Source organism: Mytilus californianus, unplaced genomic scaffold (genome assembly GCF_021869535.1).
Source record: "Mytilus californianus isolate M0D057914Y unplaced genomic scaffold, xbMytCali1.0.p SCAF_12, whole genome shotgun sequence".
Classification (NCBI taxonomy): Eukaryota; Metazoa; Mollusca; class Bivalvia; order Mytilida; family Mytilidae; genus Mytilus; species Mytilus californianus.
In genome coordinates this window covers 15,731,411-15,794,333 of record NW_026262604.1, presented here as the reverse complement: position 1 = coordinate 15,794,333, position 62,923 = coordinate 15,731,411, and the positions used below count along the sequence as shown (strand labels likewise).

The 62,923-nt window shown below is 30.8% G+C and overlaps 2 protein-coding genes across 5 annotated transcripts in view; one reads left to right on the top strand and one right to left on the bottom strand.

Annotated features, from left to right (window-relative positions):
- The first annotated feature begins 5,607 nt into the window (after positions 1-5,607).
- LOC127721448 (valine-rich protein-like) lies at positions 5,608-33,596 on the top strand. Of its 2 annotated transcripts, XM_052228184.1 has the most exons (27): positions 5,608-5,700; positions 6,393-6,407; positions 11,120-11,149; positions 15,196-15,207; positions 15,781-15,795; positions 16,423-16,536; positions 17,022-17,045; positions 17,517-17,534; positions 17,986-18,051; positions 18,423-18,440; positions 18,989-19,000; positions 19,761-19,784; positions 20,088-20,141; positions 20,543-20,566; positions 20,967-21,044; positions 21,521-21,544; positions 22,099-22,158; positions 22,954-22,965; positions 23,343-23,414; positions 25,539-25,604; positions 27,005-27,049; positions 27,790-27,894; positions 29,107-29,355; positions 30,833-30,925; positions 31,407-31,425; positions 32,602-32,629; positions 33,349-33,596. In XM_052228184.1, the coding sequence occupies exons 1-24, from the start codon at positions 5,667-5,669 to the stop codon at positions 30,904-30,906; spliced, it is 1,245 nt and encodes a 414-aa protein (XP_052084144.1). In that variant the 5' UTR covers positions 5,608-5,666; the 3' UTR covers positions 30,907-30,925; positions 31,407-31,425; positions 32,602-32,629; positions 33,349-33,596. The 2 variants fall into 2 exon arrangements, with proteins under 2 accessions (XP_052084144.1, XP_052084145.1); XM_052228185.1 differs by lacking the exons at positions 25,539-25,604; positions 27,005-27,049; positions 27,790-27,894; ... (1 more) ...; positions 30,833-30,925; positions 31,407-31,425 and adding an exon at positions 23,998-24,036.
- Positions 33,597-48,258: 14,662 nt separating this feature from the next.
- Positions 48,259-62,923, bottom strand: part of LOC127721447 (uncharacterized) — a 21,098-nt gene continuing 6,433 nt past the window's right edge. Inside the window, exons 3-15 of one of the 3 annotated variants that reach the window (XM_052228180.1) lie at positions 61,185-61,223; positions 60,687-60,728; positions 58,584-58,613; positions 58,268-58,294; positions 57,070-57,099; positions 56,451-56,474; positions 55,653-55,673; positions 54,452-54,466; positions 54,062-54,085; positions 52,632-52,664; positions 51,606-51,626; positions 50,824-50,860; positions 48,259-48,417 (exon numbers count right to left, since the gene is read on the bottom strand). In XM_052228180.1, coding sequence (XP_052084140.1) covers positions 50,841-50,860; positions 51,606-51,626; positions 52,632-52,664; positions 54,062-54,085; positions 54,452-54,466; positions 55,653-55,673; positions 56,451-56,474; positions 57,070-57,099; positions 58,268-58,294; positions 58,584-58,613; positions 60,687-60,728; positions 61,185-61,223 — 326 coding nt within the window. In that variant the 3' untranslated portion in view covers positions 48,259-48,417; positions 50,824-50,840. The remainder of the gene's footprint in view (positions 48,418-50,823; positions 50,861-51,605; positions 51,627-52,631; positions 52,665-54,061; positions 54,086-54,451; positions 54,467-55,652; positions 55,674-56,450; positions 56,475-57,069; positions 57,100-58,267; positions 58,295-58,583; positions 58,614-60,686; positions 60,729-61,184; positions 61,224-62,923) is intronic. The other 2 variants (XM_052228181.1, XM_052228183.1) reach the window with 2 other exon arrangements.

Genomic DNA, 62,923 nt, shown 5'->3' with positions numbered 1-62,923 from the left:
ATCAAACAAATATCCGATTCTAGAGGGCAACATACAGTCTTCCACAATAGACACTATCTATATGATATGTCAGTTTATTGATAGCCAGGGGTTTATACATTATGTTGTTTGGCTTTTGAATTTTCTTTTCACCATCGTTTTGTTTGCCGTTTTTCATCATCTGACGTCTTTTATAACCATCCATCAATCTCATTTATACTTGCACAATATAACCTCGACAGTTTGGAATAGGGAAATAGGGCATTAACATTACACTTTCATGTGGCATTATGTTTGACAGATAGATACGAATGTATGTTCGTACTTTACAGCTGTATGAGATTTATACGCTGCACTTGTTACGGAAAGGTCAAGTGAGTGGGTGTCTTCCTTTTTGTATTCTTTAACTTTTAAGGCCGTGTTTCTCTATTTTTAATATGTTTGCAGCATTATTCTATACTTCTATTCTCAATTTTTTACCCATTTTTCTGTATCCTTTATAAATTTTACCTATTCTCTTTTCGTAAACCCTATATAAATGATTTGTTTTTATTGTTATTCTTATGGAATTGTCTAATGAACGTATTTCATACATACGAAAATCCAAATTATGGTGAAACTATACTGTCTAGCATAAAATTACATATTTATTAGCATAGGATTGCTGCCTCCTTAACGTATATCTGACATCTACTATATGTCCGTTTGTCCTTTAATATTTCTGTAATGGTGGTTAAAATTAATGGTTTAGGTGTTTTGTTGCTGTTTTACATTTTACGACAGTTGGTTTAGAGAGGCAAATGTGCGCACGAACAACTGGTTCCTTCCTACCACATGTTTTGCCTATACAAAGCCAGGCTATATGGACCACGTGTTATTTGTTGTTATTTTTCTTTTCTAGCCGGGTGTTAGTGTCCTCTTATCTTTATAGACAATTGATAAAGAACATCTGAATTATTGAGATAAGGTCTACTCCATTAGTGGTGTTAATAAGATGGATGTTTTAAATTATTATATTTTAATCTTAAGTACCTCAATTTTGTTTTATTTATTGGTTTTTAGTAGTCAGTGGTTCGTTGCAGACATGATTTATAACATACTTTCCTAAAATTCACCCTTGATTAATATAGAAATTATGAAGAAATTAGATTTTCAACCTCCTTTTGACTTTGACTTTGACTTTGGTGAATATGGCTATTCTCTTTTAGTCTCCTTTAGTCATGAAGCTCCTAACGTTTCCACGTATTTATACATTTTAAAAGTTTTGATTTGAACTCTTCTGAGGACGGTAAATGATGAAACTCGCTTCGAACGCCCGAAATTCATCAAGTAATTTTTTTCATCTTGTACAATCTGATAATGAACTAGAATATCATTCTAAACCAAAATTAGTTAATGTTTTCTTTCAACCGAATTAAAGTCTGCAGTCCCAAATAACGAATGCTTACATGGCAATATACAAATCAGGACATATTTCATAAAGCTGTTACTATTTCTATAATTTCGGTTTTTGGATTTAATATAAACGTATTTGAAGTTACTTTCAAATGTTATATTTCACAAAAGTAAAAGGGAAAGCACAACACACTGCAAGCACAGCCTACAAAATGATTCTCACACATAAAGCTATAGCAATATTGTATACTCAAAACATTATTCGGATAAAAACTAAATAGAAGGTGCACATTGTGAAGATTCGTAGAAAGTTTCATTAAATTCTGATTATGGGTTTAGGTGGACAAGCGGATACGAACGTGCTTTGTAGTGTACAGATATGACAAATAGAGTTGAGAATGAAAATGGGGAATGTGTCAAAGAGACAAAAACCCGACCAAAGAGCAGAAAACAGTCTAAAGCCACCAATGGTCTTCAACACAGCGAGAAAATCCCGCACTCGGAGGAGGCGGGCTTCAGCTGACCCCTAAACAAAAATGTGTACTAGCTCAGTGAAAATGGACGTCACACTAAACTCCGAAACATATAAATGAAAAAAAAATTAAAAAAACATTCAAGACTAACAAAGGTCAGAGGCTCCTGACTTGGGACAGGCGCAAAAATGCGGCGGGGTTAAACATGAAGTCCATCTCATGCCAAAGTAATCCCCGAAATCTTTCGCCGGGATGAAAAAATGTAATAAGAGGTGCAAACAACATTATCAGAATGAGATGCAAAAGAACATTATCAGAGTAAGGTGCAAAAGAACATTATCAGAGTAAGATTCTGTGAATATGTCACAAAGTTTTGTCATGCTGATCAGGAGCAATTGTGGATACAAAGTTTGACGGATTGACAAACGAACAAATGAACCAACAGATGAACGGAAGACCGAACGGATGGGCTTCATCATTAATATATGATAAGCGCTTCAAAAAGAGGGGGTTTAATAAAATGAGCGTTTATTTCTAAATTATGACGAGAGAAAGTAAGATTCTTAGTTGCAATTAAAACCCTCAAGAAAGACAAACAACACATAGCCAAAAGAGAAAATAAAAGATAGAAAAATAAATAACAGCCCCAAAAACAATACAAAGAAAATAAAAAGATTTGTCAAAACGAACACCGTAAAAGAAACCGGGTATAAACCCACCTCTCCGGAAAGTTCAGTGGCGTAGCTAGTTCATTTTAAGGTGTACGCCAGAACCTCGATCTGAGGCCCCTAGCGTGTCCAGGGCATAGGGCCTCCTTGTAGGGGCGAAAACAACCGGAGCTCACGCGTTATCAAGAAAGAGATACCATTTCTGTTATGAAAATCTCATCAATAGCAACATACTTGCACGGTTGAGAACAAATTAAACTTTACGACAAAATAGACGATTTCAGCTTCCCAATTGTGAACTTACAGTTTCTATGTTGCAACATTCATGATACGATACGTCAGAGTTTGCATTTCCTATCATGATTTTCATGATAGAGGGTTGCTGCTTATAAGGAAGTGGTGAAGTTGAAATGACCCCTTTGGAAATTTTACGGTCGTCATTACGAGTCGTTTGACCGTTATAGAATATCTGTTTCACAAATGACGACGGATATGTTACAACTGTTGTTACCATAATCCCGTCCTTTTTCCTCGAATGTGACCTTGTACTTACATGAGCAACACGACGGGAGCCGCATGTGGAGCAGGATCTGCTTACCCTTCCGAAGCACCTAAGATCATCCCCGGTTTTTGGTTTGGTTCGTGTTGCTCAGTCTTTAGTTTTCTGTTTTTGTGTACTATTGTTTGTCTATTCGTCGTTTTTCGTATTTTGCCATATCATTGTCAGTTTGTTTTAGACTCATGAGTTTGAATATTCCTTTGATATCTTTCGCCTCTCTTTTAGAGTCTAATTTGGTTTTTTAATGTTAAATTTAATAAAATTGTGTTGAATTGGGATCTAATGGTCATTTGTTTTAGAGAAAATGTCCAAACTTGTTACTTGTAAAGTTGATGTGGGGTAAAACAATAAATGGACAAAAAAATCAAAACTTTATAGAGATATCATATTGTTAGAAAGCAAGTCTCCATTTCAATGGTGTCGTTCTATTAATTATTTTGACTTCGTCTAATTTACTTACCTTTTTACTCGCAAATTTCGTTAATGGACACATGAAATAATCAATTTTCATAGATGGTCATGTGTAACATAAAAATGTAAGCCACGTATCGACCTCAGCAGATAATGAATTGTTTTAAACAAACTGAGTAGAATTCACAATAGATTCAGACTTTGACAGAAATATATATATAATGTGACACCATTGATTTAAAAGTAAATTTCGTCACTTTTATCTTCAATTACAAGTCATTGAAGATATAAAAGTAAGGAGATGTGGTATGATTGCCAATGAGACAACTATCCACCCAAATTCAAATGAAGCGGATGTAAGTAATTATAGGCAACCGTACGACCATCAACAATGAGAAAAACCCATACCGTATAGTCGGCTACATGTATAAAAGGCACCGACATGAAAAATATGAAACAATTCAATACCAATAAAAACAATATTCAAACATCTAATTACAGTGTTGAATTGGTAACCTTTTAGAATAAGTTTATTCAAAGGATTGATAAGTTTATCCGGGTCGTATATAAATTTCAGGGTTCGGTAAACAACATCACCGTAAAAAGTAGGATGTGCTAATCCATCTGAAATAATAATTTAGTAAAGGTTTTAAGTAATTTGTGGTAACGAAATCCCTGACTTAATAATTTACCAGTAATACATGGATTACGCTCACTGAAATCCAAAACGTCACTACAAACACGGGCATAGCGAACGAGTTAGGATATATAAATACCGTAAGACGGTGCCAGAGGAGCATCGATCACCGTCCAAATAAGGAAAATTAACAATAGGGAAAGAAAAATCGTTCCTTTTGTCGTAAATTTCTGTGTAGAGTTTCTTGTGTAAAAGTGAAATGTCTTAATCTAGGAAAAGAAACTTATTGTTGTTTATATGTGATTTATTTTCGGTTAGTTCCTTTGGATAAATTTGGGCAGACTATTTATAGAATTCTTGAGATAGCATTACATGGCTCATGAATTTTTAAACAGTTCTTTTAATTTATTTGGGTTAAAATAATTTTTTCTCCAAAATCCATGTGCACGCCCGGGCGTTTTGACGTGAACGTAGCTACGCGCCTGAGTGCAATAGTTCCTACACCATTTCCAAAAAATTAAAAACGTAAAACTTTACTTGGCGATTGAAAAAAATACTGAAATACTTCAACCTTTCCCAAAAGACATTTGTTTTGGTATTTCTATAAACGGGGAAACCTTACTTGAATCGTATAGCAGATCCGTAATTTAACTTTTATTCAATTTTCGATAACATTTTACAGTAAACATAGGAGTGATATACTAACAATACAAAAAACCATGTAAGTATGTAAATGTAAATAAAAATATTATATCCCAGAGTATACGCAATGTCAAATTTTCAATAAAATTTCCTCGTGGATTTTATCAAAATATATGATACAATAATAAAATTTTATAAAATTGGTGCCTTCATAGCGCTTTCATTATTTCTTAATGTATAATACTATTATTCAATGGAAAATTTTAAAAAGGGAATTTTTGTGTGTGTTTTGTAAGAACATACTAGATTTTTAAATTATGTTCTTTTTATTGAAAATGCATAAGTTCAAATTTTTCCATATGCCTGCAGCTAAATAATAATACATAGACAATAACTCGTGAATTTTTGACACTTACAACTTCATCAAACACAAAATGATAGAAAGAACAATTACTTCATCTGTCAAAAGGTGTCGCTGGTCTTCAATCTTTTTTCCAGAACGAGGCTACATTGGGTGTTTTCAATAAATTTTGTCTTTTCTTTCTGTAATCTTTTGAAATCGAATTGCAATACATGCCAAAAGATTAAATATAACCATTCAAATACATTAAACACTATTTTGTGCAGAAATAATAAAATATATCGATAAATATGTGAGCAACATATGTACCCCTTATTAGCTCCCCTTGGACGATTCAGACTGTTAGAAGGACGTTTTGGTGGGCAGGGCTAATTTTTAATTGATGAGTGTTAAAAGTTGCCAATGTAGACGCGTGTATGATAGGACAGAATAGGAATTAATGACCCGGTATAAATAGAAATAAGAGTAATTATAACTGCCGATAGAAGCCCGTCGATTTATCCTTGGAAAAACTGTGCGCGCATACTGCAAGGAACAGAAAATGCTGCCAGTTGTCTTATTTATTTCGCTTTTTGGTAAGTTCAATTTGCTGGATTTAATAGAACGGACACAATTATAAATTAAAAAAATAAATATAAGAATTGGAAGATATATATTTAAAACGAAATAGATATAGAAAAATGTTTGGTTGAAATTCTAAATTGGAGTTATAACTGCAATTTCAATATTCATTATCAAATTTATAATTTCAACACGGTCGTCACTGATGAATCTTATGTAGACTAAACGCGCATCTATGATATGTCGCACTTAGTTATAATAAGACTGCAATATTGACGAGATTTGAGTATTTACCAAAAGAATTTCAATTAATATCTCTCGTTTCAGATTTAAAATAAATGTGCATATGTGTCATGTAATTATGAAATAATATCTGTAAATATTGTAAACTACATGCCTAAAGCTTTCCTCTCGATTTCTTTATGTTTAAACAATACTTAATGATGAAGATACATGACATCAATTTTTGAATTGATCGTTACAAACTACAAAACAATTAATCTCACAAAATGAGTAATTCAGAATTTCTATAATTTTCAAGGCATAGTTTAAGACTTACTCACTTTTTCTTTATATAGTGTTGCAAATTGTTTAATATAAAAGAAATCACTGTACTGATTATGCCCATAATGGTTCCTCTATTGGAAATAAAATTATCTATCTATCTTTCTATTGAATACTATATATATATACTTTTTTATTGTAGCGATCGGAACTTTGGGTAAGTCGATAGTTATGAATTTAGTTGTATACAGAAAAAATGCCATGCTCATGCACACATACTACTTTGAGAATCTGTTATAAACCTTAGACAAGATATATGAAAAATCGAATTAGACTTCGTCTTAATACATTTAAGTACTCCCTAAGAGTTTCGTGGTTTTGATTTTCGAGTAAATATTCGCCATAATCGCATGTTTATTCTAAGGTGATAATAGAATTTGTGAGATAAATACGACAAAACATTCTATTTATTTTTATACAGACTGTCACTTAAACAATATTCTATCTATCGTGTCGATCAGACTTACATGTACACATCACACAATATGGGCTGCTAATTCTGTACATGTACATACAATGAAGAAAACGGGTACTAAATACCAGTCTTTGTTTAACTAGTATAACTCTTTACAATATACAGTTAAGCGTCTTAGTTTAAACACAGTCTTCTTTAAACCGTATCTAGTCATTTTTTTATTCATGTCCTTATACGTGTTATCTAAATGAAACTATGTTAGCTTTTTTCCCCAAAAGTTGACTTTGAAACTTCATTCTCCAATAACATTATTATAGTTTTTTGATTGTCGGGCAACTGTTCAAAAAAAAATATCACATACATAAAATTAAAAGTTATTATAATATAACGAAAGTTTTCAATAGATACAAAAACCAAACTAATAAAAGCTTTAAGTTGTTGCAAAGGGGAATAACTCCAACTAAACTTGATAATCGTAAAGATTCAGAATAAAAAAATGGTACAGGTATTTTTAAGTATAACTTGTTTTTACGTTATAATTTGTTTCCTTTTTTGTCATGCCGGAACCTCTTGTGGCTGACTGTGCGGAATGGGTTTAGCTTATTGTTTAGGGCCGTGCGTTGACCTATGGTCGCTTGAATCAACTTCATTTGGACTCGATAGTTGTCTCAGACATTGGCAATCATACTGCATCTCTTTGTTTCACAAAGACTAAATAGATATAAATTAGAATTAACATCAACAGTCGCGTATAATACAAAAGAGTTAAATACAGATTTAATTCAGTTTATTAAGGCACATACCTCTTCTCATTTTGGGGTGGGGGAGGGGAATATTTATTATTTTTTCCTTGGGACAAATAAGTTTTTCAAATTTAATTATTAAAAGATATATTTAAATAACATCCGGAACACGATTTATTTAAAGAAAAAATAATGTTTATTTTAGGATAAAAAATTTATTTAAAAAAACCATCTCCCCACAAAATTAAAAAAAAAAACAATAAAAATAAAGAGAGAAAAGGATGAATGGTCGGAGCCCAATCAGTGTGTTGTATCAATTATCTTATCCAAATAGATGTATACATTATCATTTAAAGATATTTTCTCTTAACCACAACATTAATAAATCATAATTGAACATTACAAACATTTAAAACATAAGACATTACAATATATCAAGTTATTAATTAAGCATATGTTTAACAATTCAAGAAACATGTTTAAATCTGTCATAAAACAAACCAAACTGTAACCTATCTGTCTGTGAGGTCTAAATGTATAACTTCGTTTTCTAAAATCAGTGAAAAAAGATTTGTTATTTTGCTTTCGCCTAATGTGGTGTTTCATAAAATGAGTGCGTATCATATTTGGTAATTTCTAATCTAAAAGAGGAATTTCTATTAAAGCATATTGCATTACTGCACTATCATCTAAAAACAACTTATCCGATTTGAAAATCTTTAGAATGTTCGCTCCTCTGTTTTAAATAAGGGAACTTAAAAAGTAGAAAAAGTTACAGGGTCGTGTCCTTGTGCAAACTTTTTATTGACAATGCATGGATAAAACTAGAGGATTCCGAACATGTGACAGAAAGTCAAAAACAAGAGTAGCAAACATCCTTAATAGGAATATTTCAAATATAATAGAAAGAGGTACATACAAAGTTCGAATGCAACTTTTCCAAGCCTTGTCCAATTTGTTTCAATAATATCAAATAAAATGAAAAAAAGATTGCTTGAAATTAATCCCTTAAATAAAGAGCATATGCAAATTATTTCTTATCAAATGAATTGTATCCTAAAAACAAATGCATTTTAAAGAGAAACAGACATGATCTTTCATAAAAATACTCTTAGAATTATTATACTTGTAGTAATAATAAATCTATAACATCTCCTACGATGGTTAAAATCTCATTTTAAAGAAATAAAACAAGTGCATTGTAGCACAAGAGGCAAATCGTGTTTTGTTAACAATTTCCTGGAAAAGGCATGTTTCATATTTATTTTCATGATCAAATATTTTTGACAGAATTTATCATTTGACAGCTAACATCAAACATCAAAACAAACAGGCGAAAGTTATATGCCATAATTAATATAATTTGATGCGCACGTAAACATCCTCTTTTTGTCAGATTGATAAGCAAGATTTACTTTGACATGAAGCGTAAGCTTGACACACTACAACAATGCATTTGAGCTTTCATCTGTACCGAATGAATTAGAAAAAAACCCATGAAGATGAAATATGAAATTTTATTGACACATGACCTTCAAAAAAAAAATTGTCATGTTTAAACACGGAAATTTATGAATAAAATTTTTTATTTAAAATAAAACGTAGGTTACTCAATCTTAAAACTTTAACTGTCAAATATGAAAAATTAAGGACAAGTTTTTACTGTGATGTTTTTGAACCCGAACAAAAACTCTTTTGTAGTTTAAAGTGATTTATGACAGAATGCCTTATAAAAGAATGGAGAAAATGTTCTATAGAAATTCTAAATAACTGTTATGCCATTTTTCTTCTTACAAGTTAACTTGTTTGACTGTATACTGCTTGACTTGCACTTATCAGCGAATAACACTATAAATTGCAGAGCAAAAGTATATCAGGACTAAATGGTTATTCCCCCTTTTTATGTATTTGTTCCGGACCATATGAGTATTTGGACCATACGCGTATGGTCATGACCATCTGCGTATATACTCATATGGTCCGGGTAATTAACACGATCAACTTTAAAAAGTTGTACAACATAAATTAAGAGTTTCTCAAAAATTAAATTTTGACGTATTCAATCATATTGTAGCCATTGTTACATGATTAATTTATTAAAGTGAATATTACTTGAAGTAAAAATTATAGTGAAATAATATTTAAATGGTCAATTTATCCATGCGAATCGCAATCTGTCGACTTTGGAAAATTACTTCAAGAAATATCTAAATGAACTTTAAAACATAAGTTAATTGCTTAACGCACATACACTTTGGTCACTGAACACTCTTTCTTTTTTTTAAATTTCTTTTGGTGTTTAAATTTGTTTTTAATAAATCATAATTTCTTTAAAATTTCTAAATGTTTTTAGTTAATTTGTTCATGTGTTCTTGATCCTATAGGATCCTAATAGGAGCAAGAATACATAGTTTAAAAAAAAATAAGCAGAAATAACAATTTAAAAACTAAGAAAACAGAAAAAAAGACCCATACCCCTACTGCATGTGGTGTCACTTACGGGCGAATATCGGCAGTATAAAGGCGATTTGAATTGACTCTAAGCAAATAAAAGATATCAGATACACTAATAGTCAGGAATTCAGATAATAATTTGTGCTGTTTTCAGTTCATAAAATGAGATGTGTGTTTCTGCAAAGGAAGATAGAATTATTCGAAAAATATCTATATGGTCTAAATACTCATATGGTCCGGCCCGTTAATAACTAAACAAGTATAATACTCGTATAGTCCGACGATACGCGTATGGTCGGACCATATGAGTATACGCATATGGTCATGACCATGGTCCAAATACTCATATGCTCTGGAACATGTTTATAGATTCTCTACACCATAATCGGATCAAGATTATATTAGAAATTTGAAATCGAGAATTATTTTTTCATTTATTTATTTTTGACCCAAGACAATCTGTCATTATTATTTCTATCAATATTCAAGATTTTATACAAAACCTCAAACAGATACAGATTTACAAGAGTACAATGTAGTTACACGCATACGATACAACATAGTGAGACAGGACTGAAACAAGACAAAGATGACTAGTTAAAATCGTAGTTGTATTATTTTTATTGAGAATTTACAGTGAGAGAAAAAAAAATCATATCGTATGAGTACTTAAAATGGCATTTAGAAGAAAAGAAAAACAAATCATCAAAAAACATCAAAGGATAATTTTAATTGATATACTTAGAAAAAGCGGGAAAGAATATAGAATACAGTGATAAAAAACACATCTTGTTTTTGCTATTTTAATGAAAAAGAAGAGATGTTGTGCATTCAATTATTACACAAAACATGTATGCACTTTATAAAACTCAAAGCACTGTACACTTTTTATTGCTTTTATTCGGGTCTACAAAACGGAGAAAAGTTTAGGTCGGCCATCAGCACGGATTTGATCGGAATCTATATGTGCATAAAAGAGATCAGATGCAGAGTATCATTATCAATGTTCTTTGCCGGGAAACATTACAATGTTTTATGAGGGGTAACATTAACAATGTTTAATGTGGGGTAACATTAACCATGTTGTATGAGGGGTAACATTATCATTGTTCTTTTTGGGGTAACATTACAATATTTAATGAGGGTAACATTAAAAATGTTTTATGTGGCGTAACATTACCAACGTTCTTTTTTCGGGTAACATTGCACTGTTGTATGCCGGATAACATTAAAAATTATGTTTCTTGTTATTTTCAGGGCATGCACCTCCACCACTCCAAAAGAAAAGTAAGTGTACTTTTTTCAGCTTTGATTACTTTTTAGTATGCAAAACTTTTGAGTCTTCAAATGAAACGGTGATAAAAATTCATATTCAGAATTTACTATCTAGTTTCATCTTATTAGGTGACACATTTTCAAAAATGTTCATCATAATTAATGTTTAAAGATCTTTGTGGATGAAAATTATTTATACATTATCTAAGTCTCATATGTTTAGCTAACATATGGATATTGTTTATATCTACTTCATTTGAAATCTGGTGCATAATTGTCTCTTTGACAATCAAATCACATCTCCTTGAATCTAAGTATAATTCTGTTTCCAAAACTATTGAGGATAATAAAGATTTTTTTAAGAGGTCTTTTCATCGAGGAAAACATTTTATTGATTCTTTTGTTTTATAAAAAGAGGAGGAAAATGTTAATAAGTTTTGTGTTGATACAACAATCTGCTACGATATGCAAGAGGATTGCTGTTGTAACTTTACAAGCAAAGAAATTTCCCCGTTCAACATGTAGCAAGGGAAAACAACATGAATTGAAATTATTTCTTTCATATATTACATGTAAATATGTTTGTGTTTAGTAAACATCAACACGGACTTTTGGAAATTGAATACAGTTAACACAATGACGAAACATATAAATAACTTCATTGTTTAGACAGAAACATGTAGTTTTGCATAAGCTTAAACTATATTTGACAAGTTATATTGTTTTGCTTGCCAAAAAAATCCTATAAATCACAAAATTGCATTGCTTCTTAATTGCCTTGATGTTTGACAACGGTGACATTATAGTAATTGATTAAAACGCCCTAAGGATGTTGTATTCCTTGTCATTTGCAGTCCGATAAACTGATCAATATTCATCACAATGTGTTAAATCAATATGAAAAAAGTAAAATACCAAAAATACCGAACTCCAATGAAAATTCAAAATGGAAAGTCCTTTATCAAATGTCAAAATCAAAAGCTGAAACACACCAAACGAATGGAAAACAACTGTTATATTCCTGACATATAGTCCAGTAAAAAATAGAAATAAAAGTAAATTTTGCTGTTATTTTAGACTAAATGTGGTATAGCTATATCTATAGCAAACCCATATAGAATAATTAACAGTCTTTACTGGTAATCATACCACATCTCTTTATTTTTATATTCGTCTTGAATCTATATCATTTTAGGGGATATAATTTGGAAAATAAGATAACTCTTTTAATCAGTAATGCGTTTTTAAAAGTCCGTTTCATCGATGCGTTTTAAGCCCTTATATGTTACAGACGTGACTTAATCTGTGATGCTTAGTAGTGTAGAATGTATTAATAAAAATGGGTGTAACAAACGCAGGAGTGATTTGGAAGAGATATGTACCGTAACCAGAATCTTCCTCTTCAATTGAGGAATAACTGCCTTCTTTTTTTTATTAAAATCAGTAAATAGAGGAGTTTGGTATATAAAAAAATGACAGTAATACGAAATAAAAAAAAACCCCACAAAAACGACATTACAGGTGAACCAAGGTCTTCAAAAATAGACAAAAATGTCAATACCAAAAAGTCGAGCCAGGAATCGTCCCGAAAATTTTAAATAAATTTAACAGTGATTATAAAAGGTCTGACATCAACTTTTAATTCCCTAAATAAAACTTCATTTCATACCCCAATATAGGTCTATGAGTCAAACAATACAATGTCAACTGGAAACATTATAAAAGGTTAAAGAAAATAATTATGATACATAAAAGAAACTCAATTTTTGCTTTGGCTAATTCACCGGAAGTTCATGAACCCATAACTGCACAATAAGGCAAAAACATGACATTGTTAACCCTGTGTCATTTTTATTGAAATAATAAATTTTCGCATGACAGAATAAACGATATTGAGCAATTAATGCTTGTCTTATTAGACAACGTATGGATACGTTCACCTATATTTGCCTCACAGTCGTTTTATTTGCATTTTATTACAGCTTAAATATACATGTCATACAAGACTGCAATTAAACCCTTTCATCTCTAAGTATAAACTTTTTTTGATGTTATGTGTCGGAATTTTATAGCACTTTTACAGAATTAAAAACTCGATTCGACATGTTGAAATATCACGTAATAATAAAAACATGTTAATTTTTTGGCAGACTATGCATATTTTTACTTTCGCATACAAATACAATATCAATGTTTTCTAAATATGTACTGATGCTATTGTACTACAGCAGTGCATGACATTCAATACTAATCAAATGAATTCTAAGTTGAAACTTAAAAATCATAAATATGTGTTACTGTCGATTAATTCCATAAAAATCGATAGTTTGAGATAGAGTTATAGCCCTTTGTCAATGGTTGAAGGAGAACGTGCACAAGTTCCTACATACATCAACCAAATTATATTGTAATACTGTTCACTTAACCTTATGAAAAATGTTTTCTGAACAATAATAATTTGCATTGTTTATTTGATCACGACGATTTAACTTAAAGATCTCTTATCTGAGACTTGATTGTACCACGTGTTTTAATTTGGTTGATAAAAAACTTTGCCATCCAATATGGCGGCTACGGTGAATAACTCAAACTAAGATAACATAAATTGAAAACTGCCTATAATAGGTATTTTTGTTTGTTTGTTCATAAACCAGATACATTTGATTTGTTAAATGCATGAAATGTTCTATGTATTTCAATAGTTTGACAAAGTCGAAAGAATTTGAAGAGATCAGCATTCGAAAACTGTTCAAATGATTTCAGCAATACACTTGTAGAATTGTAAATTCTGTTTTAAGATAATGAAAACAATTTATTCAAGGATAAAACTTTTCACCCATTCTAAATTTTTTATGAAGTAAAATTATAAACAATATTATTGTAACACTATCAAAGATCTAGGTACAGTTGACCTGTTAAAAACAAGCAAAAGCTTGCATTTGAAAATTATTTTGACATCCGAATCATTTCTACAAACAAATTCGTCTAGACAATGTTGTTTTGTAGTATTCTTGCGTATGTAAACATGAATAAGACACTCGATGTTGATCAAAACACTTGTAAACAAGTGACACACATTCTTAGCATGTGTTATTGTGTAATCTGTGATTGCTTCGTTTTCCTGATTAGATCAAAACTGATTCATCGAATGTCAACGGAAATGTTCGCTGTCTTCATTGTCAAGTGCACTAAGGCAAATACATATTTGTGACACTGCTAAATCTTTAAGGATGTAGTTAGGTGAAAGTAAAAAAAATCTAGAATTTAGAATTGATACTATAAGTCAGAAGAACATTAGTAAAGGAACAAAATAAGCTAAAATGTTGATAGGTTATGGAACTCCTTTTTGCGTCATTTGAGTTTTAAAAAATGGCGGGAAAAGGCTGACTAGGACTTTTTCGTTATATTTAGCATTGGCATTATTTGGGTCTTAAATTGTAAGAAAAGAAATCTAGAATCTGCTTAAATTTTGGCAATGACCTTTTTATGAGCTATTGAAGTCTTTTATAAAAAGAAAAGTGGGTGATATGGGACAACATATGTTACCTTGTATCGTAGGGAAAAACCCAAAAGAGTCCGCGAACATCTGACAAAAATTCATAAACCTGACCTAACTACATCCTTAAGTATCAATCCATATAACAAAATGCATGTTTGAAGAATAAGATTTGAATGAATAGCGTACAAATATTTAATTCGTTATTTGACCACGCATCATGAAATAGGTAATGGTTTTTCTTATACTGATTGTTCACAGAAGAGAATATTGACTTGAAAGTTACAAAGTAAAGCGGCGCAATCATTGGGTTATTTCCCCTTTTTAATAAACTCTTCATACTTTATATAGTGTATTCCATATCAGTTATATTTCCTTTGAAGTATATTTTAAGGTGGAGTTATCTCGCTTAACTATTGTTATTCTTGATGTGTGATCTTTAGATTCAATATAAGAACATATTCACGAAAGAAAAATATTTCAATAGATAATTAGAATAAATAATATATAATTGAAAATGTATCTGAATTTGTATTGTAATGCATATATTTGTTCATTTCAGTTGTTCACATTCGTGAGTACATTTTACTTCTAATTATATAAATTCTTAAGTCTGATTAAAGCCAAACTGGAAACGAAACAACGTCAGGTTAAATTGATTTTACAACTGGTTCTTAATTTCAAAACCATATGTTCCTTTAACTTGGTACCAGATGATAAACAAAAAAAAGTTATAAATTATAGACATGTTTTTTGTATTTAATACAGTCACCTATCATTGTATTCTTTATTAATTAAATATATATTTCATTTTATATAAATCCAAATAATAATTTGTAGATATTAAGTAATTTTAAGCCTAAAAACTGTCAAATTTGTTTCTTTTGGTACATTATCATTGTTTCAAAATCAACAAAATATGAGTTTAAAGCTGGGAAACATTTTTCTAATAAAAGACTTTCAAGGAAATCAAAAAAGGGAATTAACCATTTTTATTGGTTGGCTAAAAAGTTTAGAAATAAGTGTTGTCTTCCATTTAATATACATATTTTATGAGTTAGGTGCGTTTTTCAAGTCGAATGTTCGGAAATCCCTTATAGATTAAATGCTTTCTTAAATAATTACTTACCTTTTTTTTCCATTGCAGCAATTCCGAAAGCAGGTTAGTATTATCAAACATATGTTTTTTTTTATTTTAAGAAATATGAATTCATGGTATTAACTATTCATTCAAGCAATGAAAAATATAAATTTCTAACTCAAAACCCCTCTTAATAAATAATCCAACAAGACACAGAAAAGTATACGATGCACGTTTCATAAAAATGAAAGCAATATACAAGACAAAATGATAATGTCAATATCAAACAAACAAAAGTTTCCATTAATGAGAATGGTCGTGTTTTCTTATGTCAATTGTTTTTGTATATCAGATTGTAGTAAATCAATAACAAAACGCAAAAAAAATAGAAAACAAAGCAAACATAAAATAAAACAATATAATAAAAAAGACACAACGCGGACAATATCAATTGATAGTAAGAGAAGACAAGATAACTCCGTAATAAAAAAAACCCACCAAAAACTCACTCAAACAACCACCAAAAAATTATACGTAAAACTATATCACTAAAAAAAAAAAGAAAAAAAAACATTCTATTTAGACACATTTGAGTTATGGCAAAGATACACACCCTAAAAAGTCAGTTGAAAAGAAAATATTTGTATTAGGCATATTAATCATGATTCTCAGAATAAAAAAGAACCCAACTTTTATTTATCTTTTTAGTTGTAAGACACAAACCACTCAGACAAGATAGGGCACATGATGTTCACCAACATGTTCCACTTAAAAGGACTGAAGTTCGACGTGTTAACCAAGTGGTTGATTTAATCCATGAGGGTAAGTTTAATGATCGTAAAATTGAGAATGGAAATGGGGAATGTGTCAAAGTGATAACAACCCGACCAAAGAGCAGAAAACAGCCCAAGGCCCAAATGGGTCTTCAACACAGCGATAAAATGTAATGTAATAATAAGGTTATTTTGAAGGAGCATATTGATATGTAAATTCGACTGACTCACTTACAAACTTTATGGAGTCCATAGTTAAGTTTCTGATTGAAAGCTCGAGTTTATACAACAACATTTTTTAAAAATTATTTATCATTCCAATAAATTGCACTACAAATAATGAATAAAACTCTTAATTCAATAAATATATATATGAATTTTTAATGAAGTAAAATCTTGTCTCTTTGATAAATCTTTATGTATGATACAATGTAAATTACATTTATATGTTTTCGGCTGAAAATCTGATATACATGTACCATACTGCATTATGCCCGTATGAGTAATCCATATTTTATTCTATTTCTTTTTCAGTTCCAATGGTTGTTGTAAAACACAGTGAGTACTAACTGCAATAAATATGGTGTACAATTATTATTTGTGCTGAATAAACACTTTATAAATTTGATGCGTCCAAAGTTGTCATAAGTTATGAATTTGTTTACATGAAAAATGATTGAAGATTTTTCTTCAACATTGTTTTAGAAACAGAAAAAAAATTCAATATCTGAACGAGTTTCTGACTCATCCTTCGTATTTGATTAATTTTTTCACAAACCTTTGTTAGTGGAAAAAACTGATTTGGAAAAATTTGGTTATACAATGACTGACAATTTCTTTCAAATTATCAACTTAAGTTTTTTTTAGTAAAAAACTAAAGAGTACATATTTTAAATGTAGTTAAGTTTTAAACCTGTAGTATTTTGTAGTTATTTGTACTTTTAAATTTGTGATTACAACGGTAATGACAGTTTAAAGCGCAAAATGCCATATTAAATACTAACTAAAGCAAATTCTTTTCTCTTTCAGAGAAGTTTTTATCACCTGGTAAGTAAACTATTATAGAAATAATTTCTGGTCTGACTGGTGAATTGATGGAATATTGATTCAAGCTTTCTTATTTTGTTTTAGTAAAAAAAGAATTTGACATAAAACATTCTAAAACATGATACTAAGAATCCATTCATCTTTGTAAAATAAGAAATGACAATGAAATAATAAATTCTCAATAATTTCTTGCTCAAGAAACAATTTAAATGTTTGAAAGCACAATGCGAAATTATTTAGATTATTTCAAGTATTACCACAATATATGTTTACACGTACAAATGACCCATACAAACAACAAAATAAAACAAGAGGTCAAACAGAGTAAAGATGACATGTTATTACAAATATATTCCAGTGTATATACTACCCTATATATCACAAAAGAATCAATCATACAGATATGATTTTACTCTTCATGTATAACATTTTATATTATAATTTATTTCAGTGATTATACCAAAACCAATTGTTGTAAATGAAGTTCTTGCACTTCCAGTTATTCACGACAATCATGGTAAGTTGAATAATAATAAAAAAAAAAAATCAGTTGACACGTCTATTGATCTATTGATATTTTATTATTTTCAACGGCTTATAAGAACGTTTATCATTTTAGCTAGTTTGATCACCTTTCATCGTTTCGTTCAGGCGTTGCAAGTTTAGAAACTTCTAATTTAAAACGTTTCAATTGAAATATATGTTTCTAAACTTTTTTTACTGAATATATATCACAAAGAGAAATTACATTTACAGAATTTTATAGGCTTCGATATTTTTATATGAAATGATTATTTTTTTAAACAGTTTGATGAAACATGCTTTCCTCAATTTGATGAGATCATATTATATAATGTTTATATAATTTTGATTTTTTTTAAATTTCAGTTGTAAAGGTTGAGCACGGTAAGAATGATTTTAGTTGTTAAGATATCATCAATTAGTATATATGCAGGCAGGTTCTTGAAAGCCTATCGTTAGTTATTAATCTGTAAATGTTTGAAATTCTAAAAAAAACTACCCTGAGAGCGAATAACAATTTGTTGAGAACTGATCGTTTTGCGGAAACCAAATATAATTTAAATGTTTATGAATCGTTACATAGGAATGTTGTTACTTGATGGAAAAAAACCCCAACAACATGTACATGAAGTCGATATCAAGATAAAATAGGACATACAACACATATTAGAAACACGTTTTTTTAGTTCCAAAGGGAAAATATTACATAAGGCAAATCATATAAAAAAATTGATACATTTAAGACATACTTATTACACCTTTAACAAATGTATACACGCTTCAAATTCAAGTTACGCAACTTTAATTAAAATAATACTTAAAAGTAAACGTACCAGTTTTGAATGTTGGATAAGAAGAACACGTTATAAATCAAAGGAAGTAAGATTTTCTATGAATAAAATGGCCTAATATCAACTTTTTTCTATTTTCAGTTGATGCTCCATGTAAGTAAAAATACAACCATCTTCTGCATGTAATGCTCAACAATTATTTTTGCAAAACAATGAGACCAGCATGAACCGTGGTTATTTATTATTGAGAAGCCTTTTGAATATTTCAACTGTTGTACTTAAGTACATTATGTTTTTCACAAAAAATATAAGATGACTAGGTCAGTTGTCCTTTATTTTTGGACACTTTTCTATAGAATGCAACACAGATAATCAAGTTACAAAGACATAAATCAATCAACTGGATACAAGTGGCTTTAAGAAGTTCTAATTGAATTACTAGTAATCGAATATCAATATATTTTGTCATAAAAAGTTCGTTAAAAGAAATCTAGATATAGATTGTTAGTTATTGCACAATTTCACATACCGCTCTTTAAATGTAAAATGAAATTGAATTAAAAATGTTTAGTTTTGTCAATAATTTGTCACAATTCGCTAATTATCATACAAATGAAGAAAAATGATTCTCACAAAATAAGTTGTTTTGCCATTGTGCAATTTAATCATTATCACTATCAGATGCAATATTACTCAATCGTGCAATCGCCGCGAAATAGTCTTTTCATGCTTTGGCGGCGTAAAGCAAACACACATCAATCAATCATTCGTACAAAACAGAAGACAAAATAAACAATTTTTGCAAATCTGAAAACTCAAGTTACTAATAAGCAGTGTTTTAATTGATGAGAATACTATTATATTGTGATAAATGATTTTATATATTAACAATATATCTTATATTATTTTGCAGTTGAAGTTGAAAGGAAGAAATTCGGTAAGAGTTGTATTTCTTTTACTATTGTTGAAATTGAATTTTCTCTAATGTGAATTGAGAATAATATATATATATATATATATATATATATATATATATATATATATAAGACTGGTTAAAAAATATTTTCTTTGTTTAAATCCGTCTGTTATTAGTTTGCATCTTTGTTTTTTTGCCTAAAATATGTTAATATTTATCAAAGCAGCCAATGCTAAAAAAACTCAACATATTATATAATAATTAAACATATGAATTAGTTAACGACAGGATATTTAAATAAATAAAAGTTTGTGTTTTTTTCAGTACCAAAACCATTCACAGTAATCAAACCAGTTGCTGTTGACTTCCTGAAGAAAAGTAAGTATACCATAGAACTATTTACACTTTTGGGTATTTAGCTGAATTTCCTTCGAATGACCTTAGATCTAGTTCCGAATAACCTTCTGACATCATGCACCAATCACTTTTTGATTTTGACATTCCAATACCAATGAAAAAACATATTATTTCATGCCACTGGGACAGTATTAATATAATCATTAAGAAACAAAGACAATACAAAAATATTTAGGATAAAGATTTGTAATTTGACAAGAATTTTGGTTCAATCTCGAAAGTAATTGTAAATCATAATTTATAATAATAGAATAATCTTTTCAATTGCACACAAGTACTTAATTGTACTTTAGTATATAAAAAAACCCAACTGGTGAATATAATAAATAAGATATGTATATTTTTCTTAATTTATTTTTTAGTTACAAAGGTTTACGACAGAAAAGGTATGTATATTAAGTTAACATTAAGGTCGGTTTGAAGTATACACAATTTGTTTTTTTTTAAATTTTCAAATAGCATACGATTACCAAAAAATTGTTGATGAAGTGTGTTTTTGTCCACTTACATTTTTGTACCGACCGCTTGTTATGAAGCACATAATTTATTAAACACGATTATCGCTCCTTTATAAATAGGAACTGATGCTACAACAGTTAAGACAAATAATAACTCAATAAACAATCATTTAATCAGGATGGGATCAGACCACGCTTCATATAAAAGTTCATGAGTTCATTTCTGTTGTTATACCCGTTGATGTGAGCTTGTAAATAAATCTATGTTTGCATGTAATGCAAAGATTAACATTATTGGCTTTCAAATCACACTCATTGTATACTTTAGTTGAGGTCCCACACTTCCATCCTGTCCCATTGATTGCCACAATTGACAAACCAAGACCAGTACCATTCACCAGAGAAGGTGAGTATATTATGAAAAAGGTCAATAAATCAGTTTTACAAATATAGAAATTACAATTAAGAAGTCTCAGGAATATGTATACGGTTACATAATTTCTTATAATGTGATTAAATAATATGGATATTTTCTACGGGCAAAATATTTGAAAGTTGTCCTATGACAATAATCTTTATTTAAGTTAATCGAAATTTATACGCATTCAGAAATATTATATTTATCAACACCCGTAACTTCGTTTGATTTAACAAAGACTAATTCATATTATGAAAATAGAAAGACTCACTCCCTCTGAAATAAGATTGTGGACACTTAATAAATGAATCGAGTGATTGTTCATGCAAAAGAGAAACGGATGATACCAAAGAGATAATTAAACTCATTAGTCGAAGAAATACGTACAAGGCCTGGAAAAAAAAGAGAAACGACCCAAATGATTTCTATACATAATAATTGACCATTTCTTATATCTTTTTCAGTTGTTCAACATTATGACGTTCACGGTAAGTTTAATAAATAACATTATATTCATAACGTATGATGTCAATTTACTGTTTTTAGTATACAGTTTTTTTAATAGACGTTGAAACCAGTAAAATATTTATATTGTCTAACAATATCAACAAACTAGTATGTGAAATCGGTAAACGTTTGAATAGTAGAAATATGTCCATAGCTCATTTCCGTATGCGACAGGTGAATCGTTTGTTTCTAGTTGTGTAATATCATTTCTCAAAACTGCTTGCCGTTAAAGGACTACTCAAGAAAGCATAAAAAAAAATTTATTGCAATGTTATTTTCATTGTTTTAATAAATATTTAAGATCCTCTTTTTTAAAATTTACATTGTACATTTTCAATAGATCAAGATCGTAATAATGCATTTGCTCTATTTATCAAGTTTCACAATTAAGTCAACTATAGTAAACAATAAATATTTATTATAACCAACATGTACCATTATAGTAATGAGTATGTTTTTTTGGTTCAGGTTTGTTACATCCATATATGACAAAAAAACGTAGAATCTACTTACAAATGTCTGTTATTTATTTCAGTTAATGTTCCAAGACCAAGACCAGTCAAACTAACAAGACACAGAACTCATGTTGAACAGGGTATGTTGGAAGGTTTAGCTAGCTATAAAACAAGGTTTAACCGTTCGTCGGAAAACGCCTGTACCAAGTCTGGAATATAGCAGTTGTTTTTCATTAGTTCCGTTGATTGATAACGCTTGATTTAGTCAGTTTTTGTGGACTGCCCCTATTTGAATTTGCTTTGGAGTTCGGTATTTTTGTTATACTCTTTAGATTACTTTTATGCAAACCTGTCGGGTTTAGGATTTACTTTTGGTTATTTTCAATTGCTTCAGCTCTCAACGTTCGCATTAGGTTTTTGATTTTCAAATATGTTGGCCTTGGCGTCTAGCATCAGTGAAGAGACATTATGTGTTGAAATGCTCATCTGGTGCAGTAAAAGTGGCATTGGTTATGTTATTATATATTAATATTAAGGGAGTTCTAAGTTTTTTTTCTAATAACCAGGTATTCAACATACAAAACTTGAGGTTGGACCTATCGCTAAAACTCAAACGTGATTGAGATCAGGTAAACACACCTCATGCTGCACATTAATCACAAGTTTCAAACGATTCAAATCTAATATTCGATATTAAGTGTCAAGGCCAAGAACGCCATACAGCCGGTCATTCTGTCAAATGGACATATATTAACTTTGAATCTCAGCTTATGTTTACATAATCTTGTTAACGCTTTTTCTGTGCTCTTCCAAAATTGACTTTACGCATATTATTTACCATTTTTATATCAACATATAATGTGGTTTGCAAAATCATTGTATATTTATGAATAATAAGCATCTTTTAATATATTGTTTTGTTTTGTTTTTTTCAGTTCCATTCGATAGTAAGTAAACTGTAACCATATGGAGGGTTTTCGATTCTTAGTAAAATACGTTATATGAACAATGAAACTATATTCATTGTTGACTATTGATTCTTGTCTACTAATATATGTATGAAATTTTCAATTTGTTTAAATATCAAAGGACTTTTTAAAATGACAGTATGAAAAAAAATTGGAATTTAAAGAATTTGAGAAGTTACCATAAGGAAATATTATACTGGATAAAAATATGAATTTCATTATTTCATAGCATCTGATATTTGTCTAATTGTAATAGTTCACATTGTCACATGCTGTTAATTGAAACAAATATTTCTGAATTTTCAGCCACATTGATGTTATATAAAACTATATGACGATTTGTTTATTACTTTTAGCACCAAACGTTATTGTTCAGAACAGACCACGTCATCACGAAGTCAGGGAATTTGTTCCAAAGGTCCCACAAGGTATGATTCTCTATAAGCGATTCAGGGGATTGTCTAAAAAAATGTGGCATGACATATTTTAATGAACCATTTATTGAATGATAAAAGATTTGGAAATACAAAATTTGCTCTCTCTTTTGGAACTCCATATATTTTTATATTGTAGTACATCAGTGATTAAAGGGCTGAACAATATTTTAAATTATATTATCTTTGTTAAAATTGAAACATCTTAAAATGAATTTTTAACTTAAATCTCATGCTTTACTTCTTATTTCCAATCCTTGTACGTTTTCAGAATGTATAGAATATATCTGTATGACGTTTATTTTCAAACACTTAAGTGGATAACAAGATGTAATTAGTATATATGTCATTTTCACCAATAACACCAATGAATGTGTATTTAATTATATTGCTAGTCTCAAATGCTTTAGTTTTGACTTAACTGTGTTAGCATTTAGTGGGAAATACTTTCCAGCGTTTCGGATTTAAAGATATTATATATACACACACTTTTGGTCAATATAACCATTTGTGTTGTTATATATTCTGATACATGTATATTCCTCTTGATAAATCTTATGCATATTAATTTTCATAGTTCATGTCGAGAAATTCAGAATACCAAGCCCCAAAAAAGGTAAAGAAAAACGACAGAAAACGTAGAACACTATCTTTAACACGGTACTGGTGCTGCAGTGATAGTCTAACAATATCTTTAAATAGTTTAAAAACTTATTGCATGTTAGTTTTAATATCTTTTACTCTAATCTTCAGAAGCGTCACAAAATTGTGTAATACATCGAGAAAAATAGTGCATTATTAGTCTAGCAATATTTCTAAATAGATTTAAAACGAATTGTATGTAATTTCTAATAACTTCTTCTCTTTAATTTACAAAAGCATTCTCAAATTCTTGTTATACATCGAAAAAAGTAGTCCTATATACACTATAGTAATATAATTTTGAATTGGATTCATCAATGGTCTGGTATTAAATATATCCAAGTCTAGAAATATCAAGTTGTAAGTGAAATTAAATGCAAATTCAATATTTTTATAACTGTAACTTTTGTTATTTTCGGGTTAATATTTTACAGAAAGCCTCTAGCAAGACTTTAAAACGAGCCATCATTAGAAAATTAATTTTAAGGATATCATATTTTATCCAATCGAATATAATTATTTTTTCTGAATTTTACTCATACTCATCTATTTTTCTGAGTAGAACTAAATAGTGCATCTTCCTAACATATCTTTTTTCTAAACTTTTGCATGTTTGATTAATGTTTTTCGTAGATTGGTAGTTTGGTTAGATTCATAGCTGTAGCTATACAGTAATTCCTTGAGTTTTTATTTGACTACTTGGTATAAACTATATTCCTGGATGTTGAATAAAATAAATGATTACAAATTTGGTATGCAAAATAAATATGTTTCATATATTTGTTAATTGGTTGTAATCTTCCCCCTAAACATGATAAAAATTTAGAATATAAACAAATGAATTGATTGACTTTATGTGAGACTAAATTTGTTTTTCAAGATATAACTTAAACAGCTTACATGACCGGTCATGTCAATATGGTTACAAGCTTATCATACAATTTTCTTCGTGAACCTTTAAAATTAGTTGGTGATTTCAAATAGGTCATTTGTAAATAAATAAGCGGACCTTAATGATAAAACATAGGTATTTGATAAAAGAACCACCAGTATTGCGAGCTCGTTTACTAATATTCAACGACTAATGATTATCGTGAATTTAGAGGCAAACCGACCAGCATATACGCCATGATGAACGAATGTATTTTTCTTGTATCCGAGAGTTTGGGCGTATGAGAATAAATAAATTTCAGCATTAAGAATACTACGGAGAAGAATTGACATGCCTGAGTTCTTTCTGTCGTTATGGTAAATTGAATGAAATAAACGAATGTTTACCAACGCTACGATATTCTGAATTTCTGTACTGTTGCTACGATATTTGGGATTATTTTTCACAGTCGTGTTGATTATTTCTCACGGTCGAGTTGTTTTGGTCTAGAAGATATAGAACAGCACCATTGAAAAGGTAAATATTTTTTTATTGTTATTAGGATAATATGTAGCACAATACTAATTTTATTTTGCTTTTTTAAGGATTTAATGGCCGAGTATTTGCCGGCACATCTGAAGATAGAGCAGTATCTCTCGAAGCAAATCAATGTAAGAGGCGTAAATCCCACCCTGCAATGCGACCCTTAGCAATACAAACAATATATTGATCAGTTGCATGGCACCAGTTTATTTCGTCAAAATTTTACTTTCATTTGTACTGAATTATGTAAAAAATATGTAAATATCAGGTTGCAGCTTTTATATGTTTTGAAACAACTGTGTATGGATACCATGACAAGGAGTAAGAACGATATACGTAGTTAGGATTATGTTTCTGACACATTCTTTAAAGCGTCTTTCTACAAAAATAACTAAGAACATTCCGTTCATTTTGTACGTATGTCAATTGTGGGTGATTGTTGTTGATGAAGCGAGTTAAGGATAATATCTTGTAAACTGTTAAATATATTGCTTTAAGGATAAATGCATTTATTTAAATGTCTGTCAAGGACATATTCTGCTCAATATCTGACTTTTCGAAATAACCTGCAATGATATCCAAGGACAACATAAAATTATAATTATTAAGAAAAAAATAGATTTGCTTATCTTTATTTCAACCTAATGAATTATGAAAGTGCACTTAAATTAGGTTGTGTTTGATGAAATTGATTCAAGAACAATTTGTGTACAAAGAACAGTTCCCCTATATAAAATTACAAAAGTAAGAAAAACTGAGGAAAATGAATAAAACTGGTGCCTAAATGACATCCTAAATATACCTCGCCATCGCTTTGCTTAAATATATATTCCATAATTATATTTCCTTATTACTACACTATTAGCACCTCTTGTTTGATGCACTTTACATGGTGACTAATTGTCTTGAAATAATAATGGCAATAGTTATAAAGAGATATTTATTCGTTTTTCTCCTCTGATATATGCATGCTCCATAGTTTACTTTCCCTTTTCTGATTTGAGACTATGTTACAAGGCGCAATAGCTTCAGCAGTTGATTATGTAAATAAGGAAATTTCAGACGACATTTTTGTTAAATGGTTAAGATATTATGCAGCAATGTTTAAGCGTTTTGTCAAACTTGAAAAAAAAACACTTGTTGTCTTGATGTAGTAATGACAAAAGGTTGAATGAGATATTTTTCCTTTTTAGGCCTCTTAAATATACATGCACCGTAGCTTACTTTCCTTTTGCGTTTGAAACTATGTAACCATGCGCAAGAATTCCTGCAGGTTCTTGGTTTGTTGATTATGTAAAGAGTGAATTTGAGACGCCGTCATTATATAATTCATTTTATGAAAAAAGGACTAAATGTTAATTAATTGAACCGAAACTGAAAATTAGAATTCAATGAAACTTATGACAATACAATTTCTATATAGATTTTCTTGATCTGAATATACAGTTTAAAAAAACTATAATGCATAATATACGTTATCATGTAAAACAATGTTGTTATATCTAAATTGATACTTTTTTTTACCTAGTTGGTCCAAACACACCTGGACGAACAATTAACGTAAGACGAACAGGTAAGTAATTAATCATTATATTTCTAGTTATTATGGGACAGATGTTACATACTTATTTATTTTTTTGTTTTTTTAATTAAGTCAGCTCTTCAACGTTTGAATAAGATTTCGGATTTTCAAATATTTTGGCCTCGAGAACCACCGAAGAAACATGAGCATCGAAAATATTTTTTTGACATGTCAAGGGGGAAAAAGCCAAGCAAACCTTTGAAATAATTCAGTGCTTTTGATACATTGCTCCTCATACAATTGAAAGTCGTATCAAGTGGTTATTGTCCCCCTAAGAAGCATACCGCTACTAAAAACTCTAAGACGGAGGATAGTAGAAGCTACTCATATATTTATGAATTAGGAAACTTAAGGCACTGAGACCATATTCGATTAACAAATTCGTAGATGTAGTGTACAGATTAAATCAGCCATCCTTATTCAAAACCATATTTAAGTGACAGGAAATCTCGTCTGTGGCTGGCTTAAGCCTTATTATCTATTTTTGGTGTCTATAGGGAATTTCGTGTTCATGATAACTTTGAGTCTTTGTAAAATTTATTCACAATTTTTGTTAGATTTGGCGATGTAGAGATTGACTTATTGGCTGGACACTTGTCTATGTTGACGACTGTATGTTGACCTCTAGATATTTTCCGAATGTTTATATCGTTTATTGCTGTCCCATTGACGTATACCCCAAATATTCTTTTATTCAGATTTCAGATGATGGATGTGCTTATATTTTTCAGTACAAGCTGCACAGGGACCAAGAGTAGCTCCACGAGCTGGAGTAGTAGCCACTGAATTCCATGATGGACGTTCAGGTGAACCAATCGGAGACGGTGCAAGAAGAGGTACATAAAACTATTTTCCTACTCGAGACAGTTTAGTTACTTGATATCTATTCAAATTTGTTTTCTTTCTTTCCTTGATCTTGTAGAAAATTTGTTGTTTTGCAGAAACCATTCGTTCTTTGTGGTCGTTTTAGATTCACAAATAAGTAAGGAAATATTATTAGTTAGGTTTTCTATCGTAGATGTTGTTTAAATGCGACAGTATTAGAATCACCTTAATTAGAACCATTCGTTTAAATTCTGATCACCTTCGATTTAATACTGTTTTTCCTAAAATCACATAAGTATTCCTTGTACAAAAATAACATTTACAATGGTTGCAAAATTTTCAGTACGTACAATTGCTAAAATCTTAAATCTGTTCAAACTATATTTATATCGTAGATAAAAAACCTGCAAAATGTAACTTATAAATTTCAGACATTTTAAAAAGAATAAAATAAAAATAAAATTACAATTAATCTTAGAATGTTCGACATTAGCCATTTTTGTTGTTTATTAAACAAAGTTGGTAGATAAATTTTTTTTTAAAGTTACATAGTACATCGTATTAGTATATGTTTCAGGTATAGATATAGGTATAAATATGAAGTCAAGGGTATACTTAAAACTCAAACAAGACTCAAGAATTTGACACGACAAGTGAAAAGAGTATGCTAAGACATGCGTCGTCTAACTGCATATACTTACCTACCTTGCACATATTCTTTCTACACTATTTATCTATCCACTGTGTCTGTTCATACTGCCCTCAACTGCACTTGCACAATTTTTGCCTAAACACCATGCATAGCACACAGTCATTTATTAGTTATCTCCACAAAAAATGTATGACACAAATAACACATATGCATCCATTAGTCTTTATAACTATACTAATAATATTCTTCAAATTCCTAAAGGTCTTTGAAATGTTTTTCCATCTTCGTGTTTACCATAGCTTTTTTTATTTAAAAAAAAAATGTACAATACATAATCCAAAATATTAGACATTTACATAATCCAAAATACTAGACATTTACATAATCCAAAATATTCCACATTTCAGAGACAAATTTTCAATGTTAAAAGGGCTAATCAAAGAATTTGTTTATATATTTTGTTACTGAAGATGTAATTGCAAAGAAAAGATAAATGTTCAAGTTCCAAAACGTATTTTAAACAAACCCTTTCTTCCCATCCTTCCTCTATATAATCATCCAATTTACACAGGTTTGGGAGTTAGACGTGGCCCAACTATCAGAGTTGGAGGAGGTACCCGACAAGGTGCACCTTTCCCAATCGGAGACCAAATTGTACAAGGTCATGAATTTATAAGAGGTGGGGGAGTTGCAATAGGTGGCGGTGGTGGATTACTTAGAGGAGGAGGGGTAATTGGAGTAGGTGGCGCTTTAGGAGGAGGAGTAATTGGAGTAGGTGGCGCTTTAGGAGGAGGTGTCGGTGGTAGCGGAGGTGGAGGAGGTAATTCTTACTACACTTACTGAAGCATTAGTAGGAGAGAAAGTATAATGTATGATACAAGCAACACACGGACGACACTATAAAATGTTGAGACATGTTTTTAAGCCACGTCCTAATTAACAAATTCAAATCAAGATATTCGGTAAACATTTACAGCGTGGAATAGTACCTTAGCTGTATTTGGCAAAACTTTCCGGAAATTATAGTCCTAATGCCTTTCAACTTTTCAAAAAGTTTTTAAATATTTTTGACAAGAGCGTCACTAATGAGTCTTTTGTAGACGAAACGTGCGTCTGGCGAATACATTTTGTTTTATTCTGGTATCTATGATGAGTTTATATACGAAGAAATCGTTGATATTTTAGCAGAACAATGTGGAGAGTTTGAAGCAGTTTTATTTATTGTCTCGAAAAACATAATAAAAGAGAGGCGAAAAATACCAAATGCACATTCAAATTCATAAATCGAAAAAAAAACTGACAACGTCATTGCAAACATGTTCCCTTTCTTTTCGTGTGTAAGTATATGCATATAACAGTTATATTATTCCGGACGTCCGAGCTGCTTTTCTGGATTTACCTTCATCAGGAACGCTCAGAACCGAAAAAATTTGAAAGTCAAGGACGTATCAGCCCTGAAAACATGCGGAGCTACATAACCAAAAGGGACCTAAAGGAAATATCAACATTCTACTAAGGTCAACTTTTCACGAGAGAGTTGGAACTAGATTTTAAATAACTTATTAATTCATTAACGTGGAATGTAGAGAAAAAAAGTGTTATAAATAATGTCAGTACCAAAGAACTGACTACTAGGCTGACTACTAGGCTAATAATACCCTTGGGGACTAAAAATTTATCAGCAGTACTATAGACCTAATTGATTTATTAACAAACTGTGGAGTTATTGTTGATGACATTGTTTAATGAATATGTTATGTGGATTTGTAAGGTTTAGTAAGAACAAACAATTTTCATTCAAATAAAAGCCATTAAAACTATTTAGGAAATGATATAATTAGTTTTGTAAGTCGACTGCTCTAGCTAAATATTGACTTACATCAAGCGAGAAAACAATGTATTCTATTTTCTTAAGTATTTATGTAATAAACTACACATTTTATTCGTTACAGGCATCAATAGAATATTTTTTACACATCCGTAACCACAACGTTTTAATTGATGAATGACTTTTATCTATCTTTATTTGTTCAGAAAATATTTACTTAACAACACATATAAGACACAACATCTTACAGTATACAGTAGTTTCATGGTTTTGCTACACATCTAGTCGATAAAAATACAAAAAACTCTCATCTTCACAGAATTCGGGTTTTATGACTGTCAAAATGTTTACTAATTTCAATACTTTTTAAAAAGTTGTATGCAATATCAATTTTTGCTCCAGAGAAATACAAGTAAACGGGGTAATGTGTATTTTTTTGTTGTTGAGTATATATAACATTTTTTTTAAGGTGGATCAGGACCCGGAGGATACGGCGGATACGGACCAGTCGAATATGGATATGGTTCTAAAGATGCATATTAGGGATATAAAATAATTACAAGTATGCTCATATGTTTGCAAATTAAATAGATATACTTAATCATATGTTTTTTTAAAGTCCGAAAAGTTATGTTCAAATCTCATATTTCTATAATGATATAATGATTAAAATTTATAAAGTTCGCTATCTACATTATAGACAACCAACTCTTCATTTCAAAGTCAGCATTTTGATATCAGTCATAACCATTGCTTTCATGAAGTTTTCAATATCATTTTGTTTTCATGATTCAATTCCATTGTACAAACAAATAAGAAAAATAATTTCATTGAATGTAATTAGTTAGTACTTATCTTACGAAATAAAAAAGGTAATAAAATACGCGTGTTTTTATCACGCACAGCATGCTATTATGGAGTTAACTTTAGATATTCGTTTGCGTTTAATAAATTTTTCCTGAAAGTTAAAATGTATAAATAATGACTGCATAGATATCATGCTATTTAATAAATAGTTTAAACTGATTTATTATTATTTCTAGGTTACTTGAAGGTTTAGGGGTAAGAAATACTGTTCTAGTATCAGCTCCTACCTCGTATACAATCCACAACCAAGGGTTACTTAAAGAATGTCCCAAATGATTTATGTTATATTTATGCAGTCATATGGTTATTTTGCTTCTTGTTTTGTATCTGTTTATTGATAAATATATGAATAAATGTTGTTGTTGTATGATTTGTTCTCTGTTCAAGTCCAATACTTCCCTTACACTATTACCCTGTGTGCTTTTATTGCAGATTAAACATTAGTACGATTGTTAAATGTGTTTTGAATTATGTTAATAAGAAATAAAAAATCCAACATATATAAGAAGGTACTATTTGAACACTTTTCAGGTGAAATACTCAAAACAACTTTACAATAATGTCCATTTATTCCAAAATGTGGTTTCATGATGAAAAAATGTTTTGAATTTTACATGTATCATTCACTAGATTATCATAAAAGCCATTTTATAAACCTTTGACATTTAATGTTCAAACTTCCCTTAACTTGTAATATTCTATTCAACACCTTTTCTAACTTTAAAGTATGTAATATAAGATTTCGTCGAATTTCAAAGTAGTATGGTGTTATGAGATTGAATGCTTTGGTGATGGAACTGTTAATTATCATTTACTAACATTATCCTTTTGTAAAAGTCTGTTCATACAATATCTATTTTAACGCTTTTCATGTTTTTTCACTTATGATTTAAATTTGATGTAATGTTTATAATAAAATCTTTTATATGTACATTTCACATGTAATATCTGCATTTAACTTCTTTTAATACTTTATTTAAGATGTTATTATTTATTAATTGTTTTTTATTTCCTTGTTTTATATTTTCACCGCCGATATTGAAAAATCCCATGTTTCATCAATTTTCTATAGAATAACATTCAAAACAGTACCTTGATGGGATATGATATTAACCCTAGTTTTTGTGTCAACTTTTTGTCTATGCAATAAGCGTTTCGGAAAATAATTTCTAATGGAGAAATGTTTGAAATTTACATAACGTTAATTTGGTAAAAAAGTTTCGCATTAACTCAAAACGTACAGAAAAATAAAGATAAGCTGTCAGAATAATCCTTTAACTGTTATAATTATATTATAAATTTATTATCAATATGATATAATTGTTTAAAAAAAAAAAAAAAAAAAAAATCATTATTATTTGTTCATTTCAGCCAAATACTGAGTAACAGTTTTTCCTAGGTAAGCAATACAACTAATAAGAAATTAATGTAGACGACAATTAAACAGCAATCCTACTTCACAAGTGGTCTACAAATCATTTGATCGTCAATGTGTAATCTTCGATGATGAATAAGTGTTCATTTTACATTTTAATTAGTCAGAGCACATGAACTTGAATGTTAACTTCTGACTTTCCGTTTTGATTTTTTATTGGAGTTCGGTATTTTTTGTTAATTTACTTTTTACTTTTTCAAAATTCAGAACATATTACACATGTAATTGATGAATTACGAAATCAATAGAAATGAAATATCACTACACATTGAAATTATTACAGTTGTAAAAGTGAGACTTTTTTCCATATCCAAATGCATGAGTTTTCTTCGTTTCAAAAAAAAATATTTGCCTTTAGTTTGACCTTTAAAAAGTGTTAATTTAAAGCTAATAGTGACCAATATAAATGCATACAAACTTAAGAACTAATTATCATTTATCATGCTCAGTATGGGAATATACAAGTTAAACGAAGATACTCGCTTTTTTGTTTCAAATAGTCAAACGCATTGTTGCAGTCTAAGACGTTGCGTGTTATTAGAACATGCCTCGCTATTGTACATCACGTGATTGTTGTCGCAATCAGAACAAAAATAAATGTTTAATTTCTATATTTAGTTATTACTGTCTTTCTTACCTTCACATACGTAGATGATAATAATTCTTTTTTTTTTTCATTGCAGGAGGATTTCTAAAATCTGGTGGCATTTCAGACATTAATTCTCGTTGTTACCACGTTTTACGTGTTTTGAGCATTTGCATACTGTAGATAATATATAACATCGGTTTGATCAATGTATTCATCATCTTCGGGCGTCTAAAATAAATTATATATTTTCCAATATTTGTTACTTGTACTGAACCCTTTTTCATCGAAACTGTTAGATGAAATACATCATTGATTTTATTAAATCTGTACTAGATTGTATTACTTACTAGTTTCTTTTTTGAATCACACAACTATAAAATCAAAAAAAAAAACCCGAGTATACAAAAAAGGTATACAAATCCAATCAACCATGTTAGTAACTTGTACTGAACCCTTTTCTAAACTGTTAGACGAAATAATTATTTTACTAGTTTTTACTTTTTTAAGATTATGCACATGAATAAAAATCTTATAGAACCGAACAGAAAAAATAAATTGAACAAACCCCTTCCTGTACCACTGAATTAGAGCATACTAGCTTTAATGATTGGTTACTCTAGGATGTTTATGTGAAAAGATTACCATATTACATTTTAAGATTGACTTACAGTGTAACCACACTTACCAAGTTTTAACGAATTTTATACACAACTACACATTCTGAAAAAAAAAATAACGTTATGTAATTTGAAGCGTGTTTTCAACAGTGACTGAACGTAGGCAGAGTGAAACTTACAATACCATATGTTACATGGAATTGCAACAATGGGAGTACTAACTTGTTGAGTAAAATATATACTATACTGTACCATATATTAATCATTTACCTAACAAGGGGGCTATAGTAATAGATTGTAACTGGAGGTACAATCTCCCCTGGTTTTATTTCACGCACTTAACTATTGTATAAACATACCGAAATTCATATATTAAAGAGTCTTTATTTATATACCCATACAAGATTTTACAGCAATTGTTCCTATATTCAAGGAATTCAAATATTATTCAGCGGCAAACGTTGTTGAAGAAGATAGTTTTGATAAAAGTTTACATATGTTTGTACCATTTAACATCGACATACGTCCTTCACTTACATCATTTAATTCTAAGACAAACAAGCGAATTACCTCAATTATAATTTAGATTTTGGTTGAAAACGTCATTTTAATAGGATAATTGCTTAACATTTGTCATTTCCGCCAAATAAACACTGTTGAAAAAGAGAGACAGATGATACTAAAAGGAGAATCAGAACTCATAAGTTGTTAAGAGACCGACGGGAGTTGGCAAAAAAGACAAAAAGACAAGCAACAGTCGACAAAACAATGCAAAATATATGACAAATATATACTAAGCAACACGATCTCGACTAAAAAGCGGGTGTTATCTATAAAATGTGGTAGCATTTTCAGAAATACGTATACGTAGTGAGAACCTCACATCACAAACACAAATATCTCATGCTGTAAAATTTATCCAAGATTTAGAGACATTTTGAAATTAGCTCTTGTGTAAAATAAATTATTAGGAAATTAGCCTTACCGTTTTCGTTTGATCTTTAATAAAAACAAACGAGATTTGGTATGATTGACAATTAGAAATCTATCTATCAGAGACAACATAAACTTTGAGGTTCATTGGAATAATTTGTTCATTAGAGTAATGATTATGTCGATAAACCTGAACAAAGTGAAGATGTTCGAAATCCTATACATAATAAGGTATAATATACCTATTTATGGAGTCAACTGTTCGTAATTATGATTAAAAGATGACAAAAATATTGTAAATTTATTCCATTATTAACATTTTTTTAGGCAAAACATTTACTAGATGAATTACAAGCAGTGACAAATAACAACTAACATCCCAAATATGCAATCAAAATCTATAGCCGAAGAAAGAAAGACACTACAATGGAAAAAAAAAGACAAAATACTGCACGGAAGTTCATGATCATATAAATTGACCAACCATGTCTGTTTGGGTTGCTCACCCAATTTTGTAAACATAACGGAATTATATACAACTGACATACAAGTCATACAAGTATGTGGTTCAGCTAGCTATACAACCAGGTTTTACCCAATATCTTCGAAAAATGCCTGTACCAAGTTAGGAAAATGACAGTTGTTTTCAATTCGATCCGTTATTTGATATTTAACCCATTTCTCTGACGTCAGTCTATTGTTCTTACAGTAGATTATTTTTCAAGAATCCACTGACCACTTCGTTTACTTAAGATAACTTATTTTATAACTTTAAACTTTTAACTTACGATTTTTTATCCTTTCAAAAACGAGAGGCATATGAAGGGTTCGAACTCCCGCGTATTTTCTTCATAATCAGTAGAGTCTTCAGTCTATGCATGATACCACTATACCACGAGTGCTGACATAAATCAATATTTAAATAACACTCTTAAAGCGCACAACTGTCAATACATGTCAATAAACTGTATTTCTATCTCAGAGATAATTCGCTTTTGTTATCTAATAAAATATTTATACTATGTCTGGATTTGTTCATGTTCTTTTCAAATTTATGTAAATTGTTTTATGCGTTATTTTTTAAGGAAGATTATGTTCTACATTTGAACGTTCTTGAGTATAGTTATATAGCAGTATGGAAATATCTTAAAAAAGAGTTTATTAACGATGTCAGGTTTAAACATTGGTAGATTTTCAACATCGTTATAATGAACCGATGGGTCTTTATACGATTGTGGCTATTACACACTAGTTCTAAACACTAGAGAATCGAGGAATTGTATATATTAGTACAGTTCCTTGATAAAATAAACAACCATATGCCCATTACACATGTCACTTTTAACGTACAAGGACTTTTCCTTTTCATCATAGCAAATGCTTACTTAAGGTTTTAGTCTTATAATGATATCGAACTATCAATATTTTCTTCTTTGTTTGATTATAAATGGTCCAAATATACATCACGTCAACATTGAACGTACTCTAATTTGAATAAAGTGTGATATATAAGCTACGACTGTAAAACTACTTCCTTGACTGTAAAACCAGAAACAAAATCATAGCCTTAAAATGAACATGAAGTATATAATACCTCTAAGATTAAAACAATATTTTTGTCGAGAAAAAAATTGCAATGAAAAATTTCAATTCGGGTACAAGGTTTGAACTTAGCACTGCTAATATCACAGTTGCGTCTTTTGATACCAACGACTAGACGATCACGGCTATGAACAGCTTGAATGTAATAGTAAAAAATTGACATAATTATACATTGTACATCTGTAGCACGAGCAATTCTGCTGGAGATTTAGAATGCGTACCACAGAAAATACTAGTTTATTGACTGGTTTACGATGGATGCCAAATGTAATAACGTTAAAATAATCTAAACTTAATGAAAGGGAAACAGTTTAAACAAAATACATGTATAATTTTCAAAAAAGACCTTCGGCAATTATTTTATTTATTTCGGAAAGCATCATTTACTGGAGCATCATAAAATTGTAGTATTATGGCAACTACGCTAAATACATGCATTTGACTTAATACGGTTAAATTGCAGGCAATCCTTAATCAGCTGTAAAGAATCATAGATTGCTAAATACTATATACGTAAATTTGAAAGGTTTCTAAATTTTGGTAATTTGATTTTTTTAACTATTCAAAAAAAGATTAAAAAATTCTGTATATTTACATATGTCTTTTTGAATAAATCATAAATACCAAAATCTATATAATTTAAATACTTTGTAATGATAAAACATTAAATGAAATATAAATATACAAGTATTAAATCTGGTAATAAAAAGGGGAGCTAACAACCCATTTAAGTTATATCAAACTTATGTTAACTTAAATATAGACGTGAACCGTGTGGATATAATCATTTCCAGCTATTATAGAATAAAAAAGACAAAATACGAAATCATTTTTATGAAATTTCGTTGATTCATTGTCAAAACATAAAACAGACAGTCTTTTTACTAGAAATGGGTTAAGCTAGAGAATTGATAAGAAGTAGTGGATTCGTAAACGATAATCAACTTGCGACTAAAGTCGCTCGTTGATTATCGTTTACGAATCCACTACTTCTTATCAATTCTCTACTACAGACTAATATTTGATTTTGTCAGTTTGAATAGACCTCCACCTGTTTGAATTCACTTTGGAGTTAGGTATTTTGTTAATACTTTTTTACACATCCAGTTTTAATGTAGTGTCATTATTATGTTAGTATAAGAATCCTTGATCAGAACATTTAAATTCCTTTTTTTTCCCCATTTTATAAATTAAATTGTATAACCTGTAATTTCTGCAACATTCCGTTTCTGTTTAATATACTGAGCAGGAAAAAATAAAATCCACCAAAAAATTAAAAGTACGACCGCCCGTACTTTAAACTTCTAATGATTGAGATTAATCGGTATTTATAATGATTGAAAAGTGATCTGTTTCCTGCTGTCGGAATTTGTTTTTTTGTCAAAATTTACTTAGATGACAAAGAATAAAATAATGTTGTTTAAATGAAAAATCACGTTAATTTTGACTTTTATTAAATCCATCAAACCTTTTTCTTTGTGTGCGGATTATATGACCAATAATCATGATAAAATCAACATGTGTACATTTTGTTCTACATTTATTGATATTTGTAATGATTGAAAACTCGTATGTTTTCTGCTACCGCAATAAGGTGTGTGTCATAATTACTTAAGATGACAAAAGTAAAAAAAACTGTAGATTTAAGGTGAATATTTTTATTGCAATGTTTATGTTCAAATTTATCTTGATCTTTTTTCCCAAATATTAAATCTTATTTTCTGTGTACAGATTACAACACCAATAAAAGCTTGTTTTAATAATCTAAAAAGAAAAAATATTAAAAAGTAAAATAACAAAAATACCGAACTCCGAGGAAAATTCTAAACGGAAAGTCCCTAAGCAAATGGCAAAATCAAAAGCTCTAAACCTCTTATTTGTATGACAGTCGCATACAATTCCATTATATTGACAACGATGTGTGAACAAAACAAACAGACATAATAGGTAAAAATGTCAAAAATAGGGATACAGCAGTCAACAGTGTGTTATAATCTTAATCACAACAAAGACAAGCAAATATGTCAACAAAGACAAACAAAAAGGCATAAAGACAAAGCACATTAGCAAAAACGAACGACAAGAATACAAAAATATACCCTAGCACAACAACACAATGACGGGATGTACAAGTACCGGGCCACGTCAAATAGATACTGCCAAAAATAGGCTAAACAGTAAAAGTAATAAAATACAAAGACAAATAAAAGAATACTATAACACGTTATTAAGATGATAAACAACGTCAGTACCTAGAATCTATACTTCAAGACCATCGTGTATTATTTGTGAACTTGAGACGGAATATTTATCAACAAGGTCTTGGTATCTTCCGATTAACATTTTTAGAAAAAGGACGAGAAGTTCTCTGACATACCCTTGGTTCATCAACTTTCTACTCAGACACTGTTGACGTTTTACAAAGTCTGAGAAGCAGCTACAAGCTCTTGAATACCGAATGAGTTGGGAAATGTATATCCCATATGCAGGTGAAGTTGGTATATTGCTACTAAGGTGGGGGAAATTGATAATTTCAAAATTAAAATCGTCTCATTTGTCATAGATTCTGGTACTGAGATGACCGCTTATGTCAAATTCGAAGTATAAGTTTAAAAATGAGGCAGATAAAGAAGGCAACAATAGTATACCGCTGTTCGAAATCCATAAATCGATTGAGAAAAAAACAAACCCGGGTTACAAACTAAAACTGAGGGAAACACATCAAATATAAGAGGAGAACAAAGACACAACAGAAACACTAAAATGCAACACACACAGAAACGAACTATAAGATAACAATAGCCATAGCAAAGAAAGCCTTGTCTGTTGTTTTTTTAATTTCTAGTTCTGGAGGGTATATTAATGGAAACCAATCAGAAAAGATTGAATTGTTAATGGAAAGAACATCATCAATATATCTGTATGTGAAATTAAATGATCTGGCTTCTTTGATCTTCTTTAAACGATCACGAAGAAGAGAATGTATCGTTTAATATGCATCATTTTAGAACAATGAATCGATTAAGAAAAAAATAACAGATAAACAGCTACACAAAGTTCTTGTCTCATTGTCCTTATCGGATATTTAAAGGTATTACGAAACAAAGAAAACGAAGACTTCGCCTTTGAACAACAATGGTATTCGTTTTATAACGGTCGCATTTTTGCAATTGAAATTTTTGCATTTAAAATCCGTCATGTTGTTCGTAATTTAACCCATCCAGTTTCGGTCCTTTCGTTTAAACGATAGTTGCTGGAAAACTTGCGGGTTATGCTAACATATAAGACCATTTATTAAACTTTGGTCGTTAGATTGACATACATTCGTTCTATTTATCCCAAATAAATTTCAACCAACCGTGTACACAACGCTTGCTGACTGAATATATTGATGAAATTTAAATATAGTCGTATTACTTATTGACTTTAGAACTACATGCTTGTTCAATTTGTACTATTTCGTTCTTGAATATTAATATTGTTATTGTGTAAATCGTAGATTGATTGAAGGTGATTCAAATGGGATATTGCTAACTTCTAAATACTATTCTGATTTCTAGCTTTGTGGCAGCTTTTGAAATATTCACTTTTATTTTTTAAATATGTGTTTATTATTTTTTGCAAACATGTTTATTTACATCTCTAACCCAAGTCAACACGTATATTTAACGATAGTACTGGTGCAGGTTAAGGGGGTAGGCTTCGGTAATCCAAAAAAATTTCCTCTCGTTTACTTATTCTTATATTTACACCATTGAAAACATGGGGATCCATGCATCATCTGCTAAAGTCTTGTTGAAATTCACCGTTGCATTTTATGTTTATGGTATATTGAATATGACCAATTTTGGGGTATCCTAGAGAACGGCAGAAAAACACTAGTAGGAATATATTATTGTGTATTTTATAACGTGTTCTCATTAGGAATACCCATGACTGTTGAAACGAGTAGTAGTGACGACATATCTTAAAGTAAATATGAAGTGTCATAGTAATTTTTTTTTAGGCTGAATGTAAATAAATGGTTTGGATTTATTAAATAAGTCAAAAATTGTCGCCAGTTCAGATAACATATTTATTTTTCAAACTTTGCCAGAAAAATACTTATCGTTTAATTGTCGAATCAATCATTGTTTATTAAACTTGAAAATCTGACTGTTTGAACTTTACAACAATTTTGCTTACCAACAATTAAAACTTCTACAGTCTCTTTTTGCATTATGCTTTTGTGTTTAAGTGAAACTTGTGAATCTCCACAAAAATGTAGTCAAGTTTATAAGGAAAATAATAAATATTCAGTATGGGATGATTACCCTTTGGACGAATTGACTGTGTACATTAAAATACGTCGTGTTGGTTCCCTAGCCCAAGACTACAAAATGCCCCTGTTATCTGACGAGCAGACGCTAAATTGACAGTCACTTTCTCAGTACTACCTTTGTGCTAATGTAGGTTCTCTGGTTAGATTTAGATTTTACTAGGATGGATTTTCAGATCATATCTTCTAAATATTGGAAAACCTACCGTAGAGTACAGCCTTTTAACCAATAGATTAGTACTAAGACCTTATAAGTTCAATATTCTATCCATTTTTTTCCAATTGATTGACTCCCAATGAGACATGTATGAATGTTAATTTTCTTACTTTTCATTTTTTGATTTTTGAATCTGAAAAAATGTACTTCCTTAATCATGATAATTAAATGCTTGGTGGAGTCAAACTGGTCAAAACTTCTTAGATGTTCTTGCATCATTCTAATAACCAAATATAAACATCATAAATGCTTGATCACTGTTTCAATTACTACTAGGTTAAAAAGCACAAATGACTTCCAATACCGTTGTGAGAGTTGTCTCCCATATCCCAGATCTACCCCTTAAGTCTTGTAATAAAAAAAAGACAATTTAATAGCTGAGTGAAATCCAATCGTTAAAATATTATGAAGTGTTTATATCTGACATAGACACGTTAGTTTCATTTTGTCAGTCATCTTAGTGTAGCATACTTAATAAATATATTATTTTTAAATTTCAAATATAATTTGCATTGGTTCTATGAACTAAAGTCTTTTATCGTACTCTACTTCACTTTAATTACAGTTATCCTACACTAACTGTACAAAGTATGACATCAGTTGTACAGATGTTCTATTTCACATAGTTTTTCAATGACTGTATCATGCATTCATTTTATAACAACATATTGTTAAGTCCTAAACAGACAATTTAACAATCAGTCTGATTGATCTAATAAAGACAACAATAGTATACCGCTGTTCAATAATCATAATTCGATTAAGCAAAAACAAATCTGGGTAACCAACTAAAACCGAAGGAAACACATCAACAATAAGAGGAAAACAACGGAACAACAGAAACACTGAACTACGACAAAGTCAAACGCCAACATACAAAGAAATGGACTATCTGATAACAACTGCCATATTCTTGACTTGGTACAGGATATTTTAGGAAAAAATGCTGGGTTGAACCTGGTTTTATGGCTAGCCATACCTCCCGCTTATATGTCAATGATAAAAATACCGCTAAAATGAAAACACAACGTGACAGGAATACAGTTTAGACAAAAGCAAGAACGCTCAACACAAAAAAAATTCTTACACAAAATTTGATATGACGTTGAATAAAAGTAACGGTATCAATTGTACAGCACCAAATGCGAATTTTGACAGTTAATGTCTTTTCGATGATGCTAAGGCCGAAATATTTAAAAATCCAAAACGTATTGAAAACGTTGAAGAACTTATCAAATCAGATAGGATCTAAAGTATAGCCAAATCCGGACAAGGACATAGAACTTTTCACGAAAGAGATATATTTCTCAATTTAGAATTATTTCCAAAATTTTATATCAGCATACTTCAATTGTACACAATTCATATTTTCCTTCAATTTCAAAGTACTAGCTACTGGGTAGGTGATACCCTCGAGAACTAGCAGTCCACCAGCAGATGTATCGACCGTGTGGTTGTCGTAACAACCAGCAGCACATGAAAACCAATTCAATGACATGAAATAATTTCATACTTTCGTAAAAGAAATTATCATCAAAGTATTGAATTTTAAATTTAAATATTTTTGGAATAGTTTAATAGCATTTATATATACATGTTTATATAAATTCAAACATGTAAAGATTTTACAGTTAATAATCGCGCTAGGCATTGAGAAATGAAATATGGTTAGAAATACATCGATACCTCTGCTAATTTATTAGTTCATAAAATATGTTTCAATATGTCCAAAAAAAAAACCACTCATGACTCGAGAGAAAAATTTATGCAAAATTATGAATCTTTGACTAGATGAAAATTCTATGTTGTCTTTCGGTGACTTTCAAAATGACGACCCCCACCCCTCTTGAATCAACATTTTCATGGGTTGAGAAAACAGGGTATTTTAGTATATACTTGACTAAATGGTTTTGAAAATGTCTGCGTACCAACCTGTAGACAATTTGTACTTCCTTGGACACTTCAAATTGTGGTTCGTCTCTGCCCACAAAAGCCACGAAAATAAGTATCCAACTAGTAATGATGAATGCTCAGTATATGGTTGTACTAATAAATACCTAACAAAAAATACAATTAGTTTTGTTGAAATATTGATATTAATCCTTATAGTGGTTTCCTACCTTGAAATGTCTAAACAAGTTTCACCGTTTCAAAATCTAATTTTCTAGTAGATTTTGATAGATAATCGTTCATTTGACAGTTCCTTGTATGTTTAGGCTAAATGTCCCTTGGGGTTTTGTTTATCAAAACGTATTTTCACACATGCTTATGAAAACATGAAATGTTAATACCTTCTACTAAAATAATGCAATCAAAATGACGAAGGCATGATATAACCTTTGACAGATTTATCTACAATGATAATCTAAAATGTCGTAACCACAATCACGTCTTCTATTCATCAAATGAGACCTACCGAATAAGACTTATCATCGGGTTTGTACTTACACGAGCAACACGATGGCTGTCACTAGTGGAGTAGATCTGATCACCCTTCTGGTGCACTTGAGATTGCCCCTTATGTTGTTTTTTGTTTACTGTTGTTTGTCTTTTGTTGGTTCTTCTTTTTTTTGCCATGGCGTTGCCAGTTTGTTTTCCGCTTATGAGTTTGAATATCCCTTTCGTATATTTTTCTTCACTTTTTAAATGAATTAATAAATCTACTTTTTCTACGTCATCAATATGTGCATTCTCTGTAAATATATCGTTTATAAATGGTACAATTGTTATAAACACTTAAGTTTTTCTACTCCATGACATGAACTGCCTTTGTTTTATTTCGCACATTTTTTCGTAATTATTGGTTTCAAATGCTATTCAACGTCTAATTTGATTTGGCCTTAAACTATTTTGATGGCAACCATATGGCTGGTATTTTTGATGAATTTGAAAAAAAGTCCCTTTAATTTAAATTAAAATTGAGAATGGAGATGGGGAATGTGTCAAAGAGACAACAACCCGACCATAACAGCCGAAGGCCACCAATGGGTCTTCAATGCAGCGAGAAACTCCCGCACCCGGAGGCGTCCTTCAGCTGGCCCCTAAACAAATATGTATACTAGTTCAGTGATAATGGACGCCATACTAAACTCCAAATTATACACAAGAAACTACAATTAAAAAAGATATGAGACTAACAAAGGCCAGAGGCTCCTGACTTGGGACAGGCGCACAAATGCGGCGGGGTTAAACATGTTTTTTGAGATTAGTTTGATTTTAGTCCAGAATACAAAAAATAGTTACTAATAGCATCAACACATCAACAATAACAGGAACAAAAACAACAAGAACACTAGCATTTTAAAAATAATAACGCAGCAAGATGTTCATGTGCACTTCTTGAACATTTTCAGTTGAATTTTAAATGTGTGTTAATGTGTATCGTTATTTTGACAAATAGGTGCTGATCTTTCAACCTCTGTTAAATCAATTCTTATTGTCTTGTATAGTCAGTTTGATTTAGTGCTGGCCATATGGTGAAGACACCTTTCCAATGTTGAATGTATGTTGAAAAATAGAAGTTTTTTGTGGTTTTTTTTAGTGATTTTTACACATCATCTCATTGTATTCATAAATGTCGGTGTCATTGAATAGATTCAGATATATCAAAGTAGATAGCTAAAGAGTGACAAACATGAAATCCATCAACAAACCTGGCTTAAATTAGACACGTAGGAAAAGTAAGCAGAGACTGTTCTAATTACGACTATTGTAATGAAATAAGTATTTAATGCTTCAAAAAGTCACTTCATGTAAACAATTTTAAGGTCAAGTGTCTCCAATTCCTTTACAAAAGTCTCCATTCAAAAATGATGTACATGTAGGAAGTTATAATCAATGCTTAAAACATTTTAAGGGCAATCACTTTTATTTAACAACTGCAAGTTGTGTTGAAACAACTTTCAAATGTTTTTGTGGAATTGTTTTATTTTGTTAATCTTAAGTTTGAAGGGGTTGCGCTAACAAGCAGGGGAAAAAACTGTCAGAAGAGGCTTTTGCCGGGTTTGGCATTTGTCAAAACTAATACTTCTTGAATTTGTATGATTTTTGATTATTTTGCACTTACCTATCAGAAGAGAGATAACTCCGATAACAAATCGTCGGATCGCTTAAACAAAAAATACATAAAACAGATAAAGTTGATTATACTGCGGATTCACTTATTGTTGTGGTTATCAATTTCGTGGATTGAGGAAAACTCGTATTTTCGTCGATATTTGATTTCGTTGGTTTGCAAAAATCTGCATACAGCCTATGGAAATTGGTACTTCGTTGATCATTTGAATTCGTGGTTTATCTTTATTCACGAAATCCACGAAAATTGGTATCCCGCAAATACAAATGAATACACAATACGATGTAACAAATGACCGTATAAATGTACATAGTGATTATGTACTTAAGAAAATAAAAGAAACTGTTTTTTTTTTCTTTCCTAACCCTCAATCCCTGTATGACTATTCAAAACATGTGACATTCAGTTTAATAGTGTCCAATATTATTGTCGGAATTTCTAGTATCTATAACTCGTTTGGCTTTGATGTTTTATTGGATTCACAAGACAATAAAGTACACGAAGTTTATTCTGTCGACGCATCAAGTATCTCGTTTGAAGTTCATGCTATTTGCTTAGTTTTTTTTCTATCTATTTTGGAAATTAAAAATTTTATTTAGGAAATTTGAAAACGATAAACTACTGATGCCTTTTATTTATTTCAAATGTTTTTCTTCAGAATATTAGACGAAAGACACCTCCGATCACAGTCGTCGCATCACCTGAAATCACCTGAAGTGTTGGTGGCGTTCTTGAGGCTCATTTTATGTAGTGTTTTGTGTATTTGTTTGTCTCTTCGTCGTTTTTTTTTTGCCGAAATATGAATTTTTTAATGGTCTTTATATTTTCCGCCTCTTTTTACGGCGTAAAGTACAAAGAACTATTAACAAATATCAACTGTGCTTAATGTTTCAAATGTGGTGTTTATATGGATATAGTTGCATATGGAAGGCACATCCATATGATTTTGTCAAAAGAAGAAAAATCAAAACGAATACTCAACGTAAGCATAATAAAAAAAAAAACGAATATCATACAATAAAAGTAGGATAGGAAGGGTTAAAGCTCTTCTTCAAAAATGAATGTCATATAGTTTTTATACCCCCGCTTTAAAAAAGTCAGTCCATCCATCAGTCCGTCCGTCCCATGAATATTTTCGTCGCATTTTTCTCAAAAACTACTTGACAAGGATTTCTGAAATTTGGTTTCAGGGTTTATATAAGTAAGTTACACCGTGTGATGCGTTTACAGATTCATCACTCAACAACTTCCTGTTTACCGAACACTTGTATTTTTTACACATGATAGCCATGTTGAACATTTGTGTCACATTTTTCTCAGGAACTACTTGACAAGGATTTCTGAAATTTGGTTTCAGGGTTTATATAAGTAAGTTACACCGTGTGATGCGTTTTCAGGTTCACCACTCAACAACTTCTTGTTTACCGAACACTTGTATTATTTTACACATGATAGCCAAGTTGAAAATTTTCGTCACATTTTTCTCAAGAACTACTTGACAAGGATTTATAAGTCAGCTATACCGTGTGATGAGTTTTCAGATTCATCACTCAACAACTTGCTGATAACCGAAATATTTCGGCGGGGGTATCATCAGTGAGCAGTAGCTCACAGTTTTACTTGTTATTCCATCATTTATAACGTTTTGCTTTCCAAGCCCCGTTTTCATTCTCAATTCTATAGTAGTAAAATGTACAAAAATTGCGATTCAGCAGCCAAAATTGTGTAAACATATATTATAGACATACAAATCAACTGACTAAACAATTCAAACAAACATACAATAGATATGTATCGAAATACTACCTATACTATTAAGGTATCCACAAAACGGCATATTTAGACAGTGTTTAACTATTTAACATTTTAAGAGAGGCAAAAGATACCAAAGGGACATTCAAACTCATAAGTCGGAAACAAACTGACAAAGCCATGGCTAAAAAAGAAAAAGACCAACAGACAAACAATAGTACACAAAACACAGCATAGAAAATTAAAGACTGAGCAACACGAACCCAACCAAAAACTAGGGGTCGTCTCAGGTGCTCCGGAAGGGTAAACAGATCCTGCTCCACATGTTTCACCCGTCGTGTTGCTCATGTTAGTACAAACCCGGCAATAAGTCTAATTCGGTAGGTCACATTCGGGAAAAGGGGACGGGATTGTAGTTACGACATTTGGAAAATATCCGCTATCATCTTTGCAACGGATATTCCATATCTGTCAGCCAACTCGTGATATCAAACAATTATAGTGTTGATTGGAAAATATCCGCTATCATCTGTGAAACGAATATTCCATAACAGTCAACCAGTTCGTGATATCAAACAATTGATTGTTGATGACAGATTTCAATTTTAACCTTTCTAGGTTCGGGGTTTTTAGAGTTGTACATAGTTATTACTGTATATTGTTTGATTGTTGAACTCTAAATACCTTTGTGCGCTTTGTTGCTGTTTCATTGATGTATATCCCTCAACTACTATTATCCATTCCTATATGTTCTTAATGTCAAATGACTTGGAAAGTTTAAAATACTTCAATATATATTTTCATATGATTTTACGATAAATACGAAGAAAAATATTACAGCATCAGTTGTGTGAGTATCGTTGATGATGACATTTTCGACCGCCGAAATAAATCAAGTTTAAAACTTTCGAATCGAAGGAGGATAAAACATGTTCCTGAACAGAAAGGTGATATGTATTCTGTGTTTCAAAATTAGTGCCCGTCGTGTCGAGTATGACACCTTCGGTGATATCATAAACGTAAAATGAATGACCTTTATTTTGCTAGGTGATATGAATATTCCATAACAGTCACCTAAATTATAATGGCACTTCTAATCTTTTGCAGACATTAATTAAATTTTACCATTTAAAACACCTGGTCAAATAGTTTTGCGTCGTCCTGAACATGCATGAAATAAACACTGGACGTTAAGCAACCAACAATCAATCAATCAATCAATAGCTTTCATCAACCGTGTGTACATGTAAGGTAAATCATGATAGGAAAGAATAAAGTATAAAGTGAGAGATACAAATGTATATGCAGGCGAGATTTGAATCCAGGCTATTGCAACACATTTACCGTATTTGACTTGAAAGCGTTTACAAAAGCGCAGACATGATTACAAATTTTCCGAAATCAATTCTGTTAGGAAACTACACGTACCTTAAAACCCGAATTATCCCATCGTAGAATTGGATAAAACAAAAACAAAAATAACACATTAATACATTGGACTTATTATTATGTAAATTAAACAAGACAAATACACTAGTATTAAGTATCAAATAACTTATGGACTGGGAAACAATAATAATAATTTACATTTTTCTAACATTGTATAGTGAGTCATTGTTGTTTGTAGCTTCTTGTTGTGGTCTTCTTCTCTACAATAGATTAAAATAAAAAAAGTTAAAAATAGCAAAAGACTTTACTTTCATTTCAATTTTAACCGAAAATATGATAAAATAATAACAATGTAACAGTGTATGAAAGTAACACATTATAAATGTTGTGCGACCGAAGCGATTTCCTGAATTTTCCTTCATCAAGAACGATCAAACCTACATAATAAGAACTAAACACGTAAATAGATGATGAATGACACAAAGGAGCCATAAACAGACAGCCCACTCAGCTACAATCAACTTTGCCTCGGAAAATTTAAGAGATGTTTGTTTAAAATCACATCATAACCGACGCACTTAATCGACGCACTTAATATCTAGATGATACTCTTCGAGGACTAACAGTTCACCATCAGTGGTATCGACTCAGTGCTCGTTACGTAATAAATTAAAAAAAACTACATCATTTACAACTCGAATAGAATATAAAAATATGTATTAATAGTCTAAAATTATTTGTCATACGCTAATACTTTTAAATTTGCATGCTACTATAAAAAACTAAAAATAGAAACCTGGTACAGTAAACCCATGTTTCTCAGAAAAGGAAAGAAGACAACAATTTAATATGTAAACAGATAAAAATGAGCACACACAAGACCATAAAAATGTATCTGTTAAAACTGCATATTTTGTGGTGCTCTTGTCGTGATAAGAAAAGCAGAAAAAACCATGGGAATAACCAAACCCCACCACGATCGTGGTTGAAATCAAGTGAACAGGATATTTTTTAATATACTATTTTGTTTTAATGTTATATCGTATCACGGTTATTGTAGTTCTTTGCAAGTGGACTAATTACAGTTTGAATAACTCTTAGTAACACCAGGCTGTCACAAAATGAAGATAAAGCGGGATCTACTAATCTGAGTGTATACTCTTAGTAACACCAGGCTGTCACAAAATGAAGATGAAGCGGGATCTCCCTATCTGAGTGTATAACGATCACAATGAAGGTGAAGCGGGATCTCCCTATCTGAGTGTATAACGATCACAATGAAGGTGAAGCGGGATCTCCCTATCTGAGTGTATAACGATCACAATGAAGGTGAAGCAGGATCTCCCTATCTGAGTGTATAACGATCACAATGAAGGTGAAGCGGGATCTCCCTATCTGAGTGTATAACGATCACAATGAAAGTGAAGCGGGATCTTCTAATCTAAGTGTATAACGATCACAATAAAGGTGAAGCGGGATCTCCCTATCTGAGTGTATAACGATCACAATGAAGGTGAAGTGGGATCTCCCTATCTGAGTGTATAACGATCTCAATGAAGGTGAAGTGGGATCTCCCTATCTGAGTGTATAACGATCTCAATGAAGGTGAAGTGGGATCTCCCTATCTGAGTGTATAACGATCTCAATGAAGGTGAAGCGGGATCTCCCTATCTGAGTGTTTAACGATCACAATGAAGGTGAAGTGGGATCTCCCTATCTGAGTGTATAACGATCTCAATGAAGGTGAAGCGGGTTCTTCTAATCTAAGTGTATAACGGTCACAATGAAGGTGAAACGGGATCTACTAATCTGAGTGTATAACGATCACAATGAAGGTGAAGCGGGATCCACTAATCTGAGTGTATAACGATCACAATGAAGGTGAAGCGGGATCTACTAATCTGAGTGTATAACGATCACAATGAAGGTGAAGCGGGATCTACTAATCTGAGTGTATTACGATCACAATGAAAGTGAAGCGGGATCTACTAATCTGAGTGTGTAAAGATCTTAATGAAGGTGAAGTGGGATCTACTAATCTGAGTGTATTACGATCACAATGAAAGTGAAGCGGGATCTACTAATCTGAGTGTATAACGATCTCAATGAAGGTGAAGCGGGTTCTTCTAATCTAAGTGTATAACGGTCACAATGAAGGTGAAACGGGATCTACTAATCTGAGTGTATAACGATCACAATGAAGGTGAAGCGGGATCCACTCATCTGAGTGTATAACGATCACAATGAAGGTGAAGCGGGATCTACTAATCTGAGTGTATAACGATCACAATGAAGGTGAAGCGGGATCTACTAATCTGAGTGTATTACGATCACAATGAAAGTGAAGCGGGATCTACTAATCTGAGTGTGTAAAGATCTTAATGAAGGTGAAGCAGGATCTACTAATCTGAGTGTATAACGATCACTATGAAGGTGAAGCAGGATCTACTAATCTGAGTGTATAACGATCACGCAGACAAGAAAAACAGCAAAACAGAAACAGGATACACGAATTATTTATCCTTTGATTATTATTGTTACTCTGTTTATTTTTGATTGTAGAATTCTGTAAGAAAGGACAGCGGTGTCATATAGGTTACTTAAATGAAATAAAGAAATATTTCGACAACAGTAAAATATAAAAACATTTCGCATGTTATATTTACCTGAACTGTTCTAATGATTATCCTACTATGTATCCATCTGAAAAAAAAATTTATGGTCAGTCATGTTGTATCTTGATTATATGATTTGATTTATTTAGAAATAACTGTAATATTTTTTCTGTCTATGAACATGATCAAGAAATAACATCAACATGTTGTGCAGACTGAATAACCCGCATAACATTTTTGAGGTTATTTCGAATAGACAGAAAAACTATTACAGTCAGTCCTTATACTTTAATTCTAAATTCCGTTTTTAAGGAATTAATCATGAAAAATGTTGGTGACGTCACGGTGACAAAATTATGTCTATGAGCTGATAGACAAAAAACTTTAAGCCAATCAGAAGACGTGTTACATCTAAAATTAAATTATATTCAATATGACCTTAATAGTTACCTTGAATAAATTTCTATACTGCTGATGTACATGATGACCATTTATAACTAACTAGGCAAATGACTATGAATAAAATTCGACATATCTACATTTGTGTAGTAAAGTAAGATGATAACTGTCATAAAATTAGAACCACAAGGAACTTCATTATCATTTCTGACTTTCTTACAGTTTATAGCATGTCTTGTTCTTACTGCTCAATAACATTTACTAGTTAAAAATAGAGATTTAGATGATTTTTCCTGGTTTTAACATTGTTTAATATGTGCTTGGGTTTCTGTTTATTTGGGTAAACCAATTATCCCCCTTCAATCATCTCTAATAAATTAAGTATAATCTAAACATTATTAATTTCTGGTTATCACCGTAATATTATAACTTACAGTTGTCTGGATCAGGCATATCTGAAACAAAACGATGAAATACATGTTTAATAATATAAACGGTACGAGCTTTATTGCACCAGATGAGCATTTCGACAACCAATGTCTATTCAGTGATGATCAAAGTCAAAATATTTGACTTTCCGTAACCTAATACAAACCTTGAAGAGCTGATAAACCCAAAAAGGATATAAAGTGTAGCCACATCAGGTCACGGAATCAAAGCTTTGCTTGAGGGAGATATATTCCATAATATACAATAAATCCAAAATTTCAATCAGTAAAAAATATCCGTATTTTCATGTCAGCACCAAAGCATTGGCTACTGGGCTGGTGTTACCATCGGGGAATAACATCCACCAGCACAGGCATAGACCCAGTGATAGTTATAACATAAACGGTACCAGTTTTATTGCACCCGATGCGCATTCCAACATTTATATATCATCTAAACTATTTTAGTATAATTAATTTTGCTAATTGCTCATCATTTTACTTATTCAACACGGTTTCCCATATTTGGTCAGAAACAGGCATATTGTGAATAGTTAACGACTAGTCAGGATGATATGGGCTGTTTTCAAAAATGTCAGTTGAGGGAGTGTAAAATAACTTGAGATGACAGGGCAGGCGAATTTCTTCTCCAGACTTGTATTTTTTCGCAAATACCTTTCTTGATATGATATATTTATCTAACTTAACTGAATATCAATGGATATTGTAATGCTACATGATTTTTTTGGCTATAACGAGTTTGGGCAACAATAGACAAAACTTTATTTGGTAATTGTAGGAAAATGTGCATTCAAGTTAACGTATATTCAAGATAGTTTAAGAAATTTTCTATTATACACAACTTATGGTTCCAATCCTTGACGCTTTTAGCAATACTTCTTTAATAGAGCAATCTTTGATCGCTATAAGACCCCCTTATATAACAGTTCTAAGAAGAAATAACATACTGAGGCAAATATAAAAGTATACAATTTGCGGTAGACCATGCTGACATTATAATGATATACTTACAAACTGGTCGAATGGCTCTGTATCCACCACCCACTGAAAGAAAAATCATTATTTTACTCAAACTCCATAATAATAAATGGTTTACAAAGAGTTTCATTCTGGCCACAGCTTATTGATTGTGCAAACAAAAATAATCAGCCAAGTTTGGCAACAGATTAAAGAACCGTTAAAACCTACCGTTAGATTGCACTTTAATGAGCTTATCTTTCGTGATGCATAAATTGGCCTGGGACACTTTGCAATCATTATAAACGGAATCAGAATACAATTTCTAACTCTGATACTTCTTTCTCTCTCTCTCTCTCCTTATCATAATCTGCAACATGTGTTCAATCTTTGTGATGATTTTTTTCCCAACTAGATAGCATTTAGTCACTAACGTTTGATTTCTATCTTCTTCGCTTACTGACAATAGGTCATTAAAACGAGCCTTGGCTTTGTTTTATGTTGAAAGTCGTATGATTTTGAACGACGTTCATATTTCTATGATTATTTTTTCATGTGCATATTGGGATATTGTGTGATTAATTCATACATGGTATCCATTCTTCGTTCAAGAAAAATAATAATACAATAACTGCTGGTTTTTCTCGAGCACATGAGTTCACCCTTTAGTGCTTGGTCGGATGTGTGTTGTTTCTTACTCTTTCTTTTTAGTGAAATGTTTTTCGAATGTTAATTGTCTGTTCGCCATTGGTAATGGTGGTGTATGTCTTTTACTAACGCATGGTAGTGTATGTCTTTTACCATGGTGGTGTATGTCTTTTACCATGATGGTGTTTGTCTTTTACCATGATGGTGTATGTGTTTTATCATGGTGGTGTATGTCTTTTACCATTGTGGTGTATGTCTTTTACCATGGTGGTGTATGTCTTTTACCATGGTGGTGTATGTCTTTTACCATGATGGTGTATGTGTTTTATCATGGTGGTGCATGTCTTTTACCATTGTGGTGTATGTCTTTTACCATGGTTGTGTATGTCTTTTACCATGGTGGTGTATGTCTTTTACCATGGTGGTGTATGTCTTTTACCATGATGGTGTATGTGTTTTATCATGGTGGTGTATGTCTTTTACCATGGTGGTGTATGTCTTTTCCCATGATGGTGTATGTCTTTTATCATGGTGGTGTATGTCTTTTACCATGGTGGTGTATGTCTTTTACCATGATGGTGTATGTGATTTACCATGGTGGTGTATGTCTTTTACCATGATGGTGTATGTGATTTACCATGGTGGTGTATGTCTTTTACCATGGTGGTGTATGTCTTTTACCATGATGGTGTATGTGTTTTATCATGGTGGTGTATGTCTCTTACCAACACATGGTTTTTGATTTTTCCCTTGATACCTGATTTCATTTTTATCAACAAAAATCTTATTATATATAAATTACGTTACGACAGTAAATAGATAAATTATATACTTACAGTATCCCGGATGCATGTACCCTACTGAAAATAAAGTAAAATATAATATTTAGCTTAACTGTTCAACTTTTTTTAGAGTAGTACAAATGAGAATAAAATAAAAAATAATAAAAAATACGTATCGGGATTTTGAAAAGAAATAGTTTCAATTTTAAGTCACATTATTCGCAACATTCAAAAATGTATTTTGTCTCCCAAGCTCGTTTTCATGAAATTATTCTTAATTAAACAAGTTGAGTAATGCCTTTATAACTTGAATCTAAAACTTTGAAATATAATTTAAATTAATTAATGAATAAATAAATTATCTTACACTGTAGACAACATTTATTAAAACAGATAACAATTAATCAAACATGAATAAAAAAAAAATATTTGATCTGTACTCACCACCGTCAATATCAGCTGCAATAGATTAATTAATGCATGTTAATTAATGCATGTTAAGACTGATAAACAAAGTGCCCTTTACGCGAGACTAATAAGTGGACAGATGGCTAATACCGTCGTAAAATAAGATGCACAAAGATATGAAGATAAAATTAAAGTTCAATAAACTTTTTATTATATTAATTGTTAACTATCTGATAAATATAACTGCTAGAGGACTTTATTAAACATTGGTTACTGAAAACACCTTATATCTAACAACTTCATGATATTCTGAAATTGTTGTGTATGATTTCAAAACATTGTCCTGCAATAGGGTATCTTTATTTCAAATGTTCATTCTCAGACAAGAGTAAGGGTTGACGAATTTACAAAATTCCGTGGTTTACTATCGGAAACAACATATGGTTATATAAAATGCATTTACCAATTTGTTATTATGCAGTGCCTGTTCATCAGATATATTTTTACACGGATTTTTTTGAGGGGGTAAAATGATCAATGTCATTAGTGGAACATAACTTCTGTCCCTTTAGGAACATCTGACTTCTCCCCAATATTTTACACGTTTGATAGTGTTCAAAATTATGTTTTCGATGTTTTTGTTCATTTGACTGTCAATTGTCTTTTCGTCGTATGTTTGGTAGTAGAGTTGTCGGTCTAGACTTATTGCTTTTTATTGGCCCATTGTTGTCGTTTTACTTTTGATAGGTTTGTTGAAACAAATGATTTATAAAATCTTACATTGGCTTTTTACTGTGGATGCATTTATTTTACTGAGTTCCAATTTACGTGGATCGAGGAAAACTTTTCATTCTCGTGTTTTTGCCAAATTCTGCATACAAGCATACAGAACATTTTGTGATTTGTTGAACATTAAAATTCGTTGTTCATCTGTATCCATGAAATTAAAAAAAATTGGTATCCCTCGAATACAGTATTTCCATAACAAACAGAGGCTTGTTTTTCTCCATGTTGAAGATCTCACTGTGACTTTGTGATGACGAATAGCTACTGTATACTTAATAACAATATAAAAAAAAAACACAATTACATCTTCGTTTTATACTTGTTATATGTCAGTCTCTGTGGCATTGCAAAACATTAAATTATATGTTTTTCTTCAAGAACCAAAACACTTTTATAGTCGCAATATATAACATTTTCAATATTTCACAAATAAAAGTAAAATAATACATACATAAATGCTCATATGGATTATCTGAAAGAGATAAGAAAAAAAAAATCATAAAACAATATGTTATCAAGAAGGCAACAAAACTAAGAAAAAAAGAAAAGAATTTTCATGACGCAGCACAATCATTATAATATCATAAATACATATAGATAAACTCATCATAAATACCAGAATTAAAATTGTTTACGCAAGACGCGCGTTTCGTCTACAAAAGACTCACCAGTGACGCTCGAATCCAAAAAGTTAAAAAGGCCAAATAAAATACGAAATTGAAGAGGAATGACGACCAAAAAGTCTGAAAGGTTTTGTCAAAAACAGTTAAGGTAATCAGGTAATCTATTCATGGGGTAGAACATCCTTAGTATCTAGAAAAATCCAAAGTTTTATAAGAGTTGGTCTGTATAAGCGAAGCAGGAATTTCTCACCTTGCTGTTACTTAGGTAATACCCGGCTTATGGTGGGAATTGCGCCTGTATGCTTTGCGTGTGCCTTTGTATGCTCTGGTATTTTCTTACCAGTTTAACAGCTAAATGTTTTTTAATTGTTTTATTTTGTGTATACATTTATACATTATCAGAGCGATCAATTGTATTCATCAGGGAATCTTGAGTACCCGATGTTCCTGATGGTCAGTAGAGAAACCCGTCTATTATCCCTATCGTAGTAGTGATATGTTTATGTGATCTATTTCGGTAAATTTCGACCAAACAAAATTTCCTCCAACAAACGACGCAAACCCCCGACGCAAAACCTGTTTTGAATAAAAAAAAATTTTCCAAAATAATATTAAACACTACTTACAAACATCAGGCATATCTGGTGCATCTAAAATAATAAAAAAAAAAACATGTTATTAAAAATTCAAGAGGGAAAGAGAACGAGGGAAGGTATCGACAATGGTGGGGTTCTTCTGTCGACTTTTTAAAAAAAAAAAATCGTGAGAATGTTCCAATGTCCCATATACGTATATATATATCTAACTTTGTTGAATTGTTTTCTCTAAAATTGCCTGGGTTGTAAAGTGTACTATGAATTTAGGAACAGACTTGAAAAGTGTCCTGACTTTTTCATTGTGCCTTTACTATCTCCTTGACATTTATCCTGCAACCATTTTCTTCATTATAAAAAATTGAACATTAAAAACAATTGAGCTTATTTCGTAATAACATAAACGTTACCGATTTTTTCGTAAGTGTGAATTAATCGACATAGTCGAAGATGTTATTGTACTTCGTCACTTATCCTTTATTTTTTATACTAATAATAATAAAGCTCTAAGAATTGTGTTTTTTTGGGTATAATTCTGTTAACATTAGCGTAACCATAGACATCTTGATATGTTATGTGATAACCCCCCTCCAAAAAAAATTACAAAATAAACAACAACAATGACAACGTTTTACGGTATGAACATACATACCTCCAGCAAAAATTATTGGTTGTGATCTACCTGTTAAGAGAAAAGATAATCAAAGGATTATGATGTGCAAGGGATATGATACATTTCAGGTAAATTATGTAGAGTCAGTTAATTCAAGTAAATCTATAATCGCATAAAGAGTTGTATTCAAAAATGAAAAAAAAAACCCATAACAAAATAACACAAAACAAGTACTTGCAATCTTATTCAACAATTCTTTTTTAACTATGCCCATCTTTGATGTTTTTCGTCTCTAGGAAATAATGTTATCATTGCAGATATTTGACAACTTCTGTTTAAATGTCTTAAGATTTTTTGTTAACTAAGAATCTTGATATATTGTAAAGACACTTCATCAACAATTTTAGATTTCTTTTGGTGATAACACTCTTTTAATGTTTGGGATCTCATACATCCTGGACTTCCAATTGTATGGCTTAGAGTGCTCTTTATGAAAAGCGCTTCTAACGCATAAAAGTAACAAACGTGTTTTTGAATTCTTTAACTATTATTGAAAACCGTATGTTGAAATTTGAACTTTGGTGGATAGTTGTCTCACTGGCAATCGTTCCTTATTTTTATATTTTTGATGTATTTTGTCTTTTGTGTCGTTGATTTGTTGTCTCATTGACGTTTACTCCACATCTACTTTCAGTCATGTATTAATTATCATGCTCTACATGGTATAAATATTTTAACCGTTGGAAACTATGTATAAAATGTTGTATTTATAGTCGTATAGAAGAATTATAACACAAGACAAGATATGTATCTTGTCCAGAATACATATTATCCGTTAACCTGATTGGTACGGTTTATTCTTGACTTTTCTATAAATAATAAACTCAAAACACATGCTATATAAACTCAGTATTGAATACAAGAAAATACTAGCTAGCTATAGCGTTGTTTAAAAGTAAGAATGATGACAAAAAAGGTACGCATGCAAGCACTACAGCCATTTTGAAGAGATAACATATTGGAAAAAAGAGTAGTTTACAGATTTATATTTAGATTAGAATTAGATAACCCGAATAATTCAGTCGTAATAGTCCTCTGCTCTTTGATGGCTACATTTAACTCGCGTGTCGGAGTGTCGATCACGGGGAAGGACTGCATTATTCGGGTTAAGAAAAAAACTACTCTATACATTTTGAAGGAAAGTTTAAATGGATGCTATACTAATGATAAAGCTTACCAACTGGTTGAGAGAAAAGGTCTAAATCTAACACGAATTAAAAAATATCATCAAAATGCAAGATGCTAGTGAATTGCATAAAGATCAATTTGAAATTCAAATATTTTAGAAAACAGGAAATATGATTATTATGCAAAAAAATAGTTTTTCAACAAAGATTCGTTTAGTGCTTCATACAACTTTGATCTGTAACAATTATATATTAAGAAAAAAATACAGTTCTTTGCATAAAAATAATTAGCTAAAAAGCCAACATATCAATGAAAAGCTAAATATATATGATTGCTATTAAGCTATAAGAAAAATGCTAGCTTACCAAATTGTGGAAAGGGTGAATAACCTCCTACTGTATGAAATAGAATTATAGATAAATAATAATTCAATTATTTCACCTTTACGCATGTCACTTTTATTTTTGGGAGGAAGTAGGAACGACCGACGACGACTACTGGACCATGAAACGCTTATTTTTATAGTATACATACATATACCACAGGTTAACAATTGTTAAAAGAAGATTGTAAAACTTCAATTCTCATAATCCGCATTTAAAGAATTTCAAACTCGTGCAAAGAAATTGTCGTCAAGACCAAGGACATGTGACAACCGATTTGTAGCCGACACGACCAATACTAGACATGTACAATCGTTATTAAACATATATTGGATAAGTTCAGACACAGATTCGTGTTTGTGATTGATCCTACCAGGTGGGTATACATCTGAGGATTGATAACATTTTAATAAGCAGAAACCAAAACGTTGTGATTGGTAAAAAAAACAATGGAAATCCAACAATTGTTGACACGTTAATATCAGTTCGGTGTACGCCCAACGATTTTACCCTTAGTTCTTGTGATTCTAGAACGACGAACTCTACAGATCAACAAACATAGCAGACCTTCTGCAGTATTCTTAATTTTAAACTAGAAGCTGGAAATATTAACTACCGAGATTAAGAGTATAGTTTTCAATAAGGAGGCGCATTGTCGTGTATATAAATGTCGAGAATATAGAAACATACCACGGAAAAGTAGTGTATCAAAACCGCAACGAAGAAGCGTATTAAACAGCGGAGGCTGGTTGCTATCACTGTTATTGAATTGTTAAGGACATGGATGAGGAAATAAAATACAAACATACATACGAACATACATACAAACATGAATAAGGAAGTATAATAAGGCATTACATTACAATACATCTTAGACAGAATAATTTATTTTAAATGCAAATATGGTCAGAGAGATCGTAATGTAGATTTTTCTTTGTTGTGTTTTTCTTAATGTTAATCGGAATCGGTTAAAAACATTCACAATATATGCAATAATAAATAACACACACCTATTCTCCAACGTTGAGTCTAAATTTAAAAACATAATGTGACATAAAGAAGATCCTTAAAAAACATGTCCTTTTTCCAGAAATAAGTTATATAATATGTATCCGAAACATACAGAAATAGTCAAATAAGTAACAAGGACACGGGATATGTTCATATTTTAAAATTAAATAAAGAGGCTGTCAATAGGTCATAAATAATTTTTAAAGAATTAAAAGCTACACATGGTTGTGATATGAGATGAAATTTTAGATTATTCGAAACGCTAATGTTTTTCTACCATTTAATAAGCCGTATATGGCACAACTTTTCGATTATTTTGGTTTTCTATGCTCTCCGTACTTGATTTTCCTCACACCTGTTTGATAATATAGCGCCACTGGTGAATTTGATGTAGACGAAACGTGCGTCGTGGGTTCCGAAATATACGTTTGTTATCGTTGATGAATTTTTTCAATCAATGTATGATAATTATAACCAGATTCTGATGTTTGTTGTTAACAACGATATTTACATTAAAATTCCCCTTATATCATTACCACTTACAAAATAGATGAATTGAACATATGGACAATGAATATATTACTGTTCAATGAACAAAAAAGAATCGGAAGAATAAAAATAAGAAACGAGCAGGACGTTTATTGTTTAATTCACCAATGTTCGACTGCATGTTTGATTGATATGTTAAATGAAGCTTAATCCTAAACAGCGCTTCGTACGCATATTGTTTACAAATTATTATTTTTATTTACACTATAGGAAAGCCACTCGTCGTTCCCTCTTTATTATAGTTGTAAAACATTTCACTGTAGAATTAACAATTTCTGCTTAGTCATAACTTAATACCAGTCAGGGTAATATTATTTCATTTATAAAATCTATTATGTTTAATATCTTATTTATGCAGATTCGCAGAAGCACCCATTGGAATTTCTACTTGTCAATTGATATAATCACCAGGACTGACGTTAATGTCAAGCAGGAAGTTTAAAACGCAAATTATGCCTGCATATCACAATTTTGTCATCCTATCTATGTATATTTTTGAAACATACAAACATAGAATGTACTTACGTAACGACGATGAGGATGTTCTTCTACTTTGAATATATCTATCTGTAATGAATAACAAGGTCAAATTTTAAACCAATGGAACAACATTTCCTAGTTATTATCTATAGGTCATTTTGTCTATGTTACGATTGATTAGACGATAATATTGATGATTTTTTCGTAATAAATATTTCAAATGAGTAAATATATACAAATATAGAATACTTACATGGAACAATATCCCGATAACACATTTGAAAATTAATTGATGGTCGGCAGCGATTGTAAGTATAACCAATATGATTCGCTCTACTTTCTGTTTTTAAAGTAAAGCGACAATAGTTTACCGATGTTAAAATCTTTAAGACCTTTTGGGCTTCACTGGTCAAACGTTTAAAAACTGAAATTTCTTTGACTAGGAAATAATAATTACAAGAACACTTATAACATTTTCAAAGATAAACATTGAAAAAGACCAATCAAGTAAGTTTATTGTGAATAATAGCATTGAAAACATACTTGCTGTTCTTCGGGGTATTGCTCTGAATCTTCTGAAAGCTGTAAAATAAAATAATAAAGCATATATTATTGTTAGTTTTTTTTTTATTCTTGATATCAATTGACATGGATCTATTTACCTTGTTAAAACTGTAATATGTAGGAACAAATGGCATTAATAACTCGACCATGTATAACAATAAACCATTTTAAACACATTTCGTAGCAAGTCGTAAAGGTCAACTAGACACGTGTACTCTAGTACACTTGGGAACGAAACAAATGTTAATAATACATTCGATCAAATTATTAGTGTTGTCTAATGTATTACATTGAAAAATCACATTTAGACATTACATTTGTTGATTTTATACTATGCACATCATTTGTCATTGCATTTTTACCCCTTCATTATTTAAGTAAATAGGGGAGACACTCTAATGGTTGAAAGATAATCTTAATGGAACACTAGTAAACCGATGTAAATATCCCACAAATATATATTTATGATCAATTGGACTTTCAAACTTTTGGGTCTGAGTGGTCTCTTTGCGGTACACCAATTCACAAAACGGCTCAGACGCACCAAACATATACAGTGTTATTTTTACCTTTTGATTGAAAACAAAACAGTAAATATTCAGTTTACAAGATGGAATACACACTGAGGGCGATTTATCAAATACCAGTCAACCCTAAAATGAATTATAAGGCGGGTGCAACATATGGATCAGAATCTGCTCACCCTTATGGAGCACCTGAGATCACCCGCAGTTTTTGGTTGGGTTCGTGTTGCTCAGTCTTTTGCTATGTTGTGTTTTGTGTACTGTTGTTTGTCTTTTTTTTTCTTTTTCTTTTTTAGCCATGGCGTTTTCAGTTATTTCTGACTTATGAGTTTGAATTTCCCTTTGGTATATTTTGCCTCTCTTTTTTTCATAAATGTATCAAATGAAAATGAAAACTACCAGTGTTACCGTACGGTTGCCTATAATTGCTTACACCCACTTTATTTGAACTTTGGTGGATAGCTGTCTCATTGGCAATCACACCACATCTCCTTATTTTTATATTACAAATTACACTACAAAATTTAGTTATTAATTTAAACACTTAGTAGAACTGCAGTATATGGAAGTCTTTATAAATGTATTAGAATATTACATCATCATTGGAATTATTTTTAAAGATGTAAGACAAACACAAAATCGCATTAATTATATCTAATTCGATCGGCGTGTAAAATAATAACTAAATTAATGGAATTTGTTATAAGGAGACAGATGTACCAGTAATATCTTGTCGTATAAACTGTAGTCGATGATGCAAAACGAAGAGCAACATCACAAATGAAAAGTTCATATTAATCAATGACCGTTTCTCACAGATAAGACAGATAAATTGCATACAATAAGTTATAATTGTTCCGGTAGAATACAGATGTCAAGAACCAGTTAATTTATTATTTTAAATTAGAAACTAAAATAAAGAAACCCGAGTGAATCGCATGAATTCCTTACAGAGTGCTACCGAGAGCGTGGACAGAGTAAAACTACTTAGTGTTTGACTGTTGATCTTTTTGCAATTTTTGAAGACTGAAGGATCAGTGATCTTTTTGCAATTTTTGTAGACTGAAGGATCAGTGATCTTTTTCCAATTTTTGCAGACTGAAGGATCAGTGATCTTTTTGAAATTTTGCAGACTGAAGGATCAGTATTGCAATGACAGAACGTTTTCGTTTGATTAATTGTTCTTAGTATTAG

Coding starts and splice junctions, on each gene's coding strand:
- LOC127721448 (XM_052228184.1), top strand. CDS start 5,667: ATGCTGCCAGTTGTCTTATTTATTTCGCTTTTTG. Junction 20,142..20,542: donor TGTTGACTTCCTGAAGAAAA/GTAAGTATACCA, acceptor TTTATTTTTTAG/TTACAAAGGTTTACGACAGA. Junction 29,356..30,832: donor TGGTAGCGGAGGTGGAGGAG/GTAATTCTTACT, acceptor ATTTTTTTTAAG/GTGGATCAGGACCCGGAGGA.